Source organism: Myodes glareolus, chromosome 17 (genome assembly GCF_982192425.1).
Source record: "Myodes glareolus chromosome 17, mMyoGla1.1, whole genome shotgun sequence".
Taxonomy (NCBI): domain Eukaryota; kingdom Metazoa; phylum Chordata; class Mammalia; order Rodentia; family Cricetidae; genus Myodes; species Myodes glareolus.
The window spans coordinates 37,587,926-37,660,014 of NC_142042.1; the positions used below are offsets into that span (position 1 = coordinate 37,587,926).

Consider the following 72,089-nt stretch of genomic DNA (forward strand, 5'->3'; position numbering starts at 1 on the left):
GTCCTGTCTCTGTATGTATTCTTTCCAGAATAACCTCCCTTCTCTTCAGCTCCAGGGAATTGCATTCTCCAATTCAAGTAACTAGTTCTCCTTGAAAATGCTTTGACATCTTTATGAAAACTTTTCTATCCTTCATACATTATAAATGTACCACAGCCATCTATAACACTGGGCTTCCTACCATGTCTTCGTGACATTATGCACTGAATTTTGAACATTCGGGTGTATGATATGTATGTGTATATATTATATAGTGTATATATATATGCGTAGATGCATATAGGTATGTTTATATATGAGAACACATATGTTTACATATGTATTCATTTGTCTTATGTGTATACATAGTTTTATATGTGTGTATGAGCAAATGTGCATTTGTAGTTATGATGCATATTTATACACACACACAGGCATATATCTAGGAAATCTTATCTTGAATGCATAGGAATTAACTCTAAGTTTCATAATGCCCCCAAAGTTCGTTTTACCATATAATGTTACAGGTTCTGGAAAGTGGGATGTGAATAGCTTGGTGCTGGCAAGGAGGAGGTCAGTTATGCAATCTACTCTATCTGGAATCACATTCAAAATTAACTCACACAGGCTATGAGTTGGGAGCTTGGTCTTGGCTGGTGGTGTCATTTAGGGAACTTCTGAAAACTTTAGGAAGTGGAAGCCAGTTGGAGGAAATAGGTCACTGGGAAACTGGGGACAAGTCTTAGACAGTATCTTGTCCCTTGTTCCTTCCTGTTCCTTCTCCCTGCTTCCTGTATGGCCTGAGGGGAAAGCTCTCATTCACAAACACTTCTGCTGCTACGATGTTCTGTCCAAATGCATGAGGTCACACACTCTTGGACAAAGCCCTGAGACAACATCAATATAGCTTTTGCTCCTTTAATTTTTTTTTCTCTCAGATGTGTCAAGTACAGAGAAGCAAAAATAACTAATCTGATAGCTCTGGTTTGTTTTTCCAAATCCCCAAACGATCCTTGTGCTCCTATGTATAAATGAAGCCTATGAACTACTGGGCTAGTTCAACTTCTCATAGAGGAGATAGAGAAACAGAGGTAGAGAAAGGCTCAATTAAAACCAAGGAATGAGGTGGGAGCGGAAACCACCTCTTAACTGCCCCCCTGCAATACTCCCTGCTGCACAGTGAATTCAGGAAAAGTGGGGGAGACCTGCCTGCATTTAGAAGCAGTCCAGGTGATCCCAGGGAGTCAGTCAGTGAGAGATGACTCGGATGTGAATTCCCTGCTGGCTCCCATTTTCATCCCCTTGGGCAGTGTGTAGGAGAGGAATAACTGCAGGAAGAGAGCATTGTCAAAGAAAATATCCTGGCTGATCTATTTTAGTTAAAACAGCATTTTCCCCCCAGGTACTGTGAGATTGCTTGTCTGTCAGGGTGTTGGCCTTGAGCGGGAGCTGGGCACCAGGGAAGGTGTTTTCAGTGGAGGGAGAAAATAGAAATAAAAAGGAGGGCTGAGCCACGGGGTGCTGGGAGCAGAGGGAGAGAGCGCTGTAGGCTCAGCGGTGTGTTCTTCATTGCAAATATCTCTGGGCTAAAGCCGAGCCTCAGCTCCCAGCAGCTCAGGTTGAAATTAGCATTTCTCGCATCCCGGGATTCGTCTACTGTTATTCAAAGTATTGCAGTAAATTCACTCGAGTCGTTCTTAATTTTGTGATGGGTTTATGTTCGGTTTAAAACCTAGGCTGCTTTCAAGAGGCAGGAGAGAATCTCGACCAAATTACAGATGTCTGGCCTTTTCTCTAAGGGGTGAGGGTAGTAAGAGCCACAAACACCTAAAGGCAGTTATGGCAGGGTGAAGCAGAGGTTCTAATGAGGAGGATAGAAAACCAGAGAGGATAGAAATTTGAAAAAAATAATGTTTGTTAGTGAGCTGTGGAAAAGAAAAACTCTGTTAGTGAGCTATATACAGGGGAACGCTGCCCCCCTCCCCAAAACTGATTCAAAATTCTTAACCTGAGAGAGATAGCTCCTTCCTCAAGTCAGTTAACTTCTCAGTATGGGACTGTTATGCCCAGATCTGCAAAGTCCACCCAAAACTAACAAGAAGATCTAATCCCATAAGTAAAAGCAATGAGCCTTTATTTTATGCAAGTTTGCAAACTCCGTCTCTCCGTGTGTCCAACGTACTGGAATAAACGGAGAGCCCCAGCTCAGTTAGAGTAGGGTTTTTATAGTAGCAAAGGTGAAAGTAAGGGATTTCTAAGGTTCAGGACCCCTGCTTGGCTGACATTTGTCTAGAAGTGTCCTGGTGAGTGTGCTGGAAGGTGATCCTATCTAGAACAGTTGGAACGTTAGACATTTCCTTTGAACAGTCTGTTCTTGGACGGTGCTTGGGTATTCTCAGTTTGTGGCTCTTCCTGCAACCAGGTCTTGCCTCAGGGTAAACTACTGAGACTCAGGCCTCCATTAAACTATCCATGGCTGAGTCCTACACTGGCAGGTGATAATGGTTGGAAGTAAAGAACTTCCTTTGGAGGGTCTGTTTCTATTTAGCTTATTACGTTTGCCTCCTACAAGACCAACTATCTTGGGTATCAACATTTAGCTGAATTTCATGTCTCTCAATTAATGTAGTAAATATTCACAAATTTTCCCCTACTCCAACTCTAAAATATCCCCGGGCCCCTTCGTTTAGAGGAGTGGACTTCAGAATGTTCTGATCCTTCTCTTGTATGAAAATCACCTTGAGTCAAGTCAACCTCATATGCTTGACCTTTTCCCAAATAGTGTTTACCTATAACAGCACACAGGCAGAGTTTATGGCTTCATTGTTCATCACGGATGGCATGCATGTATGTACTTTGATAAACGAGCTTCCCAGTGTGCTCTAGTTGTTAGGTCAGAGCCTATGTGCTGTCTTCTCCTCTATTCACTTCTTCTGGACAAAGTGACATGAGAATTCACTATCTACTATTCAGTGAAAATTTGGAGGAAAGACATTATGTCCTGTGGAAAGAAGTTCATATTAAGAGCTGAAATAGAGACAGTGCATGCGTGTAAATCAAGAGCCAATGAAATGCCGGATGCCATTCTTTGAATGTTCTTTCATCAACGATTATTTCTCATGTCTGCCTAGATTTGCTTTTTCCTATGTTCTTGCTTGTTCTCTATCACGAGAAGCCCTCTAGTTTGTCTGAAGGTAACAAAAGAAATGATTCTTTAAAGAACTCTCTCTAGATGTTCCCAGTTCTGTGGGGAAAGTGAAGGAACCTGTCATTCCTGTAGCATGAGGACTTGATTGTTGGGGTTTCTGTCCTGCCCAGTTCCTGCAGCTGGTAAATCACAAAGAAATCACACAGAGTTCTCCATAAGTTATAAACTGATTGGCCTATTAGCTCAGGTTTCTTATTAACTCTTATGACTTAATATTATCCCATTATTCTAGTATGTGTTAGTCACATGGCTCAGTATCTTTTTCAGCAGGGCAGGTCACATCTTCCTTCTTAGATGACTGGACTGGACTGTGGGAAGAGCATTCTTTTTCCCAGAATTCTCCTGTTCTCATTGACCCGCCTCTACTTCCTGTCTGGTTCTTCTGCCTTATCTTCCTGCCTGGCTACTGGCCAATCAGCATTTATTTAAAACATAATTGACAGAATACAGAATTGTCCCACACATTGCTCTATTGGAGAATAGAAAGGACAATGAAAAGGGAGAGAATAATACTTCTCTAATTACTATGATCCAGTACCTGGTAAGAAGCAACTTAACAAAGGTTTGTTTTGGGCCCATAGTTCAGGGGATATAGTCCAGGATGGTACAGCTCCTGCCCATGACAGCAGGAAAGAGCTTGGTTTCAGGGGAGCAGGAAGTGAACAACAGGAAATGCCTGTATTCAACTGATTTGTTCCTTTTTTTCTCCCTTTTTTAAGCAAGTCTGGGACTTCAGCCCAGGGAATGGTGCTGCCTATGTCCAGGTTGGATCTTTCTTCCTCTTTAATCCTTCCTAGGAATACTCTTACAGACACAGTCAAAGTCATTTCTCATTAATGTCCTAGATGCTTATTAAACAGGTCAAGTTGACAATCAAATGTGGCTATCATAAATAACTTATAGGAGGAATGTTAAAGAATACAGAAACTATCTATCTACTGATTAGAAAGATCAAAAGAGAATTAATAGATGTCTGTTGTATGTGAGAGTAGTGTCCAGAAATTGTTAGGGAGAAATAAAAGTGACAGAAAATGTGGATTGTGGAATGAAAGGTCACATTCGTACAGGGAGTAGTCTCCATCTATGTTCCTGGTCATGTTAGATATGAAGTACAGACATATGACTACTACATATTGAGACAGCCATTTGAGGGCAAGCAAGATCCCCAACAATCATGTAAAAAGGCAATATGTGCATGTGCTGCGGAAAAAGTGAAAGATAGATGGATAGATAGAAAAATAGATAGATAGATAGATAGATAGATAGATAGATAGATAGATAGATAGGTAGATAGACAGACAGACAGATAGATCTCCAGAGCTTGCTGACAAGACAGTATAGCTCTGCATTGATAGCATCCAGATTCAGTGGAAAAAATTCTTGCAAGAAGAAAGGTGAAGAATGAGAGGAACACACCTAACACGAAACTACAGTGTGTGCAACGTATTCCAAACATACACATACACAGGCATATACTGCCCCCCATAGGCATACACATGCACACACACACAGGCATATACCCACACACACATACACAGGCACATTCCCCCCACACACATACACAGGCATATAACCCGCATACACACATACACAGGCATATACCACCCCCACACACACACATATACACACATACACAGGCATATATTCACCTCCTCCCACATACATATCCACAGGCATATACCCACACACAGGGAGAGAGAGTTTTAAAACTCTTCAAAACCAGCTACTGAAATGTCAACTCACTTGAGAATGTTAATGATGCAAACTCCACACTGCCCGCAACTTCTGGCACAGAGAACAATCTCTCTATACAGTTCAATGCACTTGTGTGACACTTAGGTTTTAGAAGCCTTGTTCCAGAGACTATGAAAACCAAGCTCGATCCTACTTGAAAGCATGTTTCGTTGTTTTGCTGTGTTTAAGCCAGGGCTCATAGTCTTAGGAGCTTGGAAAGAGCCACCTTCCTCCTTGTCAGTAGGCGCCGACCTTTTCCTGCACATGGGTTGACTCTTAAGAAAGCAACTGTGTATGCCTCTAACTTGCACATCCAGAGGTAGGTTTGCTCTTCTCATTTCAACCAGTAGCTAGTCAGCCGAATCAGTGATAGGGTCCAAGGCATGATACTCCAGAACACAGACACAAAAGACCAGACTATGTAACAGGGCAGCTTTTAGGGGAAGATATCCTTGACAAAATTATTGGGGGACATTATACTTCCCAAATGCTTTTAGCCCATCTTTCAGTTTTCCCAGAATTTGAAATTCTGAACAGTTGAATGACCTAAAATGGTTAAGGCGTTAATATCTAAGTATTCCTTTGGTTTTACAGAATCCAGCACAACTGAATACCACTATAAATACCCTCTTCTGTCATTAATTCAACACATGCAACTTGCTGTGATAATAACTTGATGTCTAGTTGAAGAAAATATAAGAATTTTACCAGGCATGTTGATGCAAGCCTGTGATTCCCAGCACTTAGAATGCTAATGCAGGAAGATCACAAGTTCAAGGCTGACCTGGGTTACCTAGATATACTTTGTCTCAAAACAATGAAACAAACAGAAACACAGGCATTGACTGCTGGAGGGTGAAGTCCATGGTGATGCTCTGGCCAGAGAAAAGCAGACCCAAGAGCCCCTCTCTTAGCATTCTTGCCTGCTGCCTGGCAACAATAAGTCTCTTTATAAAAGTCCTTTCTAGACTCATGTTCCAAAAGACAAGGGTTTGAGGTGACAACCCTCTCTCCTCTCAACAGGTCTAGGTCATGACTACACCTTATTCCTTCCTGCCAACTCGCATCTCCTGAATATTGGCCTTTGAATGATGGACATTCCAGATCTTTCATTCCAGTAACAAATATGCAGTCTCCAAATATTTTTTTAGTATTTTTTATTTTCTCTTAATTTCAATATGTTTTCATTGAAATAAAATCACATCACTCGCCCACCTTTCCTCCCTCCAGCCTCACCCCAGCTTCCCTCCTTCAAACTCATTTCTCCCCGCTATCAAATTGATAACCCCTTTTTCTCTTATTATTATAGTTATGTACATAAGTACGTATGTATACATATGTACAAATATATATATATATATATATATAAATGTAGCCTACTGAGTGTGCTTTTGTTGGTGTGACTTTAGAGCTTACCACTGTACATAAGACAATCCATAAGGGGCTCATTTATGATAGAACCTAACTCTTCTCATGGCAGTCTCGCGTTGCCAGTAGCTCCTTGTCTAGGGCCGGAACCCTATGAAATTTTTCCTCTGGAAGGGTTATTTTGACATGGTTGTTTTCCGAAGCTATAGGTGATAAAAGAGAAGCTCTGAAAAGTCACCCATCCTCAAGAAAAAAAAAATTAAATCTATAAAGAAAATCATAGCTTGCAAAGGCATTTTTCTCTCTACACCAAGATGAAAGGAAAGACGAAACCGCCAGAGAGTCTTGGAGAAGAAGGAGACAGCTCAGTGGGTAAGAGCACTTGCTGTGTAAATCTGAGGACCTAAGTTCAAATCCTCAGAGCCCACGTATCCCCAGAGCCTACTTAAAAAGGCATATATGTGTTCCACCTGTAAATCTGTCACTGTAGAAGTCTGGGCCAGGAGGATCTCTCGGCTTGCTGGCCACCAGTCTAGCTCCAGATTGGGTGAAAAAGCCTGTCTGAAGGCAATAAAGTAGACCTTCTCTGGCTTCCTCTTGCCTCAGTTATGCACAAGTGTACAACACACATACACATACAAATAAGTGAATGATACGTAAACAAATACTAGAGATTACTAATAAATAAAGAATACATAGGCTTCCATCAGCCTAACACACTTTACTTTTGCTTAATGATAACTAAGCATATCTCCCATTGTCTCTTTTTTAACGTTTTTTTTTTTTATTTATTTATTTGAGTGTTTTGCAGGAAAGTCAGTACATGCCATGGTGCCATGACTTGTATGGAAGACCAGGACAATTGTGTGAGTTGGTTCTCTCTTTCCACCTTGTGGATCCTTTACAGATCCAAAGTACTTAGGCCATTAGGCACAGCAGCAAGTGCCTTTGTCCTCCAAGCCACACCTCTGGCTATTCTCATTAGTGCTTTGCTTTCGAGAACAATGGTATTTAAGACTGAAGGAGAAGATGATTTCCTTTAATCTTTTTCTTATTAGAATGTATTAACTCCACATGACATTGTATTTCACTTTGGTATGGTGTGATACATTTTGATCATATTCACCACCCACTACTTTTTTTTGGTTCCTTTCCACCCTCAAGGATCCCTTTCTCATTCCCAGCTAGTAAAAACAACTGCAGTCCGAACTGACTCCCATGGCATGGTCTTGCAATCACAACTACTCAGCAGGCTGAGGTTGGAGGACTGCAAGTTCAAAGCCCATCCAAAGTACAGAATGAACTCTGTGTCTAGGGAAGACATCAAGAGAGGGCAGAATATATAGCTTGGTGGGAAACACTTGCCTTGCACACACAAGGCCCTAGGCTCAGGTTCTAGGTTTCATTCCCAGTATCTTTCTTTAAAAAAAACAAAAAAAAAACAAAAAAAAAAACTTTTAAAAATATCTACTCTGGAGATGTACTGCTTTCCCCCACTTGCTTCTCATGTGTGTAGGAGTTGTATGTATTATTAAACCTCCATTTGTATTTCTCTTGTTAATTTGTGTTTTGTCACAGGGAGTCCCCGCTTATGACTCACAAGGGATGAAGAGAGAATTCTTCCTCCCCCAGGCCTGACAGCTCCAACTCCTCTGAACTCCAGTTAAGTTTACTGGGGTCTCTGTGAATTGCAGCGCTGCCACCAGGAGCTAGAAAAAGGAAGGTCTGGAAGGCCCTATCCCCCAGTCTAACGTCGAGCAATCGCCTGTCTCAAGTTGAAGGAATTCTTTGCTAAGCTCTGTGCTCAGTCAGACATTAAAGCGATGACCCCTGTTGTATCCATAAATGATTCAGACTGTTGGGGACAAAGGAGCTGCCCCTTCATGTGTCGGTATGACCAGTGCATGGGGAAACTGAGCATGGCACCCAAGGAGTGTTGTGGTGGCTTTGGTTTCATTCTATGTGTCGAGGGGAGGCTAATGCTTACCTCACTGGATCAGGGAGGGCATAGGAGACCCCCAGCTAGGGCACTATACACAGTGACTGCTGCCTGATTAAATGCTGAGTAAATGGGAGGTGTAAATGCAGAATCGAATTTCCAGCCAACATCTGAGGTTAGTGTCAGTCTCTGGCCTTGACTCCCCACACTTAAATTAAACGTGAACTCCATTGTCCTTTGGCTTCACAGTTTTATTAACCACCTTGGGCCAGCTCTAGCATGACAGTGAGATTCCAGGGTGAAAGCTTCTAGAAGCTACACACCCTTGAGGGCAAAAAGAGTCGGTTATAATCATCATGCTTGTCAGCACAGCAGGATCCCTGCCTCTTACATCTGCCTGAGCGTGCAACTCGGGACAGCATTAGACAAGTATCATTTTGTCAATTAACCTTTCCCCATTCATGGTTTATTAAGGCCCAAGCAAATACATTTACTAAGCAGAGTGGGGCTTTTATTTTGTTGACACAGTAGTTGCAGCTTCAAACACAATGCACCTGCACTTTCCCCTTACAACAGACTCAGTGGCATTTCTCTGGCAAATTGGATGACCTTGTGTCATGCTACATAAGAAAATCATATTAATTTATAGGAAGACTCGGGTTTTTTTTAACATTAGGAGCAAAGAGCAAATGTGCTTTGCTCAGATTTTCATATCCAATGGGCATGAGCAAGCAGAGGGTGTTAGATGTTGCCGACGATCAGTGACTGCTGACCCCTCTCTACCTCAATCCACTTGGCCTTCCTCACCAGGCACCTGAAGCATATGTGTCACAAGGCACTATGACTGAGTTGTCCGCTGACATAAAATGCCAGATAGGTGGGCACGGGTGTTCTCAACAGCTGTGTAAAAACCCTCAGTGGAACCAGGCACCCTTGCCCCCTCCGTGCTATGGTGAATGGAGACTTCACCACACTGAGGCTTGCTGGTCACTCACCTAGCCCTGGGCTCAGTAAAAGATGCTGTCTTAGTGGCACTAGGCAGAGAGTACTATAGCAGGCTACTCTCTACTCCTTCTCTGGCCTCTAGAGTAGATCTTACACACACACACACACATACACACACACACATCACACATACAAATTTTTTAAAATGTAAATTATAATTTCTTACCTGTTTCTTCTGTCTTACAAAATGCCCACAACACAGTCTTCTAGTGCATATAGAACAATAATTTTTCTTGCCGACACTTTATAATGCATCAAATTATGATAAATACTTTGTATCTATTCCTGCATTTTATTCCTCAGAATAGCTCTGGACAGAAAGTATTCCTATTTCCATATTAAAATGAGGAAACTGTTATAACTTTTTTGGTCAGTGATCAAGGCAACTAGAGTCTCTTTGCCCCGCCCATCACATTACGCCAGGATGCCCAGTTCACACCTTCAGCTCACTGCTCTGCCCGTATCTTATCCTTCGAATGCATTTCAGCTGGGATAGCAATCAACAGGTGAATCTACTTCCAAAGTCAGTAAAGAGAGATGTGATGGGTAATGCTGGAAATGATGCTAAAATTTTCAGTCTATCTATGCAATTGGGAATATTGACATTATTATATATGCATATCTAAGGGGGGAAATGTTTGGATGAAGTCAAGCAGATAAGTATTGGTCCAGCCTTGCTGATATGACAGAAGCCTCAGTTCAAAATGCCTCTCCATGGTGACATGAACAGGAAACGGAGCTCTTCTCGGCTTCACCTTTCCTTTCTCCCTACTGAAAATCTCCTATCCATCACTGTAATCCATCTCTTCCCACTTCTCTTCCTATCCTTTGGCCTGGATTGATGCTCTCACATCACTTGTGGATTCCTGAGTGCCTACTGAAACCCACTGCTTCTGCCATGTCCTGGGCACTGCCTTCTATCCTAACCCTACGGCTTCCTTCCCTTTTTCTGCTATCACACTTACTCTCTGGGCATCTGTATCCCCCTCGCTGGTAGGTAGTTTCTTTTCTTACTCTTTCTGTTCCTAAAATGGTTGAATTAGAGCTTCAATGTTGAAAGGATAAGATTTGACAGACTAGAAAGAAAGTACATGCTGATTTTCAAGTTCCCTGTTTCTTAGTTTTAAAAGATAAGCTAATCACTGAAAATTTTGTGAAATTAAGATCAATTATGCTGTTATCACAGAAAGAACATCCAAAGGACGGTCTGGGGAATTTTGTGCTCTTTCTGGGGCGTCTGAAGGAGCAGCTGACAAATGAATTGCTCTGCTCTCACTACACTGACCTCATCAGTGACTCCAGTAAGACAAACAAGGAGGCAAATGAAAAGGCATTTAATTTTGAGGTCTACAAGGAAAAGAAACACATTCAAAAGTATTAATATTTGCCGACTGGACTAAATCGGACAGGGAATAGGAGCTACGCTTGTTTTGCAGTTTGAAGAAGGATAAACTGTGTGCAATAAAAATGAAAACCATAGGAAAGGGGCGCCTATAATCCTAGCTTTAGATGTTACTGCAAATGAGTCTAATCGCCACGTTATCATTATCAGGATTATTATTGTTATTACTGATAATAAACATGTACCGGCTGCCAACAGGATGCCAGGCTCCACACAAGAGGGAATTAAGATCAGTCCCTGCAGTGCAGGCTTACAGCAGATTATAATTGCCATAGAAAATAATATTAATAGCAACTCGATATTTTATTAGAAAAATAACATTGTTCCTCTCTGCTCTCTGGGTCGTCTACCACCAAGTGGAGACTTGACTCTGAGAATGATGGTCCTGGACTCAAAAGCTCATAGTTCCCCCACCCTCAAAATAATGTCTCCTCTGCAGTGTTACAGCACCAGACAGTCCTTTGTATCTCTTCTCATATAATCAAGTAGGGTCACGTCGCATCTCTTCAGGTTTCTTCCTCTCAGGTGAGACAGTTTCCCTGACTTAGGTCGAGTTGGCTGACTTTACATTGGTTATCTTAAAGAGTGATTTTTATTTTCTAACTTCAGGTTATAGTCCACTAGTGGAATTTAAAAGACTAGTTAAGGGTTTTCACCAGAATTTTATCTTAAAAAAAAAAAAAAAAACGTAATTGAAAAGTGCACCAAAGAATCTACATATGTTATATTTGGTAAGAGTAATGCTTTCTGAAACTTATTTCCCTGTTAGTGTGTGTATGTGTGACGTTGAGAGTGCCTAGAAAGTGTATGTGTGTATGTGGTAATTCGAATGTAATTGGCCCCTGTAATCTCATAGGGAGTGGACTATTAGGAGGTGTGGTTTTGTTGGGATAGGTATATGTCACTGTTGGGGTGGCCTTTGAGGTTTCCTATGCTCAGGATACTGCCCAGTGTCTCAATTGACTTCCTGTTGCCTGCAAGATGTAGGACTCTCAGCTACTTTGCCAGCACTGTATCTGCCTGCGCGCAGCCATGCTCCCCGCCCTGATGATAATGGACTGATGATAATGGACTGAACCTCAAACTGTAAGCGAGCCACCTCAATTAAAGGTTTTACTTTACAGGAGTTGCCTGGTCATGATGTCTCTTCACAGCAATAAAAACCCTAATTAAGGCAGTGTGTGTGTGTGTGTGTGTGTGTATGTGTGTGTAAGTCTGCATGTGAAGGTTAGAGGTCAAGGTCGAATACCTTCCTCAGTCTCTGCCTTATTTTATCTCTATCTTTCTGTCTATCTGTCTGTCTGTCTGTCTATCTATCTGTCTGCCTGTCAGGACCCTCACTAAACTCACCAGTGAATTCACAAGAACTCACCAAAAATTGGCTAAACTGGCTGGCCATGGAGCTCTTGTCTCTCTGCCTCAGTATCCTGGGGTTACAGTTTAGTGCAACTGTGCTCAGCTTTTCACATAGGCGCTGGAGAGCTGAGCAGAAATCCTTATGTCTTTGTGGCACTCATTTTACTGAACGAGCCATCTTCCTGGCAGCCCCCAGTGTGTATGACTTTAATGGACTATAAAAGTAAATGTATTCACTACTACCAGCCACAATGAAAAAGAAAAGTTTAAAAACCACAACAGGTATAAAGACAGACTGTCTGCTTAATTTGAAGTTCAGTCTCCACCTGAACCACAGCTGATGGCAGACCAAGAAATGTAATTTTCAACAGAATCCAATTACACTTTATCACATGTAAAATCAAGTAACATTTACCAGCCTTGCAAGAACCTTACATCTAAAAATTCGGTCTGAATTCTGACATGCCTTTACTTTGCCATCGTAAATATATCCAGACTTGTAAAATGCCAAATCCTGGCAATTGGTTTATAAAACACGTGTGCTATATGGTGTCACTGTACAGCCATTTTCTCTGGTTTTCGTAGGCCTTTTCTCCCACACAGCTTTGCAGGGATCTCCTGAAATGCCCCAAGCTGGTGAACGTACCTGCTGAGGAGCTCACAATGGAGTTATCTCTCATCTCTCACCAGTCTGCAAACCAGTCCTCACCGACAAAACAAGACTCGATTTGGGATCTAGAACCCAAGAGATGGGCTAGCGTGTTACCAAGTCGAGCCTGACTCAGCAAGTTAGCACATCCCACTTTGTTGAAGACTACATTTCTTTTACTCTGATTCGAGCTGGGCTGTGGGTACTGTCCCTGTAGCAACATTATTACAAAGGGGTGGGGCTGTATATCTAATTAAGCAAGTTGAGTCCTGCTAGCTTTTTAGAGTCCCTTCTTATCTTATCTTGGGAAGGCAAGGGCTGCAGGAAACTGCCTTAAAAAATGATTACCCCAGCTATTCCTTCGAATGACAGCTCACACTTGCTGAGGAAGAAGTATTTTTAGCTGCCATCCTCCAATGCCTGTGCCTGTAAACATGTCTAGCTCTGATAAAAATTTCCCATGATGATCACGGGACTCAAAGACCATCTGCAGATGGTCAGGCAGACAGGGATTTCAACGCCATTTCCCAACCTATAAAAGCTCTAGGACACCGTGTCTAGGAGCTGGAATTTTGCAAAGCATTAGCTTAGGTTCAAGCCTATGGAAATTAAAGTTGAGTGATTCCACTCTCTGAGTACCTACTTGATTCTTTGCTAGCTGGTATTTCCACCACAATTTAATTTGATTTGATTTATTGACAGGTCTGTGGTTCAAACTCAGTGCCTCATGTATGCTAGCTAGGCCAATAAGGTACACTGAGTGAAGTTATTAGGAATATATTATTGGATCTTTTAAAAACTATATGTTCAGGGCTGAGTTGGTATCCTTTCATAACTTTCTTTTCTTTTTTCTTTTTTTCAAAAACTTATTCGAACAACACCATTTGACCTGGAGGTGGAGAGGAGAATGCACTCCTGAGCTGTCAAGGTAATCTCTCAATGAAAACCCTGGGGGATGGAAGAAGACAGGAAAGCAAGATATGTAGAAAGTGCTATTAGTAGGAAGTCATTCAGACGAAGATAAACACGGCCTTGGGAGGGATTTTCAGGTCTTCAATTCTCATGATGCTTCTAATTGCTATCCTGCAGAGATGTGTTCTAGGGCTTAAGGAAAAGTTCTCTTGATTCTTTTCTTACCCTAAAGGTTACAGATATCTCAAGGTCATTCCAATGTTGGCTATAGATGGAAAACACAAAGAGTTATATTCTTGGCTAGAAGGAAAGCAATCGCCGATATGTTTTATTTGCCATCTCTCCTCCCACCCAGCATCAACAAGGACATGAATGAACAGCACACTAACTGCAGAACAGGACCACGTATTGAAAGACGAGGCCAGGTTCTTCTCACTGCGCAGAGATGCTCTTATTAATTTAATTGAACCAATCAGAGCATTGAATGCTAACTCTGCTAATGTAAAGGCTTTGGCCTCTGAATTGAAAGGGAGACAAAATGATCTGAATGAACATAGTTTTCCCAGAAATGAGCCCAGGCAGAGATGTTGCATGTGGCCCTGATGTGAGGAGCACCTGGCCCTGTCTCTACCGCATGTCCCCTAGATGAATTGTCTCACATTTAAATGATTTGGCTATGTGATGGGGGAAGTTGAGGGAGAGTTTAGGATTGCTAAAGTCCTGGTGAGCATTAAAATTCTGATTATATAAGTCATGGATAGCTTTAAAGAATAATTGAACCCACATTGAATCCAGGTCTAAATGGATGAACAATACAAAAATGGAAAAGTTACCACTGTATGAAATTAACCACTGTGTAACTTAACAGGTCTGTAAAACTAGCCAGTTATTTTTCCATACAAAATGGCCGCGTCATCCTGTGTATCCTAACCCTTGACCTCATTCCTAATTGCAGTACATGGCAAAAAAGCCCCTTTCAGTCCCCAATCAGTTCCTGGCTTCTCCCTTCTCTGCCTTGTTCATTGATTCACCTCTTTCCCTATTTTGGCAATTCATCACAGTGCTCCCTGCCTTCTCTTGCCTGGGACATTGGCCTTCTCCACTCACGCCACATCGTCTCAAGGGAGATATTTAACACCTAAGTGTTTTTTGTTCAGAATGTGTTCCAAATTGTCAGCCTTACCCCTAAGAGCCTCCAGATCCTTCCAGCTTGTCTGGCATTGCATCTCTCCGGATCCCAGTGTCTCTGGGGTTGCATCTCTCCGGAGCCTCCTTGGCCCCACCGTTTCAGTGAGGTCTTTTACCTCTCAGTTCAGAGTCTCCCCACACTGACTAACATGACTCTCATGCTAACTCTCATGTGTCCTTTGCTCACTCAGTTGTCCTGGCAATCACGTGTTCTGCTGCATTTAATAACTTCTTCTCACTGCCTTCTTCACCCTTTTTAAACTTTGTAAACTTTGATAATTTAGTCATTTGACAATTTCACACTTGTGTCTAATCTGCTTCTCCAACTGCCATCATTATCAACACCACCCTTACTCCCTCCAATATACTTTTCCATGATTCATGACTTTTGGTTTTCTTTTGTGTGTCATTTGCCTTAACCAAGGCTGTCTGTGTGACAATTGGGCAGAAACTACCTATGGTTGCATAATAGCATCACCAATGGGTACACCCCTAAAGGCAATGATTTTTACACTCTTTGAATCTATGTTCCAGAGTGGTGAGTAGGGCCCATGATTCCCTCCACCCACGACAGACTGGTGACAGGTTTATTTTGTGTAAACCCGATCTAGGCATCCGCCCTTGCTGTGAGTTTATGAGATTTTGGAATGCCCATATCCTGCCTGGAAGGTGTTGTTTCACAACCCTTCTCTTTATTTTCATCCCACCCACTCTCCTATAAAACTCCCTGAACCCTAGAGAAGATAATACAAAGAAAATACTCTCTTCCTTCTTTGTCATTAACATCCATCCTCGCGATCCTCCTTCACACGCTTCTTTCCAGCCATGTTCTTCTCGACAGTGTTTTCTGTGTCTGCTGAGCACTTGGTCCACTTTGAGCTTTCCATGAGAGATAATGCTCTTGATGAAGAGCAATGAGGCTCACCGAAGTGGCAGTTGCTTTTTCATCACAAATACCTACAAGAACCCCCTGAAGTCACAAAGCAGGGGCAGCATAGCATGAGGTTAACAAGGGCAGTATGGTTAGCCAGTTGTTTAATAGTCAAGGATTGGAGCCCTGCCTCCAGGTCTCACATGCTGGGTGACCCTGGGCAAGGCCTTAATTTTGGAATGGGATTTGCTGCTCATCTGTGAAAGAGGATTATCACACATCCTTGTGTGCCTTGTTGAGGAGAGCCAAGAAGATAAGGCAGGAAAATGTGCAACAGGCAACATATAACCAACCAATGACAACCGCTGTTATTATTATTACTACTGATGATTAATACAAATATTTATTCTGATCCCATGTGTGGCTGATGCTATAGTGGAGAATTCCTAGAGACGTTTTGCCTTCAGGTTTAGAATATGAGCATTACGGTTAGCAACTTGGTTGTCTGCTTGTTTCGTGAAAAGGATTTCTGCTAATGGGGAATTATTCCATAGTAATCCCATCTGCAATAGCTATGGAGCCCAGCCGAGGATGGGAAAGCCCAGCGTAATCCTCCTCCTGAAAGCCAAGCCTGGGCAGACAGCAGCACAGTAGAAAGCAGCCTTCTGAGTTGTGTGTGTGTGTGTGTGTGTGCGTGTTTTCTGGTTTTGTTGTTGTTGTTTTTTTAAATTATTATTCTGCTTTGATTTTCCAATAAAGAACCGAGAGCCACTACAGGCAAAGAAGATTCTGTGGCTCAAGGAAGTGGGAGTGTATCCCTGCAGCTTGTGACTTTGCCTGGGACAAAGGACATCACTCTTCAATGGATGCTTCATGATGATTCTTAGTTCCTGCTACTCCTCTCAGACAGCTACTGTAACAAAAGCCTGTAGGGAGAGCTCAGGCTTCACCTATTTTCGGTATCCACACACCGGCTCTCTGTTTTAATTTAAAAAGGGGAAAGGAAAACATGCAGAGCTTCAATCACTCTCGTATTGAATGTTGCATTTTAAAAGAGCTCCTATTTTGTTTTGCCTCTTAAAATTAAAACAGTGTTTTGCATGACGGGCAACAGAAAAATCAAAGGAAGGCAGAGGAATGGTGGCACCGAGGAGGAACAGGTTTTAAGGCACAAGCTCATTCCTTCTCCTTTTGAGGTAAAGAATGTGGTCCGGGCTCCCCTCTTTTTGTTCCTGGCACAGCACAGCACAGCAGCTATAGCCCAGGAGTTGATGGAAACCATCCCTCCTGTAAGCATATTTGGAAACCACACACACATACATACACACACACACACACACACACACACACACACACACACATACACACACACCCGAGGCAGAGAGAGAGAGAGAGAGAGAGAGAGAGAGAGAGAGAGAGAGAGATGCTTAAACTAAATAAATCCTATCATGAGACACTTATCTGGTAAAAATGAATATACAAATGCTATCTAAGATACTTACTGGGTTTTCCCTTCCATTCCCTTTTAAGAAACAAATCAGAAGCCACCTGTGGATTCCAGACCTCGCCCCCACCCCTCCTGGCTTCTTTCCCAACTCAAAATGAGTACCAGAATTGTTGGCCTAGGGTCAAGCCTTTCTGACCTCCTGGATAAGTTGCCAACCCATGAAATGCCACACAAAAGCACCTGCAAATCATGCCACTTGTTCCATCACTTCAAAATCTTTCTCTGGCTCTGCAGGCTGGGCCTCACGCTGCCGGCACAGCAAGCTGGTTGTGTTCAGCCATTACGCAATGATGTTCTATGATGCCAGGAAGCCATGGCTGCATGCCACCATTCAGTTTAGCGGCTCCATTTAGCTTTATTTATTGGATTTTTAAAACACCTTTTGTATGGTAGGTGTTGATCTCTTCTGAAGTTGTGCTGACTACTATACCTATTCACACCAGTCACAGCTGATCCCTGCATCTTGTGCCCTCACACTGACACAAGCTAGTAGTGTTGCCTGCCCTTCAGTCTGGATGCTGGCCCCTCACAGGAACATAATGGGGGAATGTCTGCCTGCTAATTCTTTCATTTCTTCAGCACCTTGGAAGCTCACATTGCTCTCTTCCATTGTTTTGCTTCCTGAAGGACCCAGGAAGGGCTCAAAGCTGTATTTCCCTCTAAAATGTGTCTCTTTTTCATCAAGACTTTGTTTCCTGCCATCACCTGACTGGGGCACAGGCTGGGAAGACACTGAAATGGTTATTTCAGTGAGAATCTGCTTGTCTCCCAGTCTCCGAACAGCTCCTGAAACCGCCACCAAAATTCAAAGCACCGAGTTTGAATACCAACTTCAATGTGAAGTAATTATGTGATTTTAAAAAAAATAGCTCAGTTTCTTTATATTTCAGGCATTTAGACAATGCAGATTCCTCATTTAGACAGGGAAGAAACCATGGTGCTTCTCTCAGTTTTGTTATGAAAGTTAAACGGGAACCTGCAGAAATGGATGTGCAACACAGTGGATTGTGAGACCCTCCCATTTCACTCCCAATGTTGCCCATTGCTGTCTCACCTTCACCAGACCGATTATTGACCAGGAAAGACAAGACAATCATTCTGTCATATTTCTTCACTCTGCTGTAGGTCACTTTAAAGAGTATGATCTTATCATCCTGGCGTCCTGACTTATGTTACCATGACTGGCCTCACTCGAGTGCCCAGGATTCTTCTAGTATTTTCCCCTCTTGGTACGAACATCGACACAATGATATAATGAGTTATAGTAGGTTCTGGAACTCTTAATCATTTAATCAAGTGATTTTCAAATCTAAGGTGGATTTACCTTGCCTATATTGCTGCAAATAGGTTCAGGATGTTTGGAAAGCACTCTCAGAAAATTAATGAAGAAATATACAGACCTCAGATATTAGCATTCCATACTGCTAGCAAAGGAAGTTGTATTGAACGTAGCAGGATTCCACGGGGAAAATAGCAAGGTGAGTGATGAGAGAAATGGTAGCTCTAGTCCCTTTAAAGAGGAAAGCATCTCTTGGTTTGAGAAGACCAACCCAGTGGAGGGTGGTTCATGCACAGGTTGTACAAAGCTTACATCTTCCCTTCTGTTTGTAAAATGAGAGATGCGGGAACTATTGAAAGAAAGAGCTTCTAGAGGAAATTAAGTAACAGGACATCAAAGTTATTTGCTGCTATTTTACTGGGCACCAAAACCATGTAATAGTATTTCATAAGACAATATTTGTCAGTGTTTATTACAGAAGGAACAAAAAACATGTAGGTATAAATGGGGTTCTCCTTGCTTAATGCTCAAATGTTAAACAGTTCTGAGTTGAAATTAAACAGAAGCCATTGTTACAGTTTTTCTAAGAACCCATTATGGCTTTGCATTTTTTTTCAAAGCATCAAGAAATCTAACGAATGTGCCAACGTTACAAACTCAGTTCTCTTTAGAACCTGCACTTAGAGAGCAGATTAACAACCAGGATGCAGCAGAAGGCTTTCCCGGTGAAAGACTCTGCCACAGGGCAAAGGACTCATGAACAGTGGCTGAGAGAATATGTTAGTACAGAACTAACCTAAACTCCCATCCTTCAGCCCATTTAGAATATCTTTTCTCCAAGAGAGCATCCATCGGGAACTCTAAAAAAATTAATGAAAGGAGAGGAGGGGAAAGGAAAAAGGAGGAGAGGAGAGAAAAGAAAGGAAAGAGTGGGAAGAACGAGGAGGGGAGGAAAAGCAAAGCAAAGCAAAGAAAAGAAAAGAAAGGGAAAGAAACAGAGGGAGAGAAGAAGGGAGGGAAAAATGGAGACAGGAAGAAAGGATAGAGGAAAGGGAGAGAGAAAGAAAGGATGGAGTTTTTAAAATCTCAGTTTGGTGTGATGGCACCCACCTTTAATCTCAGAATTTGTGAGTTTAAGGCCGGCCTGGTCTACATAGTGAGTATCAGGACAGCCAGAGCTACACAGTGAGAAACTATTTCCAAAGAGAAAAGAAAATACAAAATCTCAAAGTTCATAGTTCACGTATTTGGTGTTTATCACCAATTCAGCAAATGGAAAAACTGAAAAGACAAAGAAAGTGTAAGGGAACATGGTTCTAATATTGGAGCAGAATCCACCTAGAATATGCTCCTACTGGCCATGATTCAATGCCTCAGTTTTCACCTCTCCCCACCTCACTTCCATCTACAAAATGAGTAAGGTTCCAGACTCTGACAAAAGTTAAGTTCACCTTCAGGTGTCCTGTTCACAGACCCACGAGGGTTAGCACTGGGAGGCCAGTGGGAAGCCCTGACGTTCCCACATCCTGTTTCCTGTCCCAGGAAAGTGAAGACTAGGCTGAGTTTGGACCTTTTGGAATAGGAAACTCTCACACAAACAAACAGAAGCCCAATCTACTTTGGTCAGATCTAACTGGAAGAGATTACTGCTTTGCCTTAAATCAGTCCATTACCTATAGAACAACTGCACATGTGTTCTTGCTTTGCCATTTGAGATGCGAAGAGATTAGCCTCAACTTCTCCCACTGTGCTGACAAGGCTCATCACCTGTCTTAGTTTCTTTTCCTGTTGCTTAGTTTCTCATGCATGAAAAGGAAAAAAAATAACTCAAGGAGGAGAGGGGTTGTTTTGCTTTGCACTTCAGGGAGACAGTCCATAGTGTTGAGGAGATCACAGGAGTTTGGAACTACTGGTCACCTTGTACCCACAGTCAAAAGCAAAAAGTGATGAATGCTTGAGTTTAGCCCAAAGTGTGTCCAGGACCTCAGCCAAGGGAATAGTGCCAACCACAGAGGAGACAGAGCTTGCCACCCCAATAAACCTAATCAAGACAGGCATGTCTCCTGTCTCTCAGGTGACTCTATATCTCAAATTGAGTTGAGATTAAGCAATAGACTTCACACAACAATAGTGGTCCTAGTTACTTAAACCATTGTTCAGACAATGTTTGGATTTTTCTTTTGAATTAATTATGAACATTCATGTCTGTGGGAATTTTCTTGCCTAAAACTGAGCAATGTTCATCATGTGTGTTTGTGTGTGTGTGTGTTGACCTTTTTATTTTTTTTTTTAAAGAAAGAGATTCTTTTTTATTAAATTTATTTTTTTAGACAATCTTTTCTCGGGCCGGGTGGTGGAGTCCAGCTGGGAAGCCATTAATAAACAATGTCCAATAACGGAATAAGGTGAAATGTTTATGGGAAGAGAGCATGAAGATTGGAAACAAGTCAATTGAAGCTAGTTTGCTTGGCATTGATACCAAAGGCAGTGGCACCTCATGGTACTTTCTCTTAGTTCACCCATACCATGGTTTGTTATCAATAGGTTTTGTGCTGACTGGTTTTATGTCAACTTGACACAAGCTAGTCATTGGAGAGGAGGGAACCTCAGTTGAGAAAGTGGCTTCATAAAATCAGACTATAGACAAGCTGGTAGGGCATTTTCTTAATTAGTGATTGATGGGGAAACGCCCAGCCCATTGTGGGTGGTGTCATCCCTGGGCAGGTGATCCAACGTTCTATAGGAGCAAACCAGTGAGCAGCACCCCTCCATGGCTCCGCATCAGCTCCTGCCTCCAGGTTCCTGCCCTGCTTGAGTTCCTTTCCTGACTTTCTTTGAGGATGAACGAACAGTTCATCTGGAAGCTTAAGCCAAATGAGCTCAATTCCTCCAAGTTGCTTTGGTCTTGGTATTTCATCACAGAAACAGACACCCTAGCTAGGACAGATTTGCTCTGTAAACATCATCCATTTTAATGGCGCTCAAATTCTGCTCTGAAGGGGGAAAGGCTGTTACATAGAAAGAATAGACTCTTTTTGGTGTAAATTTAATTTGATTTTATTTTTTGATAGCTGTAAAGAACTTTCAGGCAGATTTTTTTAAGAAGATATAATAGGCAAATGGTTGAGCCTAGGTTACCATGTTATATAGCAAAAACATTCCTATATTCTTTTCATCAGTGAACTGGTATAGATAACATAAAGAGATGTCCATGGTATTAGCAGACTCCTAAGTTTCCTGGGACTATACTGTTTCAACAAGTCCTCACTGCTACGAATTATCAAATTGGATATGTGTCTTAGGCCAGCATAAATGAACCAGGTAAATGCATGATATCCAACATCAGTAATACAGGAAAGTCAGTCATTTGGCTATCATGGGACATATATGAGTCTAAACAGCAAGAGAGTAAATGCCTTAAATTAATAATTACTTTTTCCCCTCAAAACATGGTGAGACGGGATTGAATAAGGGTTGAGCAGTGATTGCAAGCACAGTATATACTTTGCTTTGGGATGTTGCAAGCAGACATTTATCACGATCTGGTACCATTATCTAGCTGAAGGAGGAGGAGGAGAGGAAGGGAGGAAAGGAAAGAAGGAAGGAGGAAAGGAGGAAAAGGCATAAACAAGAATATCAACAAACAAACAAAGACCCCCACACAGGGTTATCAGAGACAATACCATCACTCTGTTCTTATTTTGCTGAGATACTGCATGTAAAATGGGTAAAAAAAAATTTACTTATGTCTATAGAAAGAAGAGTAACAATTAGTAATAAACAAGAAGCAAAAATGAAGGCTGGCAAATCCCACTTCTCATCACCTTCACAAATAGCATCTGTCACCTCTTATGATTTGCCGTGTCAGTGGCAAAGGAAAAAGACCAGAAATACTGAGTACTGGAGCCAGAATGAAACCATTTTACCTCAACCAGGAGAAAAGGGAAGGATGTCAAGGACAGGGACCTGTTTCCTTTGAAGAAGAAAGGACTCCACATTTGAATATGAGAAACGAGGCTCTAAGTTTAGGAAGACTAAAAGGAAGGCCCTCTATAGAGGAAAAAGAAGTATATTACACAGAAGCATGGAGATCAGAAAAAGTAGGACTCACTTAAATACTGTAAAGTATTGTACATTAGGGTAACTAACTGTACATCACAATAATGTACCATATATTTCAAAAACCTAGGTGAAGCTATTTTGCAGATTTTATCATAAAGAAATGTGCATGTTAAAGAGCATAAATATGTTTATCCTGATGTAAATATTACACAATATATAAATATATGGTAATATAACTTGATACTGCATTCATATAATCAGATTTTATGTTTGTATTCATAGGCTAAAATAAATTTAAAATAAGAAATGAAATTTAAAACATCTTTAAAATAGGGAGTAAAAAAAAATGTAATAAATAACAAACTTCAAATAATTCGGTCCAGTACAGCTGGAACACAGCAATTTCCTAAGGTGGTTGCTTGGAGACAAGAGGAAGAAGCTAGGTTCTGTAGCAATACTTTAAACAGACAATGAAGGTCAGAAGGCACAGAGAGGAGATGACAAAGGGGAGTAGAGGTTTGAACAGAGACACATTTTGTCACAGAGTCTCCGCAGGGTGTGAGGTGAAAGGCCAAATGATGATTCCTCGCATAAACGTTGGAGTACTTATCAGCGATGCCGTTTAATACACACACCCCTTGCTAACCTAGTAAGGATTTCCATTCTGTAGCTTCTGAGAGTCTTCCCGGAAAGTCAAGAGAGGATACTGACTAGAATATGGTTCATTGTCTCATTCCATCTAGGTATATCCTATAGCTGTTGTAGTGATCTTTCCTGCTTGTGGTGAGCATTATAATGATAAGTTGTCTTTTCGTGGTTAAACTTATTAAAAACAGACTCAGAACAGAGAGGTTCTCCTTGTCTCCTGGGGCAGGCAGGCCCCCTACATCTGTAGCAAGGAGAACAGGAAACAGCACGAAGCTAAGGTATTAAAAGTGCTGTGTCCTTGAAACAGCTGGAAGGTAAATGATCTCCAATCAAGGTTACCATTGTTTATTCTATAATGTAAAATTGCCTGCAGTGGGAATGGGAAGTCAGAAGTGTAATCATGAGAAGTCCATGGTGAGGGCAGAGGGGACCCTCTGCCTGGGACTTTCTTGCTCCGAAAAGTCCCATTGACATCCTCAGTTCCCTAGAGCATGGATTTCTACTGTGTGTTGTGAGCACGCAATGCAACGTTACCTGTCTTCTGCTATTTACTCCATGACTCGGAAGTCTCACCTGAGAAAGGACTGTGCATCTGAATGGTGGCTGCCTCAACAGAGCTTCCCCTAGTTGAGATCTGCTGAACGTACGACCCAGATTTGAAGACCTTGTCTTTTGCTTGCTCTCTCAATCGGACTGTCTTCACTATCTCTGCTAGATACAGGGAGAGCCCAACTCGATGCTGTTGTCCTCTCTGTTGCTTCTCTATATATGCCACTTGCAATTCTCTCATTTCTCCTTGCTATCTACTTAATAAATCCATTTCGTGCAAAACTAAAAATATTGCCATCACAATCATTTTTAGAAACATACAGAGCAATGCTTTCTGATCTAAAATCTGACACTATCTTCTTTCTTATTGTGTTGTGTTATTATAATATTCCTTCTTAGTTTGGACAAGGCAATCCCTTTGGAAACAGCCTGGAAAGTAAATAATAAGCCGTTAAAATGTAAGCAAGAAGCATTGAGTTATTAGGCAAGGCATTACAAAGATAAATGGTTGCTGAAGGAAAAATGTAATTAACAGGTTACACCGTATATGTTTGCAAAATGCCTATGATGCATGAAAATGTTTTTGTCTACTTAATTTTCCAATGATTGTGTGTGTATATTTAAATTAATTAGATGCAAACAGTCTTGTGCTCGAAATAATTTTGTCATAGCTGCGATATACAGCCAAATCAATGGACTGTAGTTAAAAAAAAAAAAAAGACTAACCTCAAACTTGACCTGTGGTTCAAGCCATCTTCTTCCTACTGAGGACGTAAGGAAAGTTGGGCCATAGAATAAGGATACTTTCTTTAAGAGGTAAGAACCCCAAAGTTTCTTGAACTCAGCCAGAAGCCTTCCTTTCAAAGGGAGATTTGCAGTGTATTAAAGCTTTGCCAAGAAATCAGTGCCCAGAGAACAAAGATCTTCATCTATTTTGTTCGCTGACATACCCAAGTGCTTAGAAAAGGCTAAATGTTCAATAAGCATTTGCTTAACTGGTGAATCATTGAGTCTGTTAATCAATACGTTGCCCCATCACCTTAACAGCACGATGTGAGAGCAAGAATTGGACATCAGAAGTTCTGGGATTTCACCTTCCTTGGTAGTGTGATACACAGTGAAACACTTAGTATCCCCTTATTCTCTTCATCAGTGACATGGGGAGAGTAGTTATGAAAACTGTGTTACTTTCTTGGAAGCTGTTAACGTTGAAAAACTGGACTGGAGAGATGTCTCCACTGATGAAGTGTTTGCTGAGTGTGCAAGAATGATAAGATGAGTTTGATTCCTAGAACTCACCATGGAAATTCATGTATTGTGGTCTAGGACTATAATCACAGTACTTGGGAAATGGAGACTAGAGGATCCTTGAGACTTGCTGACCAACCAGCCTGTTCTAAGCTTTGAGGCCCAGGTCCTGATGAGAGATCCTGTCTCAAAAGGAAGATTTAAAAAAAAAAAAAAGGTGTGAGCGGCTCCTGAAGATCACCCAAGGCACCAACATATACATAACATCCCTACACACATGTATATACACACACATTATACACAACACACCCACACATACATATAACACACATATTATATACAACATGCATGCACACGAGAATACACACATTATACACAACATGCCTACACACACATTATTCACAACATGTCTATACACATGTATACACATACATTATACACAACATGCCAACACACACATACACACACACACATTAAAGGATTGATGTGTTTAACTCCTTAAAGGTGGAGTGACTGCTTGTGTGTTACTAATTAATTATCAATCTCAACTCTCATGTTTTACTTATTTTACAGAACTGTGACACACAATCAGTCCATAATAACTGTTATAAATACCTGGAGTTCATGATGGCTAGTGCATTTTACACTGGGACGTGAAGGGGGGCAGAAATCAAGTTGGCATGAATGATGAGAAATTAATTCCAGGAAGCATCTGACATAAGTTGTTGGGGCTTCTAAGATCTGAGTTTTCTTTCTAGACTGGAGGTGCTCTCTATCAGCTTTCTGAAACATGGCTGCTGTGCAGCAGGGGTGCTCTGTGTTTGTTGGTTCTTACGATACAAGTCTATACAGATAAAATGGCTCTTAATTTGGAATTTTCCCAGTTTATCAATACCATATGTGTATCGTATAACTCCCCTGTAAGAATCTCTTGTATTAATTTCTTGAATGAACCCAGGAACTGTCATTGTTCTAGCGTCTGTATGAAACTCTGAGAGCTAATGGTGTCCATGATGACTTCTGCTACCTTTGTGTCCTTCTCCCCACTCTCCAGACACAGAAGAACAAGGAGAAAGCAACTGCCTGTGGAGACACAAGTGAATGGTGCTTTGGAAGGATCTTTGGGGAAGAGAGCTGGGAAATAATTGGAAGACAGAATCATGAGGACTGTGTGATGGTTGCAAAGCGAGGCTAGGTAAGTAGGAATATTCAAAGATGGCACTCTGGGTTTATGGCTTCTGTGAGTGGGAAAATAGTTTGGTTGTTTGCTGGATGAGGGAGAATGACCGGGCGATCAGCTGAAATGCAGGAAAAAAATGCTTTAATCACGCTCGGCACTCAGCAGAACTTGAGTTTAACAGAGAGCTTGCCATTGACACCAAATATGAAGGTAGCGCCTTACCTGTATTTTGCCACAGACACCCACTGTGGGTTAATGAAATAGTCTCTGCTTCACTATATACTAGAACTTTGGCTAATGCATTTATCCATTATAACTCTCATGGGATGAATAGAAATAATAACTTCCAACTTTATCATTATTATTTTTTAAATATAGAGTCATGATAGGAGCTGAAGGTAGGACTTAGCTAGTGGAGTACTGGTCTTGCATGTAGGACGCCCTGGACTTGACTTCCAGCCTGGCCTGCAAAACACAGAAAGTGTTTAGGATGGATAATAGCAAGTACGCACTAAGCTTTCAATTAACAATGTCCACTTACATTCATCCCCTCAGGGAATTTGTATCTGATACAGGACAGCTGGGAAAAATAAACAGATGGGAATAATTATTAATAGTAGGAGCTCAGTTTTAAAATAATTGCTGGTGGAGACTCTGTTGACACAGAACACATAACTGCATTTGATTTGTGGGAACACAAAAACCTCACCAATCGAGTATAGAGCTCTCCAAGTGAGAGCCTGGTATGAACCCTGTCAGGACTCAACTCTCTGGAGCCCAGTTTCTATACACCTTTCTTCGCTTCTTCCCCAATCTAGACAGATCAGTGGCCGAGGATGTATTAAGAAGGAATCAATGCAAGAAAAACCAAGAACTGACCTCTGACCTCCTCCTCCAGCCTACTTACTTAAACTTTAATATTATGTGTAAGGGCAGATCATACAGTTAACCTAATTTTATGCACAGCACATGTGCATATGCAAAAACATGTAAATCATATCACTCTAAATGCAAATATATGCATGGTCTTTTTTGTTATCTATGCCACTTAGATATGACCCTCAGGATAACCTTAATAGAAGCCACTACCCTAGGTACCACATTTTAACTGAATCACTGATCTGAGATTTTTTTTTTCAAGAAATTTGGGAATGAGAAAGAAACCTGTTTTACAGTTTATATCTGTGTGGGTTTCACCACCTGGTATAATTCTCTATATTGTGTTCCTTTTGCTAGCTTTGCTCTATTTGTTAGGTTTTTTTATGTGTACATATTTTCTTTCCCACCACCCTCCACTCCAGATTTCAAGTTTCTTCAAAGAAGGTGTGGTGATTTATATGAGATGATTTGCCCCACCCCGCTGCCCCGTCTTAGACCTTTGACACCCCATTTGGTGGCTGTTTGAGAAGGATTTGGAGTTTACACTTTGTTAGACGAGTTGTGTCACTGGGGGTGGACTTGAGGTTCCAAACCCTCCCCTGTCCCCTCTACACTCTATTTCCTGCTTATGGTTTGAGACGTGAACTCCCAGTTACTCCATGCTGCTGTGTCTTCGATCTGCAGTCATGGACTCTAACTCTCTGGAATCATAATCCCAATTAGATACTTTTCTTTATAAGTTACTTTACTCATGGTGTTTTATCATAATAGGAAAGTAATTAATGTGTTATATGAACTATAATATATTATATGTAATATATATATATATATATATATATAATTACTGTTTTTTTGCAATGCTACCAACCACGTCTTCATAAACCTAGCTATTTCTAGAATTCTAGTTCAGGTGGTATGGTTCCAAAGGTCTCCATAAACCAGATTCAGACATTCTGGCCTGAGAAGCTTAGAAACTGCCAGGATATTAATGGTGGTAAAACAGAGAATTTATTTCAATGTGGCCTAACCTGAGATTCATAAGGAACTAAAGTCCTATGGGTGCCCTTCAGTATACTAACAGTAGCATGATTATATAAGGGACAAACATGGGACATTGACTGAGGAGCATATGTAGTTGAACAATGGAACAGAACTGGGACACTTATTAGCTCAGAGTGAATTGTATGGGTCCCTCAGGCACAGGAGAAGTCACTATTAAGTCACAGAGGTAGTTCGGTTTTCCACTATGGTACGTTTGCCTGGAAGGTTCCCTGTTCCTGGGATCTGTGATAAGCTGAGGGAAAATCACTCACAGAGAAAGCAGGCCGTCAGAAAATCAATCAGTAAAGATACCGGCTTGTAGAGAGAAGGAGCCGCTACATGAATCAGCATCATTGAAACTGTTCCTCGCCCGCCTTTCCATTCTCTCTGCCATAGTCCTCTCTTCTGTTGGGCTATGTTTGCCTATCCTCTTTGGCTCATCACAGTCAGGGATGCTCCGCCTTGCAGACCTGATCTCCTGAACTGTGCATCCTGTGTCCTTCTGCCAGATCTTCCTGTCTCTTATCACAAATTATTCATCCATCATTTTTCATCGTCTAATTTGGATTCTACTAACATATCTTGTTTCAATATGACGAAATCACTCAGAACTTAGAGTTTTTAGATTTGGACATTGTCGTCTCCCTTTAGAGACATTGCTTCATTCCACATGAGGTAAAATGACCGGCCTTCTCCTCAGACACAACCCAGCTACAAAGATCATTAGAACTCTTCCTCACAATTGGTCTCATTCTGTGTCAGGGTGAGCTCCAGTCCTGCAGACAATTTAAAAAACTGACAAACTAAGTGCCCTGTGTGGTGAACCCTCAAGATACTTCTTGATTATTGCCACTCTTACTTCTTTCCTTTTCCTTTCCTTTTCTTTCTTTCTATTGTTTCCAAAGTCTTCATTTCTTTTCATCTAAGCACTCCTCACTCTTAAGTTCAAGTTTACTGACTTCAATCCCATGCACCTGCTCACATCCCAGATCTGTCTGCACTCAATTTTTCAAAGGTTTTCATTGGGCTTAAGGGTATACTTCTTGCTCAAATAGCTTCTAAGTTCCATGGGGAAATGAGCGGCTCATTGTTACCTTGTCAGCATAAATCTATAGAGAACCACTTGGGGCCCTGTGGATGCTTTTTAGGGAAATAGCTCTTTTAAGGAATAACTCCATAACAGGTGCCAGGGAGGACGCCTGAAGTCTTTGTTCTTACAAAAATAAAGCCAAGACAATTTTAAAGCAAGTTTTTTTTTTTCCTCTTAAGAGAACAGGAAAGCTAAATGCCTGTTTATTTCCACTTTTTATTTGCTTGTCTGTTAGGGTAGGTTTGGTTTTGTTTGTCTTTTTCCTATACAGTGAGGCAGAAAACCTTTTCCTGTAAAGAGCTGGATATCAACCATGGAGACTTTGCTGTTCACTCAATCTCTGTCCCCACTGCTCAATTCTGCCAGTGTTGTGCAAGAACAACCGCATGCAGTATCGAGAAGACTGGGTGTGGCTGTGCCAAAACACAAGAACAGAAGGGAGAGAAAAGGCAGGTAGTGAGGAAAGAGGCAAAGAACCTTTGTTCTCTCATTCAGCAGAAAGCTCCCAGTGTGGTAATATTTTGATCACCAAAAGTGATCCATTGTTTTCAGTGTGTATATCCAAGGCAACATGGAGGGATGAAAGTCAGAGTGTTGATCTCACTTCTTACAACATCAGTAGGTACCCATCTACCCATCTAGCCCTTCATTCATAGACTGAGTCTGTCTTTTGGCCCACTTCATTGTAATAATAGGTAGCTGCAGAGAAAAAAAAACAAACAGATAATACATCCTAATCTAGAAGGGAGGATTCTAATGCATATTTCTCTTGTTAATATCATTTATAAATTTTAAATCATCTATAGGATATCAGCTTAATGAAGTAATTACCTGAGACAACATAATGATTAATAGTGATTATCCATTTCCCAGGGCCCAGAATCACCTAGGAGACAGACCTTGCATATGGGAGATTACCAAGGTTAGGCTAACTGAGCGGGAAGGCCCACCCACAAGGAGAGAAGAACCACTCCATGGGCTGAACTCCTGGACTGACTAACACACAGACAGAGCACCAAAAGTAGCATTTATCTCCCTGAGTCTCCTATGTGGCCAGGACTCCCCACCATGATGGACGACATGCTGGGACCGTGAGCAAGAGTAAAGTTTACTCTGTGACTTTTATCAGGTGTTTTGTCTCAGCAATGAGGCAAGGACTAATATAGTTAGCAAAACACAAAATGTGACCCAACACTGCAGTTTAAGGAAATTAGTGACATATTGTGGCATGAAGGCCCTCAGTTTGCAAGTTACGGTCATGTAGCTTTGTCTTTTTTTAGGACTCCTAACAGTGGGAGCAGGGTCTCCAGCTCTGTTGCCTGCTCTTGGGACCCTTTCCTCCTACACAGGAATGTGATGTTCAATATCCTTGAATTTATGTAGTTTTTACAGTTTTTCTCTCAGTTGTTTTTTAGATCTTGTATTTCTTTTAGAAAATAATTGACTGGACTGCTAAAGTTGGAATGGAAGATTCCGTAGATGACTGTGAGATCAATTTGTTTGGTCGTCACTTCTGGTTAATTCTAGTTTGAAGTCTATCTCATCAAAGACAAAAATTACTGGACCTATTCTTTTCTTTGGTGCCACTTTTCATTCTGTCACCCGAAGGCTCTGTTTGTCTTTGCTTGTTAGGTGCCTTTCTTGCAGGAAACAAATAGATTGATCTTCATTTTTAATCTAGTCTACCAACTTGTGCATTTTTATTGGAAATTTGAGACTATTATCATTTAGAGTTATTGAAGGTATGTAACCACTCTCTTGTTATCTCTAATGTTTGGTATTTTTCTGATCCTCATTTTCTTACTTTTCTTTTGTGTTTTTTTTTTCATTTCCTGCAACTTCATGGATCTGTATATCATTACTTTTGTTGTTGGTAAGTTTTAAAATAATAGCACATAGTTCATTTAGAAATCAGTATCCAAGGTAAAAGAATTCTTGATTGTCCTCAGCCTCCCTCCCATCCCCTGAGAGTCACTTCTTTTCTTCACAAAGAAGTTAATCCTCCCTTGCCTAGATAGATTCTCTGTAAAGTCAAATGGATTTTCTCCTCTGAAAACTCTCTGTTAAAACCCAGATCCAGTAGAAGCAAGTCTGTCACAAATTCAGTGTACTGCTTCATTAAAGAGTAATTCATCCCAGGGAACTCCCCAGCAAAGGCATCCAAGAGGAACCTCTGTTCCATCCGAACAGCACTGGTAATTATTCCTTCTACTCTCTGCTCTAATGTTTTGTGTACCAGGTGTTTGGACATCAGGCAGCTAAAGTCACAGTGCGAACCGTAGTCTCTGCTAATAAGCTCTTTGGAAAATCTGTGACTGGGCATCAGTCCTTGTTTCTTGAGCCAGAACACTGATTGATATGAAAGAACCAGAAAAGAAGATTCCTTCCACAGCGGCAAGGGCTACAACATGTGCTCCACAGCCTAATCTTCAATGGCTTGCTAGCTGTTCTCATTCCTTCATGTCCCCCAACCTAGCCCAGTCTGTCTTCTTCTCACACAGAGCTCCATTTAAATGGCATTGAGGAGAAAGTCCTGCTCTTTAGATTCTTCATTGTGTTTGTGATGAGACTATACCTTTCTGAAAGTATGTGTTCTATGGTAGATTGGAAGCCATCAAAATAGTAAGTGTTTATATTTTAACTTCTTGTATAAATTGCCTCACCCAATTTTAATTATTCCACCATCACTGACTGCAAAGAAAACCAGAACATGAGATATGTTTAAAAAAATTGTCTCATAGTACAGATAATTTTCTATTAATCTTTTCTTCAAAATTGCCAAAGCGACTCTTGTACAATAGTGAATAGAAGATTATTTGGGGTCAATAAAAGTAAAAATCAGTGTTACCTCAGTTCTGAAATACAAAAAGAACTATGTGTAAGAGAGTCAATAACAATAGAAGGTTCATCTAATCTTGGTGATTTGCAAAGTGGCATCAGTAACTTTCAGGGTGTGAACTGAAATGAACAAGGTAACATATCATGACAGGAGCACATAGCAGGAAAAGCTGTTCTCAGAATGATAATAGGAAAACAGAGATAAAGTGAGAAAGACACGAGGGTTCACCATTCTTTTTCAACACACACCCTAAGACCTAAAATCTCTTTCTAGGTTTTCTTTTATAGTCTCATCATATGACAGAGGCAAGCTGAGGCCCAAACATCTGAGCCTGGGGGAACATCCTACACATAAAGGGTATCAAAATTCTACTCTTCTCCCTGTGTCTACCTGGAGATGAGGACCCAGAAAGAAATATAGTTAAATAAGATCACAAGGCAAAGATGCTATGAGAGGAGGAGATGTCTCAAGTGTTGGGGTATAGCTATGTACTCCAAATTGAAGCATTTCTTCCTGAAGGGACGAGAGAGACACGACTCAGAAAGTAAACACAACTCCAAAGTCTCAGAAAGTTCCTGAAATTCATAAGGCTCACAAGGTCCCTTCCCAAAATTATAAAAGCAGTCACAATTTCTGAAGAAAGGAAACTCCCCAGTCAAGGTTCCTGGACAGTCATGGAATGAGCTGCAAGATATAGTTCCCATGAGTCATCACTTCTGCTGGGGTGGCCTCGCCATGGTGCTGCTGCTCTTGAGTTCTGGCCCCTGAACTGTGAGATATTTCATTTGTTCTACCTGTCCGGCTATATTTTGCTTTGGCTGTGAGAGTGGACTAATCTCTGCTCTCCCTTGCTTTCCTTCTTCCACCCTTTCTCCTATCCTTCCTTCATTTTCTTAAAAAAAATACTATTCTTGTTTAGACATTTATTTATTCTCTTTCATCTCTCCTTTTCCACTTCCTTCCTTTCCTCTAAAAGAAACAACTTCATTTGTTTTTATATTTAGGGGAAATATCTGCATGTGTTTCTTTGAAATAATTAATTGTATGCTTGTGCTCTTGTTAACATAAATGCTACTATATGTTAAAAAATTTCATTTTGTCATGCTTTTATCAGTCCACATAAGATTTTTTTAAATATTTATTGGGATTAAAAAGAATCTCTGTCTACATATCAGTCTTGAGAGATATGCCTGACTGTAGCATGCAACCATAACACTCATGAAACCCTTCCTCCTGCAAATGATAACTGAGCTGTCTTCAGCCTCTCTACACTATGAAAAACAATGATTTAATAACTAGCCCCATTCATTTTCAACTACAGTTTTGTTTAGAGTGGAATCTCAGTAATAATAGATAGTTTCATTTTTGTTAGGTTTTAGCAGAATGCTTCACAAGTGTTAGATTCTTCTATAATCCTAGTCAAGCCAGTGTATACCCATAATCTCCCCTCTCACCAGCTTTTATTAGATACTGTTTTATGCAGCTGACAGGTCTTTGGGGATATGTTGTTGTTACTTTAATTTGCATTTATCTAATTACTAATGATTTTGAGCATCTCTTTATAAGTTTATTTGTCCTTTGAGTTTCCTCTTCTATGAATTTCCTTTACATATATCTTTGGGCCATTTTTCTCCTGGGGTTCATATCCATGTTTTGTTTATTTGTATGAGACTCATGTATATTCTAGAAATGGGTCTCAATGGTACTCAATATTGAATAAAAATCTTTAATGTGTTGTGATCAATTACAGTCATTGTCGTCCTCCTAATTCTATGGTGCTGTGTTTTTCCACAATTAGAAGACTATTCTTGTTATTCTTGATTAGTTTTATGGTTTTAACATTTAGATACATAAGCCATCTGGAGTCCTCTTTATAGCATTATCTGTTTTATTTTGATGTAATAAAATGTTTTCTCTAATAATACCTATGAAATAAATAGTCTGCTTTCCATAATATCTTGGACCCTTTCATTATTTATCAACTGTTCAAGTACATATATGGTCAAACATATATGTGGATGCATGTATCTTTTTAAAAAAATCTCTAGACTCCTATTGGTATATTTTTATATCAGGTTATATAACTTTATGCTGTGGGACAATTCTGTATTCTGTCAATTATTTTTTAAATAAATGCTGATTGGCCAGTAGCCAGGCAGGAAGTATAGGCTGGACAACCAGACAGGAAGTAGAGGTGGGGCAATGTGAATAGGAGAATTCTGGGAAGAAGGAAGATCTCTCTGCAATACTGTCCAGACACTGAAGAATAAAGATGTGACCTGCCCTGCTGAAAAAGGTACAGAGCCATGTGGTTAACATATACTAGAATAATGGGCTAATATATGTTGTAAGAGATAATACGAAGTCTGAGCTAATAGGGCAATCAGTTTATAACTAATATAGACTCTCTGTGTGATTTTCTTTAAGATTTACCAGCTGTGGGAACTGGGCAGGATAGAAACCCCAACAAGCAGGCCCTCATGTTACAACTCTAGATATAGCATATGACAATATCTAATAAATATCCTCTAAGATTCCTTTAAGGTAAAATTTACCTCTCATCAACACTCAAATTTTGAAATGATTTAAATAAATTTCTTTCTGATTAAGATTAATTAAGGAATTATTAACATTTTCTTTCTAAAATAACTAATATTTCATTTATATTACAATTCAGATTATTGTTAATGTATTAAAATATTACTTTTATGTGTTGATTTTATATTTGGCTTTCACCGTATTTTATTTTCTCATATATAGGGAATTTTTATATTCCAGGCATGGTGGCTATACCTGTACTCTCAGCATGGGGGAATTTACCGTGGATTCAAGGGCAGCCTGGGCAATATCCTGAACTCTAGGTCATCCTGCAATCTAGGTCAACAGAATAAGATTAAGAAGAAAAAGAAAAGGAAGGGAACAAGAAAAGAAGGAAGAAATGAAGAACAAAAGGAAGTGGGGAAGGAAGGAGAAAATAGATGCCTGAATCTTCTGTTGGCTGTAATGGCTTCCCCAGACTAAGAACTTATGTCATATGTAAATTGTTCATTTGTGCTGCCCGTGTATCTGTATTCTTTTTCTGGGCTAGAATTGCTGTTCAACATGGAATTACAGACAGTTTCAATGAACATTTTTGTGTTTGTTGTCCCATAGGAATGGTTCAGAAACTTATTAAGTATGATCTATACTTTGTAGTCAGAGTATTGATCTAGATTAATTTGCTGAGATGTTATTATGGAATAAATAGAGTCTGGGCAATGTCAAATGTGTTTTTACCATTCATGCACCACAGCAGTCTTCCTCATTTCACGTCTTAATTTCATTGATATTCTAATGGATTTCCTGTTATTGGGGCAACCTTTTATTTCAGAAGATTAATTTAATATGACTTAGTGAAGTTCAATGTAACTAGTAAGCTCAATTTATTGATGTGTATGTATTATATTTAGAACCTTCTACAATTTTGATGAGAAGTTTTACTTTTATCTTTTATTAGAGTGGTTATGTAAATGAATCAATAAGTTAAATTACATCTTAAAGTGTTTCAGGATTTTAATCATAAAAACATTCAAACTTGATTTATTTCTGAAAATACTATTGACCACTTTCAAAATTTTAATGAAATAAGTTCTCCATTCATTAAAGCAATTTATTAAATAGCATTTTAATTCCATAGTTACCCATTACCAGATTCTCACATCTAGGTCCTAAATCATAACTTAGGTTTATTTGATAAAATATTCTTTTTAAAAAATTTATTTACCTTTATTTATGTGTGTTGGTGTTTTATGTGCAGGTAAATCTGTGTGAGAGTGTCACATCTTGAAGTTACAGACAGTTGTTAGCTACTGTTTGGGTGCTGGTATTTGAACTCCAGTCCTTTGAGAGAATAGTCAGTGCCCTTAACCACTAAACGATCTCCCCAGCACTGATGAAATTTTCTGATGCTGTTGTGGTTTGACTAAGAATGCTCCCAGGGGCTCATGTGTTTGAATACTTGATTGCCAGTTGGTGGAAATGTTTGTGGAAATTATGAGGTATGGCCTTTTGGAGAAAGTGTATCTCTGGATGTGAGCTTTGAGGTTTCAAAAACCTCAATGCATTCTGAGGGTGCTCTCTGTCTTCAGTTGAGTATGAAGATGTGAGCTCTCGGCTGTTCGGCTGTTCACATCACTGTACCTTTGCTTCTCCTTAAAGGATTAACCCTCTGGAACCACAAGACCAATTAAACATTCTCTCATTTTTTTAATTGTTTTTATTGAGCTATGCATTTTTTTCTACTTGCCTCTCTTAACCCCCTTCTACCCTCTCCTGTGACCACACACACACATTCTCTCTCTTTCTCTCTCTCTCTCTCTCTCTCTCTCTCTCTCTCTCTCTCTCTCTCTGTCTCAATTTACTCAGAAGATCTTGTCTTTCTCTCTTTATTATCCAGATCCATGTATGTCTCTCTTAGGGTCTTCTTTGTTGTCTAGGTTCTCTCGGATTGTGGACTGTGGGCTGATTTTTCTTTGCTTTATGCCTAAAAGTCACTTATGAGTGAGTACATATTATATTTGTCTTTCTGGGTCTGGGTTACCTCATTCCATATGGTTTTTCTAGATCCTGCAAATTTCAAGATGTCATTATTTTTACTGCTGAGTAGTAAGTACTTCATAGTGCAAATGTACCACATTTTCTTATTCATTCTTCGGTTGAGGGGCATCTAGGTTGTCTCCCATTTCTGGCTATTATAAATAATGCTGCAATGAACATAGTTGAGCACATGTCCTTGTGGTATGACTGAGCGTCCTTTGGGTATGTACCCAAAAGTAGTGTTGTTGGGTCTTGAGGTAGATTTAAACATTTTCTTTTTAAAGATGTCTTGGTCGTTGTGGCATCACACCGATAGAAAAGAAACTACTACAAGTGCCATTTGTAAGTTCTTCTCTTGTTCGATAATCTGTACTGAATTTGTTGTACTGCCTTTCTAATTTGAAAATTTGGAGAGGTTTCTTTATGCAAATACTTATTTAATTTTTAAGAACCACTCCTGTATTTGTGTTACTCTTCTCCAAATTCTGCTTCACATTTACTGTCTTCAGTTTCTACTTCATTAATTTCTTTCTCTTCATTTTTACAGTTTTTTTTAGTTTTGTGAATTAAATATTTATATCAAATTTTTTATTCATTATTACTTACTAATGAATGAATTGAAACTGGTAGGTGTCTATAATTGCAGTTCTGACTGGATCCCGTGTTTAGCTGTGTGTTTCCTTCTCACTGTGCCATGAGCATCAAAGCTGCAGCTTTGAATCCTACTCAATCCTCCAGTTATCTAGAAAAATACAGTGGCTTTGAATTCTCACATGAGTGGAGCAGATTCTTATACATGTTTATAATGAACTTCTTGCAGCGTGATGAGACAATAAACTAATCATACACTTTTCTCTTTTTCTCTACTTTGAATTTTATTTAAGATCTTATTTATCTAATACACTTTGAAATCTAAAAGATATCAGTTGCGTATATCAAAAAGAATGTTATCTGTGTTTCCAGAAGCAAAATATTAATCAGATCTGGGAGATCATCTGTTTTGAAACCATTTTAATTCTTCATGCAATTATTTGCCTTTTGCTGTTAATATTTCAGACAGAGAGAGCTATTTCTAAGACATCACAGTGCTGGTGAGTTTTGAGTCATTGCTGTTAATTTTCAATATGAGATTGTTGTTTCCTCTAGTTAAGGCTGCTTTCCACTAAGATCTACTTAGTGGTTTAGTGGTAGTATTTCCCTTTGTTTTTATTTACATTAAAGGTTATTGCCTTTCCTATTACTTTTACATTTTCTGAGTTGTTTGGGGGTACAAAGACAGCACTTTTTTTTTTCCAAGACAAAGTTTCTCTGTGAAACAGCTCTAGCTGTCCTGGAACTGGGTCTTGTAGACCAACTGGCCTTGAACTCACAGAGATCTGCCTGCCTCTGCCTCCCGAGTGCTGGGATTAATGGTATGTGTCACCACTACCTAGTTAAACACTCTTGTTGCTGATAAAGAATTCTGATATTGAAATATTTTCATTTGAAGTTCATCTTTTTTATCAGTAAGGGCATTCAAATGTGTCCCATTTGTTGTATAATTATGATAGTTAGTATTAATTATAATGTAGTGTTACATTTTGAACCTTTTCTGATTCATTTCTGTTTTCTTGTATCATTTTACATTTCCTTTTAGTTTTTCCTTTTATTAGGTTTATTGGAAACATTATTCTGTAAGATGAGACTATAATATCTCTATCACAAATGCATTATGAGGTTTTAATTACCTACTATGAAGGAAGCATGCTGAGCAGTATCGGCTGCACTGAATATGTTCAGGATGTACTTGTCATTTGTCTTAATTTACCATCCGTCATCATCACCATCATAGTTACTGTTTGGAGAAAATTCATAGACCTGCTCAACTTTGATTCTTCTCAAAGTGTCTGACAAGACGACCGTGGAAGTTGTTAAATCTCCCAATAACGTGTCTAGCCGTTCTGGTTTACCTTGTCAGTCATGTGGGAAGGTCTTTAATTCTATGTGCTTCCTTCTGAAGTCTCAAAACATCACTATGATTTTGGCCTTGATTGATATCTTCCTATTGTTTCCTTTTGCAAGATGGTAAAACAACTACTTGCTGTAATGGCTTCCTCTTCACCAAATGCACAATTTCCCTCTTTAAAGGCTTTAAGTTGACCCCAGATTGCTGCCCTCAGCTGTCTTATTTTTCTTAAGCTTCTGGTGCACTTCTGCATCTTGTTAGTTGTGTGCATAAGATGGTTCCATCCTAACTCCTATCCCTAGTTCCATCTTTCTTATTTTATTTCCATAGAGTCCATTGTCTTTAGAATTTTATGAGGTGCACAAAGTTGATGGCATGCATCCATTTCTGCTTCATTTAAAACTGTTTAAATTTTCCCCATCTATCCCTAAGTACTGTGTTTTTCATATTCTTTATACAAGAAGTCTCACAGCCCCTTACAAGTGCGTGTCTTTGAGTGAAACGTTGACGCTGCTTTTGTTGTATTTGCCTAGGAAAAGAAGCACGGATGCTTTTCCGATCCCCATTTATCTCCATGGTTAGAAATCATTTTCAGACCTCGGGCTACAAGGCAGATGGAGGCAGTGTCCATTAGGAACTGATTTCCAGAGGAACGGTGAGGCAGAGCACATACCCACCTCTGAACAGATGGACAGCAGAGTCTCCGTGCTTCACCGGCCCTACTTCCTGCTTTTCCCTTTCTCCATGCTATGCATCCTGAGGCACTATTCAAGCCTCTTTTTGAGGCTTCATGGAGTGGGGGGGAACAGTCACTGATGTTCAGGAAGAACCCACTCCTTGCTGTTCTCCACTTTAGGGTAGCCCATAATCATAAAACTTCTAATGCCGACCCCAGACTAGCCACGGTCAAGAGCACCAGCCTTAGATGAAAAAGAATTTAAGGAATATTTTCCATCTCTTCCCTTGGTCAAGCTACTAGGTAAGTGTCATTTAGCATCATCAGATTTTCAGCCTTTTTCAGAATACTTTGCAACCTTCTTGTAGAGGGGAGCTGTGTGCCATCAACCCACCATGACTCCTTTCCATTGCTTTTCAACTGTATCACGGTTCAAGCATCTGATAGGGAAAATCATGGAGCCATGATCTTCTGAACAGATGAAGTTTTCCTGGCTTCTATTTTTTTTTTGGGAGGGGGTCATTTGAATAGGCTTTCCAGCTGGAGGTGAGAGGACAGCTAGGGTGAAAGCCTCTTGCACTGTCTTTTGTTGTTACGGAGCTCAGCAGCACAGATGCTCAAATATCTACTGCCTCTGTGGCAAACATCCAGAACTTCCTGATGCCCATCTAGGATTTCTAACTATCATAATTCACACCCCTGAAATCTACAGTTACATTACCAGAAATCATCCTGTTCCAAATATGCAAAGTGCAACTATCTCAAGAGTACTTGGGAAACTTGAGAATAAATCTCACAAAAGGATACAGCAAAACAAGTCTCATGGCATTGGAGAGTTTGACCTCATAACCGTGACAAACAAGCCTGGGATTCAGGTCCTACTCAGTCTGTTCATGGGAAGGTGTGGGAAGAATCTGCAGACTCCTCTTGAACAGAATTAAACAAGGGCCAAGAATGCCAGATGGGAGTCCGTATCGGCTCTGCTCCATCACTCAGTAACAATACCAATGAGGAGAGTGAGGTCACCACACACTTCTTGGGATGACAATGAGTCCACGGATGGTTTCCCTAGAAGCTGCAGCTGAATGTGCATACATGGCCTCTGTAAGGAGCCGACTTTGGATTAACACCACCAGCAGAGTCTCACCGCACAGCACAAGCCTGGGTAACAAATACATTGAGAAATTCTCAGTACGTTCCATCTTATAACCACTCACTTCAGAGATTCAGAGATTTTGTTTGCTCTGTGCACATTTTCCTTTCAATAATTTAAGTGTGTAACTCAAAATGGGGTTCTGGAAAAGAGGGCAGAGTCTGTAAGGTGACAGACAGAGAAGCACGATTCAACTCATCAACACCCACGTGGCAGAAGGCCACGGCATGCAACCCAGCGGTGCAGAGGGAGAGACACTAGGATTCTTAAGTTCACTGACTAGGGAGTGCCACCAAAGTGAAGACCTCCAGATTCAGGAGAAATCTGTCTCAAAAAACTAAGTAGGAGGCCATCAATATGCCTCAGCTCTCTACATAATCTCATAATCTGAGATAGAGTCCCTAGGACTCGCAGGGCAGAAGGAGAACGCCAACTCCTCTAAGTTGCCCTCTGAAGTACCCTTCACATGCAAATAGATAAATAAATGTAATAAAATTTAATTTGAAACCACAGTAGAATGTGACACCAAACACTAACACGTGGACATCACACCCACATATACACATAGACAAATGTACCCGCAGACATACATAAACGCACACATACTCAAAAATGAATAAACGGTTAAAAAGAAACATAAATCAATAAACAAATGGAAGCTACATTCTTGGGATAGTCAAAAACAATTCTTTTGAACTAAGAATAAATGCTTTTGACTGTATTAGAGAAAAACGGGGGAGAGCATACTCCAGAGTTATAAGGCCTACCCCTCCTCCCCAGAAGCCCAGGAAGTAATGTCCTTTCCTGGTCTAGCCATTTCAGGCAAGGATTCAAAATGCTGCATTGTAGATGCACAGCAATTCTTCAGCCTCATCCTCCATAGAAGTCTTTAGAATCACGAAGAGAACAAGCTAAGTGATATGTGCAGATCTTATAAATAGACCCACAGTTCTCAAGTATATCCAAGGCTGAACATTTCCAGTGCCCCCCACCCCGTTAGTCACTCTCCTTCCCCCCTCAGATGCAGTACAGCCTTGCAACGCTCTCCACACCATCTATTACCTTACTTTTTGTTGACGTGAAATTACCTTTGCAGAGTTGGACACACGCACCCTCTCGTTTCCTGTCAGGTGGAATGTGCTTGCTGGCAGCAGGATTAAATGTGCTGTCTGTTTCATACTCTTCCTACTGCACTGTATTCAATATGGAGAATGCGTGGGGACCTTGACTGACTCTGTCGTTGGAGTGCCCCCTCCCCAGCCACACCAAAGCCAAGCAAATCCAAGCTAAAAAGGAAATCATGCCTTTGCATTCTGGTACAAACATCCTACTCCCCAAGAGAGAAAGGAGGGCAGACAGAAGCCTCATCTTCTCATCACATTTCCCTCTAGGTTTTAGTTTTTGACAGTGTCAAAATGAATCCATAGAATAAAGGAGGGAACACACTTGGTTTTCTCACTCTTGGTGAGCAGGCTGCTAGATTACCAAACATCTTTGGCATTGTTAACAATGCTTTCTCTCTGGACCCTTACAGACATTCAATCAAGTCAGTTCTGTTACTGTCATTATTTTACAGTTTGGGGGGAATTAAATAATGCATCCAAGGTTGTATGGATCATCCTGGTACACAAAACCAAAGCCATCCTTCCCCACTATGATGCCACCCCCTGTAGGTGTCCTATTGCACAGAAGCTGCACAAATCCAGAGACATTAAGAACTGGTTCATTGTGTATTTCTCCTTGCATGGGCTTTAATCTGCCTGTACTTAAGAATTACTCATACTCCTTGTCTCACCCACCTGTAGCCCTAAGACCTCATCCTCTGACATCCCTGAGATCTCTGCGAGGCATCACCTAAACCCCTATACACCCAGACCAGCGGATGATGCTCTCCCTTCCTGAGTGCCACACCCTTTGGACTTTGGAAGTACGTATGTTCCTTGGCCAACGTCTTGCTCTAAACTGGGGGCCTCCTGGCTCAGGCTATCAAGTATTTTACTGAACTTTGTGGCTCTGTATTTTATTCAGTCTCCCTAAACTGAACTCCGGCATAAATCTGCTCTATCTATTGTCTCTGTGCTTCTGACACCCCAGCCTCCTGCCCTCAACTGTCACTAGCTAATCATGTTTCTTTTCTATTTTGTCTTTCCTATCCTTCCTCCTAATCCTTTTCAAATTGCTGTTTTCTCAGGCCCTTAACCCCAGCTCAACTCCTCCCTGTTCTTTAAGCCTCTTTCTCATTTCTCTCTGTCAACACCAAGAGCTCTCTCTCCCTTTCTAACTGGACTTCAGCCTCCCACTGACATCTAACCAGTGAGAGTATTCCATTGTTTCTCCTCTTGCCCCAGCAGGAGCTACATATCTCCCTTTCAGGAATTCCTGTCACTTCATAAATATCCCTAGGCATGTTGAAAGGCAGCCACCATCTGGTTGTGCTGAGGCCCATCAACAAACGTCCTCAGAACTATTCCAATCATGTATATTTAATAACGCTGCAAACGCTGCCTCCACCTTCCCAGACCTTCTAATCCAAACTTGCTTTGCTTTTTGTTGCTGTTTTTTGTGTTGTTTTTTGTTTTTTGTTTTTTTTTAAGTAAATTTTATTAAATTATAAAAGTTTCCATTTCCGCCCCCCCTCCCAACACCCTCCCACTCCCCCCACTCCCCCCCTCCTTCCCCTCCGTCCCCCAGGGCAGTCAGGGTTTCCTGCCCTGTGGGAAGCTCCAGCTCCCTCCCCCTCCCTCCAGGTCCAGGAAGGCGAGCGTCCAAACAGACTGGATCCCCAAAATCCAGCATATGCAGAGGAAACAGGTCCCAGTGTCATAGTCAATGGCTTTTCAGAAAGACCCCGGGCCAGCCACAGTCAGAGAATCCGGCCAAATTCCGAGAATCTGGCTAGATCACGTCCTCGTTCAGTCCCAGTCCGACTGGTCCTGGTAAACTCTCATCAGATCCGTTCCCTTGTATCAGTGGGTGATAGCATCCCTCGCAGTACTGATTTCGTCTTTCATGTTCCTCCTCCTTCCGCTCCCCCTCCGGACCTCGGGGGGCTCAATCCGGTGCTCCAATGTGGGCCTCCGATTGCATAGCCGTCCTTCGCCAGACGAAGGATCACTCCAAAGGCCCTCTGGATCTTTTTTGGTTTTTTTTTTTTTTTTTTGGATGTCGATACCACTCCAGTTGTTCATTGGTTCTTGAACAAACACACAGTGCAAGTTGCTCGTCATCTGAAACTTTACTGCAGATAATCTCAGTTTTGGTGCCAGGGAGATCTCTCACTGGGTCAAGTGCTGCTGAGCAATCAGAAAGAATTCCTGGTGAATTTGGCTACCCAGCACCCACATAAAATCTGGACAGGGTGTGTGGTCCTGCAACTCCAGGGCTGAAGGCAAGAGACAAGTTCATATCTGGGGCTCACTGGCCAGCCAGTCTAGCTAAATTAAACTTCAGGCTCAGTGAAAGATACTGTCTCAGAAAATAAGGTGGAGAGATTGGAAAGATGATTTATATAATGGTTAAGAACATATACTCTTCTTACACAGAACCCAGGTACAGTTCCCATACCAGGCTGCCTGTAAGTTCAGTCCCAGGTAATTCAACACTTTCTTCAGGCATCCATAGGCACCCACAGTCAAGGGCACGTACACACACACACACACACACACAAAATGTACACATATGCATAATTAAAAACAAAATAAAACTGAGTTGGGCATGATGGTTCATGCCTTTAATCCCAGCATTCAGGAAGTAGAGGCCATTGGATCTGTGAGGTCCAAGCCAGCCTCATCTACATAGCAAGTATCTGGCTAGCCAGGACTGTGTACTAAAACCCTGTCTAATAAAAATAAAAATCTTTAGGAAAAAAAAATAAGGTGGAGAGAATGAGAAGAATGGCACACACTGGCCACATACCCATGTGCAAACAGAGATAACACACACAGACACACACATACACCAACACAGATATGTATTTGCTTTGTTGTAGCATGCATCATAAACATTATATGGCATAGACAAAGCTCAAAGCTGAATAGCGACTAGAAGGAATTCAGCTTATAACCTGGTTTTAGGAAGTTTTCTTTATTTGTCCAGATCAAACTATGCTCTGATAGTTACAGATGCTAAGGATGGGGACACTTTCCCAACAGCAGGAAATAATTCAGAGAAGGTCTGGGCAGATGGCGAATCTGCATCAGGGGAGAGTCGGCAGCAAGCAACAGGTGTGCTGGCAGCGAAGCCAGAGCCAGCATCAGGAGCTAAGTTGGCAGCAAGCAGAGTCAATATCAAGGAAATCTGGCAAGAAGTTAAGGGAGCCAAGTATGAGCATTAAAGTTCAGATCTATAAAATGATGCAAGTGGCAAAATAGCATCATGGTACTGAGGTCTATAGGATAATAGACAAGGGTGACGGGATTTCTTCAAATCACTGGAGCTGGAATTCAAGAGTTTTGTTCCTAGGGAAGACGACAGACAGAGTAGAAGGGCAATATGACTAACCAGACATTGAAATGGTGAATCATTCCCTTCTGTTCAGGTTCTGCCTGCCTAGGATTGACCCACATTGAAAATGGAATTCAATTGTCAAAGGGGACCCAAGCAGCTCAACTTCCTAATGCAAGACAGAAGAGCCCATCATCCGGTTGCCTAGGTGATCAAAGATGATGAAGGGGAAAAGGATCAACAGAGTTTGTAGGCCCTGGAATGGGTGAGCTGACAAGAAGGTATGTTTTGCAGCAGGGTCTGTCTGGAACTGAGTCCAGTGTCCTAAATGCCTGCTCCCTGCTTCCCTGCCCACATATGTGCCATGTCCCAGAGATGTCTGGTCTACAGACCCTTAAGGTCAAGGTGAACAATTCTCATTAGATCATACAGAGTGGCAAACTGAAGCTAGAAATCTTTCCTAAGGATTTACTTTTATTTTTAACTAAGTGTATGCCTCTGTGTGTGTGTGTGTGTGTGTGTGTGTGTGTGTGTGTGTGTGTGAGAGAGAGAGAGAGAGAGAGAGAGAGAGAGAGAGAGAGAAGATGGGAGCCAGAAACCCAACTCGGGTCCTCTGCAAAAGCAATATGTACTGCTCTTAACCACTGAATCATCTCTCTAGAACCAAAAAACTAGAAATCTTAATGAGAGCATGCTTAAGGACTCTAACTTTCCCTGAAAAGAATTTGTGTTTTGCCTTCGACAGAACAAGAAAGTCAATGCTGGCAAACACTTTGGCATGGAGGCCAGGAGAACATTGGGACTTCCAGAAAATGTTTTGGCTCAAGTGGGCACTTGATAGATATTAGAAGACTGGCTGATCCTTCTATTCTTTCAGGTTTCCAAAGAATTAGAAACTTTATTCAAACCATGTCCTTTGTCATTCTCCTTTACCCAGTAGGAAAAGCATATGAGCAATTTTGACCTCATCATATTCTTTGGTGACATTCAAAGGTAAAGTTACAAGGGAATTAATTCCCTGAAAGCTAGGAAAACTGCCTAGAGTTTTTTATGACTATAATGTCTACAACTCAAAATGCACAATATCTACTATCTGGGAAGTTGTCCAGATTTTCAATGTTGGCATGTTTCTGAGTCATCCTGAAAAAAAAAATTGCTTTCGTTTAAATAGCAAGAATGGTATGTATAGGTGTTCACTGTCTGTTTCCATGTTAATTGTTCAGAATTCAAATGCACTTTTAATGACTATTATTTATATGAGTCGCAACGAGGTCACTCTTGCCAACAAATCCTACTTTATTTGGGCATGGAAGGAAGCTGTACTTTCTGCTGCTGTGAGTCTTTTGGAGACTTTTCATTCCTAGACCACAAAGCAAATACCAACAGACCTCAGCTTTTTGCGCATAAACAGGGTGACCAATAAATGCCGGGAGTGTCTCTGCCTTGACTGTCTAAACCACGATCGGGGTGGGGGTAGAAAGAAGCAATCCATTTCATTTAGAGCTATGAGTGTCGTCCTGGCATCAGGATGACAAACGATTGCTCTCCATGTGTGAAGCATGCTGGAGTTAGTGGGCTATGTACCAGGGCTATAAAAACCTGGAAATGTCACTGGCATTCCAAGCATCTGTTCTCTCTAGCCCCACATTTCTGGGCAACTGCAAAAAATTCTTCAGGATGATGCATTCAAGCCCCAGTCCTCCGACATAATCTGTCAGGAGAAGTTTTAAATTTACATCAAAGAAATTAGGTGAATCATCCGACTCTCCACCGTTACTGCTCCATGGGGGTCTGTGGGATGAAATGAAATTGTGGTTACATTTCCAAATGGGTTATAAACCCGATCCAATGCTCCTCAGAGACTCACAACTTATACTTCCGTATTTCCTGTTACAGTGTCACACCTCCAAAGCTATGCCAGGCATACTAGACAAAGCAGACGGCCTTGGGGAAAAGGAGAAAGCAGGGGAGAGACGATGTGTGATTGAGAGCTTAGTGGTCCATATTAAACACACACACATACGCGCACACACATGCACACACACACAGGCACATACATTCACACTTCTCTAGCCATGCGTTCCTGATCACTGCTTCCTGGATCACTCTGTCCCATATTTACTGATAAAATGGCATGCTGGCAACTAGCTAAATAGCAGTTCTCCACCCTGACATGGAAGTTACACCCTGTGATACCATCTTTTTTCTTTTATAACTATCAAGCTCTAAATGGGGCTTCCCTTTCAAATCTTTCTAAGGGTGTAGTTTGATTGTGTGTGTGTGTGTGTGTGTGTGTGTGTGTTCAATATATGTGGGGTATGCATGCGTGTGTGTGCAGGTACATCCACCAGCAGACACTGGGATTACCAATGTGTTTCACCATACTGTGCTTTTATGGGGTCCTGGGATCCCAGCCTAGATGCTCAAGCTTAGAAACCAAGCTCTTTTCTCTCTAAACTATCTTCCCAACTTCTAATGATTTTTGTTCAAAATTTTTGATTATATACTTACAAGAAACACAGAAGGGTTTCTGGAGAGAAGATGCAGTCCACCTGGATAAGACCTACTCCTTGCATAAACCCAGAAATGATAGTAAGAATCCCTAAATGGCAAACTTTGGCAGCCTTTACCATGATCAGAAAATTACCAAGAAACATATAGTGCCTGTGTCTAGGTATTTTTAGAAAACAGGCAATAACCAAGAAATAAACACATTGACTAAGTGCACACGTCTCTGAGATGATTGCTAATTTAAAAACACACTTCCAGCAACTCATTTTCTCCTACTGTTTCTAGGCACAGAACCAGTAAGAAATTAATTGCCTAAGAGAAGGGGGAAAATGTAAGTAAAATAAAATCAAATAAACTTCTCTTTAAGAATAATAGCATATATGGATTTTTTTAAAAGAATGTTTGAAGATTTTCCCATGACCAAAGTCACGAGGCTGCACTTCAGTAACCTGAGACCAAGTCAATAGATCCAGCACAGCACTGGACCCTGGCTGGCAGCCACTGTGATATATGCACACTTCTACTTATGATGAAGCTTTTGATTAATGCTCAGTTGATCTTTCTTCTCGCTAATAGATCAAAATATTTCTCATCAAGGAACAAATGATCAGACAGACCACTGTTACAAGTGGCTTTTGAAGAGTCCATTTATAATGTAGCACCTTCAGCAAGAATTGTTGATTAAAAAAAAAAGAAAGGGAGAAACTAAAATTGATATGTTTAGACTCTTACTATTCTTCCCCATGCCTTCTTTCAGACAGGATGTTTGTGTAGGCTCATAAATTGGCAAGAGGAACGGGAGAGAAAGGTAAGGACCCTGCCATGCTAAGGAACATTTACCAGAGACTCACAAAGTGGAGATCCCCATAAAGGGCAAAAAATTACATACTATCTTACTTTACTATCACAGCAATGTTTTATACCAAGCCTTGCTATGCTGATTTTCCTAATGAATAAACTGAGTTGTACTGAGGCATTCCTAGTTCATGCAGCTAGCAAGGGCATAAAACCAACTTCCAATCCTAAACCATCTAACCATAAAATCTATGCTATTAGTGTTCCCACAGTGTTTGTGACAGTTATGGTCCATCGTCAGCTTCACAAAATGTGGAATCACCTGGAAGATGGCCTGTGGTTTTGCCTGTGGAAGATGTTACCTTGACTATAATAACTGATGTGAGAAGATACATCCTGTGGGTTGATTTGGGATTCCCTTCTGTACACCATTGGTTAATAAAGAAGCTGCTTTCAGCCAATGGCTCAACAGAATATAGGCAGGCTGGAAAAGATATAGAGAGAGAGTAGGCAGAATCAGTGAGATGCCATGTAGCCACCAGAGGAGAAAGATGCTAGCTGCCAGTCAAAACCTTGCTGGTAGGTGGTAAAATATAAAGTAATATAAATGGGTTAATTTAAGATAGAAGAGCTAGCTAGGAATACACTTAAGTGATTGGTCAAACAGTATTGCAAACATTATAGTTTCTGTGTGATTATTTCAGGTCTGAGTGGCCGGGAATGAACAAGCAGCCTCAGCCAACAGTGAGTGACTTCTTGCCCAGGACCCTGAACCATATGGATGAAGAAAGTGAATTGATCATTATTCTCTGTTTCCCAGTTGTGGGTACAACATTGCAACCCACTGCTTCAAGCTTCTACTGCCTTCAGTCCCCACCATGATGAACTCTACCTTGAACTGTGAGCTAAACAAATCCTTCTTCCCACCAGTTGCTTTTGTCAGAGTGTTATAACACAGCAATAGGAAAAGAAACTGACAGTATCAAACATCTACATATGCAGCACAGAGAAATCCTGTGATTCTATCATTAGAGATGCTAATTCTCCACCGAATTCTACAAATATATATAATTTATAATAATAAATAACAATAGAAAATTTAATATGCTGAATTAAATGACTGTAGGTGCTAAGTAATGCCTCAGATATTTCCAAAGGAAAGTTACCACCTAAGATGTGTCCCTCCACAAGACACTAGAGTCCCTAAAGGACAGAGAAGTTATTAGCCAGAGGACAAGAAGCTAAAAACTTATAGCACAGAATCTGGCATTAAATAGACCACTTAGAAAACTGTCACTTAGATCCAATTCATTCCATAGTTGGGGGCTTCATCAGCTAAAACCTCTTGGTACAGAGGCCCTAGTTGGGAGCCAAGGCAGGCGAACAGGGCTTAGCCCAGGAGAGGACAGCCCAGCCTTGAGAAGGCAGACTTTAACAGGCAGATGGGTACACAGAAATGATGCAGCATTAGGAGCCATTAGAGCCTATGGCTAGCTCTCAATTGTGAAAAGATTCCAGACATGCCACTTGACTTCTCTGTGCTTTGTTTTGCAACCTCTTAAATAGAGATCCTAAATTAACTCTCTGCACAGCCTCCAGCAGACCATTTTGTGCTTTTAAGTTTGTATTCAACAAAGTGGAGCGAGGAGAGCTTCAAAGTTGGAACAATATTGAAGGTCAGAACCGCATCACAACCAAGAGCAAGGACAAACACAAATTCCCCGTGTTCCAGCTGAAGGGGGTCAAAGCAAGAAAGAGCCAAAACCCAAACACAACAGAACAAGACACTGGCAGTAAGACAGATGAACGAAATCTAAGAAAAGGAAGCCAAGTAACTAAGGAAAACTAAGCTGAAGATGGTGAGCGGAGACGGTGGGTGTGCCTGGTTAGAATGAGAGATATCAGGATGTTAAAGTCCTGTGGGACTCCTGTTGTTTCCAAACAATCTTGACAAGAATGCCCTAGCACTTCAGTTTGGTTTCAGTCCTCTAAGCAACTCCTATATTCTTAAAGAAGCAGCACAGACACACAAAAAAATCAATAAGCCACAGAGACATTTTAATAACATCCTTCTAAGAAAGGAACTTGGGTCCTAAGGTTATTTCCCCCTGAGGGAGACTGTTTTAATGGTAATAATGGCTTGAGTCAAGAAGATTTCTTTTTAATTTTCACTATTTTTTTTCAATCAGTTTTGCTAATAGCTACCATCCTCACTTGCCCATCTTTAAGTAAAGTAACCTGTCCATGTGTGGGTTTTAAAGGGGAGATTTCATTTATTTTATGATTTGCTATGGAAATGGGCAGATGCTTTGGGGGTTGTATATATCTATATCATTTACAGTGAATATAATACCTGTGTGTATATGCATATCAGCTCATGTGCTTTGATATTGAAAACAGGAGTAAAATAGGAAATGCTGCGTTGTGAATATGGTTCATCTTAATAAACTTTCAGACAAACTAACCCTAAATCTTTAACACAATTTTAACTACAAATGGATTAAGCTATTGTTCAACCTTACAGCAAGTACTGTAGAGCTGAAAAGATACAGAGGTGGACTTATGTGTGCAGACATGAAAAGACTTGTGTGGACTCTGTGATCGAGACACCAATGGTATGGTGGCACGGCATGCATCTATGTCCTGTGTTAGTCACAGTTAAGAACAAACCTGATGTTAGCAGTTATATCTAGGGACTAAACTTTCATTTTCTGTATGATGTATTTATTCTCTCCTCTCTCCTCTCTCCCTCTCTCTCTCTTTCTCTCTCTCTCTCTCTCTCTCTCTCTCTCTCTTCAAATTACTTACTGATATTTATTAGTCAGGAAAAAAGTAAATCAAGAGAAAAGTAAGCATAAATAAACTTCCCGTAGGCCTATGTGCTTCTCGCTCAGTGTTGTCACAGAGGCTAAGCAGTAGGCTCAACTTGGCAGTGTGCCATTTAGTGTCTTATTCAGGGGACTAATTGTGTTTCAAATTTTTATGTAAAGTATCTGACACATGTGTCACTTGTGATAATCGACAATGATAATGATGGCTGATGTTGGGGATGATCTTGCCTTTTAAATCCCTGTGTTGAGCGTATTCCTTCAAAGATGAGTCAAGCTAGGAAGCCTGATTGATAACATCCTACATGTATTGAAGCTTTCCACAATCCCTAGTCATGCAGGGCCTGTGACCTCAAACCAGGGCAGTCTTCATTTTATTGATGGATGCAAATCCAAGAGTACAATAGCTATGAAAAAGTGATATGGCCGCTGGGAATGAGATGGTAATCAAGCAACCACTTCACACAGCATTTCCAGGTCAATTAATACACGGGGCTCTATTCCAGGTACGGCCCTGGGCATTGCACATTAGAAATCATTGCTGACTTGGGAACTTTTCACCGGTTCTACAAGCAGGAAAAAGCAAGCCTACGAGTCACAGACATGAGTCCTGAGAACCTAACCTGCCTCTAACAGATAGCCTATGTGAACCTGGCTATCTTTGCATTTCTTTGCATTTCTCACCTTCTCCATGTTTCTATTGCCCTTTTAGGCTTCCTTTTGTCTACGTTTTCTTCGACTGAGTGGATCTACTTCACACCACAAATAACCAGTATGAACTGCCTTCGTAGCTGATGGCTGTATCTCTAGCTTCTACAAGGCTCTGCTAAAGAGCCAATGCTTAATATGTGGGCAAACTCCTTAGTGTACGTTTTCTGTTTTTGGCATAAGTTTAAGGAAAAAGAGAGAACACAGAATAAAGATCAGGTTCTGTTACTGGGGCTAGAGACCTTTCTTGCCTAAAAATCAAAACCAAACCAGCAAAACCAAAAACAAACAAACAAAAAACACCATGCCCAAGCCCTTCCCTAAAGCTCATTATGTTTTCAAACAGCTTTGCCAACCCTGCAGAGCAGAGAGCCTGCTGGGAAGGCTACACACACAAAGCAGAGCCCACTCAGCCAGGCCCACTCTGAGCTCAAATAATTGGCCCCCTCCCCCCTTTCTCATTCCTTTCCTCCCGCTCTTACTGTCTCGGAAGCCTGCCCTATAAATCAGATTTAATTATCTATAAAATTTGGTGTAGAAAAGGATTTACTCATTAAAAATGTTCATCAGCTTGCTACCCACGTTCCAGACTAATAGAAGCGGAAAAGGAACACCATGGAAACACCAGACGGGCTGGAGAGATAAGCAGGCTTTGAAATACCTGAACCTCAATTAAATAGCAAGTTCCTGCTTCTGTATTTGCCTTTTAAAATATCATGTCGGAATAAGTAAATGTCACCAAATAATCAACCTGGTTTCCCCCCTCCTTTCTGTTTTGGTTACTTGCTTCAACAGGTTTTAAGAGATGGTTTTCTTTTTCGCTAAATTTACTTTCTTTGCCTATGTGTTAACCCAAGATATTTTATATTTCCTCAGTTCTCTCTCTCTCTTCTTTCTCTTTCTCTCTCTCTCTCACTCTCTCTCTCTCTCTCTCTCTCTCTTTCGTGTGTGTGTGTGTGTGTGTGTGTGTGTGTGTGTGTGTGTATGTCTGCAAAATGTCATAATCCTCTTTATAGCCAAACACAGCGACTCGCATTTAGTCACACAGCAAGGAGCGGTTAATTAATGAGTGCCAAGGGAGGCACGGGGGAAACATTGGAGAAGAATGCAGCCAGTGAAAGAGCAGAGGGGAATGTCTGAAGTGAGGCCAAGATAAATCTCCAGTCCTAGGAGAAAGCTCTGGGAGAGACGAAGGAACCGCTAGCAGCTAGCTGAGATGTTTTCGCGGGTGGGGGGGGAGGACTGTTTGTTCTCACTGTTTGTGCAAGTGATAGAAGCCAGAAGTGCAGGAACTTGGAGAGAATGTTGGAGCTTCTAATGAGGCGAAGCTCCTTAAATCTAAAATCTCCTATCAGTCTCTATGAAAGGCTTCCATGGGGAGAGTCAAAAATCTAAAACTTTTTTCTCGTTTTCAGACACATGAGGGGATTCTTGTCATGACTCTCCGAAATCCTCACTGTGATCCTCTCTGTGACAGAGAGAAAGTGCTCACAGTGGTGGGAGGGAAAAGACACACCTGGTAACAGCCAGGAAACCTGCCTGAGGAGCCAGCTCTCCTCCGTCTGTTCCTCTCTGCCTTCCAGACAGGACATCTTTCTTGACAGTGTCCACCTCCTGGGCTTCATCCCATCTTACAGGCCAGGCTTGGGAGCTGGGGCTTTCCTTTTTAAGAAGTGTCTGAAGAGAAAGGTAGACAGCGGATAACCAAAGAAAACTGGTAGACAGAGTTCTGTTGTATTTCCATCATATTAGTGAAAAGGCCCATTTTTCTCAATTTTAAGACAAGAAACTGTCTCATTGACTTTGTACATTCCGTTTTTCCTACTTGTCCCTAAGGGATCCGTTCTTTTGTTGTTTGTCCCTAGATTTCTTCCTGAGCCTTCCATTCAATCCCTTTAATCTCATGAGCTCCCCAAAGCTCACCCATTTAAAAACCCGGGATATTTAATTAGGTTTTGATAAACAAGAACTCTAATTCGTCACTCATCCGTAGGAGGATCCACCTTCTCAGTTCATGGAAGGTCTCTGAAGACTCTTGCCCTTCATCAACATGGCTATGAAAGACTATGGAGCCATGCCATCCCGACCACGTAAGAGAGTTGATCCTGACCCAGCATTTGCCTCAGGAGACAGAAGTGGGAACAAGAAGCAAATAATGAATCTGACTTTGTGATGCCCTTGTCCCCCTGAGCCATCAACTTCTTAATGTAGTGCAACCGTGTCCTCATATGGCTCAACTAGACCGGGCGACTCGTTGACAAAGATCTTGCCTCATTTCACATTATCAATGACTAAGGCTGCGTCTGCCACGTGGAGGGGTTACAATAATCAAACATGAACTAATGAACAGACAGTCTTTTGGTGTATGAGCTACAGTGCCATCTGACTCCGACACAAAAGCTAGCATTGTTCAACCATTGTCTTTTGGCCTTTGGGTTCACCCCATTGATCAGAGTGCGAGAAGCAGGAGTGACGGTCCTGGTAGCTTCCAAGAACAACATTTTATCCATCCTTTGCTGCTCCTGTTCTGCCATTATTGTTAAACCCGTCCTAGATGGCTAGAATAGCGCACAGTCAGTAAAGGAGACTTTGGGGTTCACTGAAATGAATACACACTGAACCGGAAACTCCATACCACTCACCTTGTCCCATAGCAGGAACTCAGAGCACAAATCAGAGAGAAGGGAGGCATGGGAAGTAAAGATCCAGAGAATGGGAAAACCTTGCTCTTTCGTCAAACACTATTTAACATTTACCTTACTTAGACCAGGAATCGAGTTGTTTTCCTATACAACAACGATGAGCAAAGCTCATTACTAGTTTTCAAAGAGTTAAAAGTCCGGTGGGGGCAGTTAAGCATGAACATGGCCGTCCTACTGACTTCCATGCTCTGATAATCATACCTTGTAAGTGGTTGTTAGGCCTCAGGCTGTGCTACTGTTGACTGTAACCGCTAATGGGTGAATAACCCCGAGCCTGAGTTATGAGCTTGGTCATTAGCTTTGCACCATTGAACACCATGATCATTCTTCCACGCCAGTAGGTTTGCTACCACCATCTGAGAGAACACCAAATGGGCTCCTTAGGCAATGGGAACAGCCAGGGAAATCCAACATGTGGCCAGTCAGAAACAGTAGATGGTCAGCGCTGACACTCTTTATTATGCAAAATGGGTGGCTAAGATCACAGATAGATAAGCCTGGTGCCTCCACCAAAAGACTGAGAGACCCACAAATCTTCCCTTTTCTCGAAACAGTCTCCTCAAAGCAGACACAGAATTCTTTATGTTCCTATGGGACAGGCACTCAGCGGATTATGTCATCCCGTGCCTGGAAGAAAAGAAAATACATGAGCAGATCTTGCCCACTGCCATGAATCACCTGATTAGTTAATCCATTGCCTTCTCCCTGCTGACCACTTGTCACATCCCAACCCCCTCCTCCGCTGTCACACCTCGACCTATGCTTACATCTGTCTTGGTTCACATAGCCAGAAGTCCAAGCCCAGAGAACAGAATGCTTGATCCTTTATGGAGAAAAGACTCATGTTTATCTCAGGAGGTCTCCAGCAAGGAGTCCTGCTTTTGCGACGGTGACCCACAAAGGAAGTTTCCCCATATCACAACTTTGTGAGCTGTGCCGTGAAAGTAGTAGCTACCCCCCTACACCCCATTCAACTCTCAACTCTGATACAGAGCTTTCTAAAGTGTCTGCTGCGGGTACAAGATCCCCATTAAGACGCTCGTCAATCTAGCCCATGCCGCTCTTCTCGCAGAGGCAGCTCCACGAGATGACATCCACACATCAGTAATGAGCAGACATCTGCCTACACACTGGGCTTGACACATAAAGCACTGGAGGACTTCGGAGCTGTCAATCACTGGGGTTGTCCTGGCCCTGTGTTTATTCAGAAGTCATTTTCAAGGCTGCAGGAAGTGTTGTTACTAACTGATGAGCAAGTCTGAACACCAAAAATGAAGAATGATTGAGGCCCTTTTAAGTAAGCCGAGAAAGTCTTCATCCACTAGAGGCAGCCAGGACTCGGGATGTTGATAAGGCCTTGACATGGTGGGTGAGTGATGAGCGGTGTGCAATATCTACTGAAAAACGGAAACCTACAGCGTTGAGAAAGAGTCCTTTGGACACGAGTCCTGCAGCTCCACACAGCAGCTAGTGGTCCTGAGAGCTTGACTCGATCCACAGCCGAAGCTCCTGTAGGATCGCTCTTACTTTTCCGATGGGACAAACATAAAAGCAGAGACTTACTAACTGGTTGCAAACTCCTCTTTGGTTTACTAATTGGCAGGCAATTTTGAAATTTTCTGGTCCGAATGCTTCATTCAGTGTGTTTTCCATCCTGTCATATTTTTGGTATGAATAGGTAGAATAAAGGATGGAAATGAATATTAAACATTAGAAACATTGAAACCATGAGACTTAATTGGGGACTCATGCCATGAAGTCAACAGACCTACAGAATCCCCCCTAGTGTTCTTTCCTGAACTGAGTGTAGTTCAGATCTACAAAGATCTACTACAGATCTTTGCTGTTTGGAAAGAACAACATTCTCTTTTGATCATGGACCTATGTATTGGCTGGCTCACAAGTTAAGGCAACTCCAAATTATTGCTCTTCTATAACTCCAGATCAAAGCTGACGCGCAGTTACACACAGCAGCTGAAGTGCATGTCCATTCAGTGACGCCCAGTGGGACATGTTCTATGTAAGACATAATATTGGTACCTGGTGAATGAAATCAAATTCTCTCTCCATCCAGAGCCACTGAATGTAAAATGCAGATTTCGACAAGTGCCAGATAGGATAAGAGTCTATCGTTATGAAAGAGAATGATAGGCTTCTCTTCTGCAGTGAATGGCTTTCTGTAGGTATCGTGTTCAGGATGAAACATGAAGATAAAACAGGGAAAGACCAAGTAATGGGCAAAGGTGTCCTGGAAAGGGGGGATTGTATGCAACCTAGGCAGACAATAGCATATGCTAAATCTGTGACAGATTGAGAGGCGGTAACCATGGGCTAATATGACCTGTTCTTAGGCAATGGAAATGATTGTAATTCATAAATGCATTCTTTGTCTTAAAAGATTCTGCCTCTAACTTGATTATCCTTTAGGGTTTATTGCAAGTCTCTCACTTAATTCTGAGCTCTCGATCCTGTACTTATTCACTGGCATCTTTGGACTCCCTTCTCTGGCTTTATCCTCAGTACTTCAGACTTTTTCTATCATTTTCAGCAGCACCGAGAGCAAGACAGATAATCTGTTGGAATATTGACTTGTGGCTTGTCCCTGTGATTGTACTGTAGCTTGACATATTGAGAAGCCTTTCGAATTTCCCCTACACAGGAAGGAACAGACAGCCTCAAACATCTGAAGTCTCTTTTCTACCTGCTTGCAATGAAAAACTTTCTTCTGTATGAGAAGCCCCCGGGAGGTCTGCTGGTATGCAAAATGTTGTCCCATCAAGAGAAAGGACTTGAGATGGAGCCTGTGAGCTGTCTTGCTGACAGATGATTTGCATGTCCTTGTCATTTTTCTACTCAGGAGTCTAAAAATGTCTGCAATCGTCAGTCAAACCTGGATTTCAAGGGCTGAGATGGATCTTGGTTGGCAGAGTGCTGGCCTAGCAAACACAGGCTCTAAATTTGACCACCTAGTACTACACAAAGGGTTTTGAGATACATGCCACTAACCCTTTGGAATCAAGAGATGGAATCTGAGAGAATCCAGAATTCAAAATCATCCTCAGCTATATGGGAAGGCCAGCGTTGACTACATGAGACCGTTTCTCACAAACAAAATCCTGTACAGATTAAAATCTATAAGGGCCCGTCTGTCTTCTTCTTATCCAGCCCCCCACTTCCCATTCCATGCCCAATACTAAGCCCTGCTCTACCAACTTTCCCTGTCTTGTAATTTTTCTCAACTCTCTTTCACCCATGTTTTTCTCAAGTCCTGTTCTCCATTTCAACCTCATTTTGATAATTCGTTTTCCTGATATCCTATGAAACTTCCTGCCTCCACTGTACGTGTGGCTATTAATTATATCCACTTGAGTACAAAACATTCCCAGAACAAAGTGTGGACTTTGTCTCCTTGGCTATGTGGCAGAATGCTTGATGACTGAGGTGAAGTCTTCGACTTCCTGAATTGCATCGCAATTTCCACTGCGAAGCTAAATGTGTGGCAAGCACACGAAATATTAAATTTACAAGATAATGAATATATAAATAAATAATCTTTTGGAACCAGTTTATATATGGGAAGGCATGTAAAGGACATTTCAGCCTGCCTTACTCCTTGTGATCCCTCCACGCTCAGTTTATACACGCTGCTTTTCTCTTCCTGACTCTAAGTTCAGCTTTACCCTCCTGTGTGATACTAAAGTGCCCAGTACTGTTCAGAACACATCATTTTATACAAGAGCCTGTCCTTGTTCTCTTCCTCCATGCTAAAGGCTCCCTAAAGAGAGGTATCTTGTTTGATTCAGTTATCACTGAGTCCAATGCCCAGCTGTCCCATTGCAGTCATTGCAGAAAACATCTATTGAATAAATCATTGAAAAATTTGCTGGTTTTAATACACAAATTATGCAATTATTGAAAGAGAAGATCTGTGCATCCATATTTACGAAATAGACCCATATTTCTTGATGCATCTGTTTGCCCATTTATGCGAAGGCTAAATAGTACAGTTTGAACGTTCTTCAGGGATGGTAAGAGTTTCACGTGAGGACAAGTGGTAAACTGTATGCCTGAAGGCAGAAAGCAGTCATTATTAGCACAGCATGTCAACATGTGCATCTGTAACTTTGCTATAGATAGCAGCGGATCCCAGAACCTCACCAGACACTCATCTCAGACTCATGGTCAAAACTGTAAGTTTGTCAGGATCCAGAATCACCTGGAAAACAAACAAACAAACATAAAGTCTCTGGGCATATCTATGAGAGATTACCCATGGGCATGCCCACGAAGGGTTATCTAGATTGGATTAATTTAGGTGGGAGGTCCACCCTACTTCCAGACCAAAAAAAAAGTGGAGCAGGAGTTGAGCACTCACTCCCTTCAGCTACTTGACCATAGATAACGGCCCTGGGATTCTCTAGGAGGGGTAACTGAGATAGCAAGACCTGTGTAGATTCTGGAAGCCTGAAATCAAGATAGCCAAAGGTTTTATGAACTGTAATGTTCTGTAGTAACCAGGCTGATCAAAATTTTACGTTCTCAAAGTGTGTGTACCAAATACAGCGTAAAGTGCTTGAAGTGATTTACATTTCTGAAACCCCACCTGCCTTTAACTCTCAAGTTAACTTCCTTCTTCATGCCTGGACCGTAGGTGGCAGTCATTATTGCAAACCACTCAGCACTTTCTAGGCGTCTTTCAAGATTGGATAGCATCTGCAGATTCGTAATTCCCACCTTGAGGTTTTGACGATAGTTTGAGATTTTAGCAGACTATCAGTTCACCCATGTTCTCCTGCATTGAGTCAGTATTTAAGAAACAACTACTTACTATGTAGTACGTGATTTGAAGTTAAAAATATGTGAAAAGAATCCCTTACATTTTTCTTAGGTTTCCCACTCTAAAACAGAAGAACAAATACAGGTCTTCAGTTTCTCTTAGTTTGCCAGCATGGCCATAGTTTCAGAGTTCCCCATTGTCTGTGACTATGAAGCCAAGTTCCTATGGCAAATTAAGATGCTCTTATGTCTAAATTCCTCTAACTTGCTTTCCTTACCATGCAATTGGACTATTTTCCCTGTTATTTTACTACTAGGTATATTTTTTGCTTTTTCTTTATCTGCCTAAAAAGATGACTAAATCACAAAGGATGGGGACCTATGTGTCACCAGAAGCCGTGTGCTTCCAGTGATTTTGAGTCTGTAGGATTTATTTTAACTTCCTTCCAGGGCTCATTCTGAAACTTCAGGCTATAACTAATACATCAACAAGGGTTTACTTGACTGATGGAGGGTTTTGGGGGTATGTGAACTATAAAAATTAAAAATGAAAAGAATTATATTTCCAACTGACCTGATTAAATGCCCAATGCTGGAATTTTTACACATTTCCATATCAAATGAAAGCTATGCATCTCAGGGCTGCCAGTGAAGGGCCATCTAAAAGAAAAGGGACGCTGAGAAGTTCTCATAATGACATTGAAAAATGACAAAACTTGGGGATTTGGAAAACATGTAACCCATAGATGAAACACCAAAAGGACCACCAGCTCCTTTTCCATGGCTCAGCACCACCAAAGATAGATCAGGGGAGCTGCACCTTGTGGGAGGAGCAGGATGTGGTCACCATGATAGCACTGCTCTATGTGTGCCCACGAGCTGTGACACTCTGGATGCTCCACACTCTGGAGTTGTCATATCGAGCATGTTGAGGAGAGGGTGGTTTGTGTTTTGTTTGTTGACTATGATATACACCATATTCTCAGCAATGCCTTGGCTAACAATGATGGACAGAAGCAAGCCTTCATTGTAAATACTGGACTACCCAGATGATTATTGTTACTGGTCATTCTTTTTCTCTTCCTTTTTTTCTGTAAAAGAAAAAAAAACGTTATTCCCACACATGAATATTTAAAGTTGTCTTTTAAACACTGCTTCTGGGAGTCTTAAAATGTTGCAAATATGACTGTCCTCCTATGAGCCTCAGAGAGTATCGGGTAGCTTACAGCAGGGACTGAGGACTCTCCACTCTTGACACACCCTCTTCAACTTGACAGACCCTATATAATATCACTGATGTATAAAATTTAGAGGGTGATATGAATGACATTTTTCTTTGGGAGAGAGATCTAGATTTTGCAATAAGCCAGCGGCTAAACATACAAGAAGTCATGGTATAATCACATGATTTTTATCTATTTCTGGTTGAGAAAAATATTGGATTTCAATGACATATATCTTGGGATACATCGTTGTATCCAACGTTTGTTTGTTTGGCCGTAGTTTACACAAGTTATTGTCATGAAGATTGCTTCTTTAGTGGGTCAGGCTCTAAATGATACTGCAGAATAAATATTAAGGAAATGCAAAGCTACTTGTCAAAATAGCTTAATATTGCTCTGCACTGTTCTCCATGAAGGTCTGGTGAAACTGGGCATCACTGTCAAATGCTGTTTTCTCACATTGGAAGCAGAGCTCATACTGAAGTAAAACGTATACCCATTCTGACAGGAATCTAAAATATAGAGTGTTTATGTAAGATGAATATGTGCTCATTTCCAAAGGCAGCTTGAAATGCAAGAAAACTAAAAGACTACACTCTTAAGCATTTGAATTCTATTTTCAATTTATTGTTTTAATTGATGACATAAGATGGCATGTACGAATCCTGTATGATTAGATGCTCTAATGTATATGTGCATTGCAGACGAAGTAAAACCTGCTCACTAGCTCAGACATCAGCTCACACGGCTTTAGTTTCGTGGAAAGAACATATCCTCTCCTCTCTGAATTTGTTTTCAGGAATACGGTGTGTTATAAACTACCATTACCATATTGTGCATTATCTACATTCTCTCTTGCGCTTTCACATCCTCTCAGCGCCCACTGTGAGCCATTGCTGTGGGGAAATTTAGATGTGGAATTCCCATTAACAATGTGACAGGAACAGCAACTGTGTAACTAATTCCCCACATTGTATGGTGGCTTCTGCTTACACGACATTGAACACATTCCCTCATGAGTCTGACAGGAAGGGAATGGCATGCCACCTCGTTGAAAAGCAGAGAGAATCCAGCAAGTCCTGCGATTGCTCTGGGTACCAGAAACAGTCCAGCCTTGGACGTTCTGTGTGCTCTCTGTGCTGGAGCCATTATCTCTTTGCACACATGGGATACTTACATCTAATTAGCATTCGGAAACGGATGAACTCTCCATATGGTCAGCACAAGGCAGGAGAATACATCTTGATGCAGTCTATTAGGTCATTTATTTAATAAATTAAAATACTTGAGGAAGGAAAAAGCAGCCTGGCTCTTCCTCCAGTCTGTTCTCTTTTGGCGAGCGACTGGATTGCAGCACAAATTCAAAGAGAGTGGAGGCAACACTGCATTAAAAGCTCCGTAATCAAAACAGAGAGCGTACAAACACTTGAGCATTGCCTAATGGGCAGTTTATCATCCAAACAGATGCATTCATTAAGGGAAAAATTACCTTCAAATATCAGTAAAATAAATTGGGTCTCCTCTGATTTCTTATTTCTGCAGCAAGTGTTCGGAACTACAGAAACAAGAATATAAAAGATGTTCGTTGTGGAGGCAGGGCAGTTTGGGCATTTAAGTTTATTGGGCCAAGCGGTTTGAGCTGCTTGAAGATGGTAAATCAAGCAAATATGGAACATTCCAGCTGATAATGTCTTTCTGGGCCAATTACTTCTCTTCTATATTTCAAACACAGAGACTGTTTTGTTACTCCATGGCTATTGCTATTATTAATGCTACGGAGAGTGCTAATAAGAAATCATTTTCTGTTTTGCTGTAGCAGTGTGGACTGGGATCACTCACTGCAGTATCTCCTCCGCGGCAGGGAGGCATCCCTCTCCAGCACAGACCTGGAAGGCTGGCCTCCTGCACTGTGAATTCACAATCAGATGGCAGAGGGAACAGCTCTGTGCAGCTGGTGGCCTGGGATGAGAGGGCTCCCATTTTGCCACATGGTTCTGAAACTAACGCAGAGAAGCAGGGCTCCTGGGTGCCCCAAGGCTGCAATCCAGACACTGAATGTTATAAAGAACTTTCATAAATAAACAAACTAAGCAGTAGCTCACTGTGATGTGGCCCTCAGGCACGTGGAACGCGGTGCCCTGTGAGGGAGCCGGCAGAGAGATTCTCTAGACTTCCCAGTGCTGTGTCAGTACATAACACTTAGGGTGGCTGTTTCCAAAGCACCTAGGTTGTGATGAGCACTCGCCACTGCTCTTGCATTTTTCCCTGACCCTCACAGCAATCCTGTCTATAGATATCCTTGTCTCTGAGAGGGAAAGGAAACGGAGGTTCCATGTGAGCTTGGAAAGCCTTTTGTGTGAAGATACTTCCCTGGGGTCCTGAACCTTGACCACCATAAACATTATCTAAATATTGATACCAAGCTAAAAGGTAGCTGGGTCCTTTTATTTTGCATAGGATGAAATGAAGGAAACACCAGCTAAAGTAAGCACCACCAATCTAAGTCTGATCAAGCAAGTTACCATTTGACTACTTCCCCTGTGGTCTCAGTGTGTGGAGCCAGGCCACCTCTATGCAGAGAGAGGCCATGAAGAGTTACAAGCAAAGACTCTGATGTTGGTCTGACCTGAGGGCATGGCCGGCTGTGTCATCTTTGCTAGGAAACTAGCAAACTTTTCTGATTCTTGTCTTTTTATTTGTGAAACACTAGCAATAGTAACAACTTGCACAGTAGTCAAACTTCATTGAGCACTTAACGTGTACAAAGCACTTTTCTAAGTCTTTAACAAAACCTCAACTCACTTAATCTTCAGAGTGAGGGCGCTATTAATTTGTAATGATAAAACTAGGTTATAGAGAGGTTGTAGGATTTGCCCAGGGAGAAATAGCAAGAAATGCTGCAAGTGATGTTGCAACTCATGTATTCGGACCCCAAAGTCTATGGTTGTACTGTTACTGTCTTCTTCTTAGCTGCGTCCCTTGGCAGTTTTAAGATCAGGAAGTACAAATGTTATAACACACACATACGTACACCACACACACACACACACACATACCACACACGCATATACATACATACATACATGCACCCCATATATATGTTTGTCATATGTACTCTATGACACTATATAAATATATTTGGAGACCATCTGGTTTATGGAGGACACATGTTGCATGGTTTTAAATGTCAGTATATCATACATAATGAGAGTAACTACATTGTTCAGTAAATGCTGACTTTCTGAGGTTAAGTATACCCCACCAACATGGCATACTCTTAAAGACAGGGAAAGCACCATGGAAGAAATCTTCAATCATACTGTATATGCAAATGAGATAGAACGGTGTGGTCTTAGAAGAAAAGGCAGAGCCTTAGCCATCATGTGAGCCTCGAAAACAATACTTTGCATGTAGAAACTGTTCCATCAAATTGATTCAAATTGTTGTTTTAATTGGGAAATGTAAACTTAATCATTGTGTTTCTATTGCAGGCATCTCTTCATTTAATTAGGCACTAAACCCTAGCCAGGATGGTGAGGGTGCTGTAGTATGATTCTCTGGACTCCTGTGCCTGAAGAATCAGTAGTCTGTTGGTTATAGAGATATAGATGATGCAGATATCACACCCCTAAGTAATAGCTCTGGAGTATATGCTACAGTGAGGAAAGTTAGACAGGAATGGGTGGCTTACTTCATCTATTGCTAGCACTTCAAGAAGGAAGGTTTTAGGAACTATCACAAAGGATGACTACGAAGTATCCATTTAAGCAAGGCGGGCTCTGTGTGGAACATCCACTTAGAGTAAGTGCTGCTCAAAATGTCAAAAATATTTAGACAGTAGGAGGCTGCATTTAGGGCACTTTCAACTATATATGTGCATTGCTAAAGTAGGTGTATGCTAATTGTGGGAGCCACTATAAAATTCAAGAACTGAGGCTAGGAAAGTAAACCGTGTTTAGGTTTAGAAAAAAGTATGTGCTATGTTTATACTTCAACTGTATGCCTTAGGAAAACACTGATTATTCTAATAAGGATATTCATATGGTAATGTTTATGTTTTGTTTCAACATTTGTTCAGTGTGTATGTGTGTGTGTGTATTGGTGTGTGCATATGTATGTATATGTGTATTGGGGTGTATGTTTGTGTATTGGTGTGTGTATATGTGCATATGTGTATACTGGGATATGTATGTGTGTGTATATGTACATGTGTGAGTATAGAGACTGCGGAAGGAAACATGATGTTTCAATGCTGAAAATATTGAAGATTCCTTAACCCCAAAGTTTGCATATGGAGGTCAGAGGATAACTTGGAGTCAGCTCTATCCTTCCAGGAATTTGGGTGGCTCTAGCCACCAAGCCACCTGATGACCAAGGATTTACGTTTTATCAAAATAATTGGCAAGAGGATCAACTAAAGAAGCTATCAAGAAAACTAAAAACAGAGAGACCTGCACCCAAGCTGGACAGGGACGTAAGAGGAGTGCCAGGCCATCATCGCATGGGAACAGGAGAAGTTGAGCTGCTCATGAAAAGACTTAGTAGAAACGACCATATGAAGATGCAAACACTGAAGCCCACAGCAACAAGTGACTTGAACTGTGATCACACAGCCTGCATCTGTTTAATCCTGCTGTGAAAGAAAAAAAAATGAGTCTCTTAAAAATTAATTTACCTATTTTTTTTAAATTCCAAGTGCATTGGTGTTTTGCCTGCGTGTATGTCTATATGAGGGTGTTGGAGCCCCTGGAACTGGAGTTACAGACAGTTGTGAGTTCCGTGTGGGTGGTGGGAACTGAACTCAGGACCTCTGAAAGAGCAGTCAGTGCTTTTAACCACTGAGTCATCTCTCTGGCCCAAACGAGACCAACCTTAAATGTTTTCAGCATGGAAATGTGAGTGCCCATGAACACATGTAGAATCGTAGCTGAACCATCTCCAAGGCAATCCTTGCCTTCACAGCAAAGATCATTTCATGTCTTCAGGCTTCTTCTGGCCCACAGGATGTCTATACCATAAGATATATGGTATAGAATATATGTCCACTGGGCAAGAAGCCTGATGAAAGGTGTGGGCTGTATTACAAATATGGTTTTTTCTTAATGATAAAAATTTAAAATAGAAATATTAACACGTAAATACAAGATTTGTTAATATTGCAAAAGAACAAGAAAGAAGTAGTTGTCTTGTAGAGAACACAGAAGAACTTTGTCTGTGTTCAAGGCCTAGTCAGACTTCCTGGGGTTCCTACTTTGTGCCACCACTATTTCTTATAAATTTCATGCCTCTACCTCCTACAGCCTCCTCCATACATACATTGGTGACCATACATACATTGGTTCATCAACAAGTCTCAATTTTCATGAGCTGAAGTGGGCATTGTGCAACTGAATTTCCCAGCTGTGTATCAAAACCAGAGTGTGGGTAGCCAAACCCTTTATCTGCTCTCTAGCCGCTGGGCATCCTCCACTGTCCCCTGCTTTCATCCACAGTACACCGTTAATGCAGAATGCCATTATCTGGACTCCAAGCCTCCATTTTGGAGGAATAATTCAAACCGCAGCACACAAGCGTCAAATTTCCCAAGTAATTTTGCAAAGTCAGAAGATCATCGCCCACTCAGCTGCGTGTGTCTTATGGATTGGCTTTGAAGATTTTGCTACCGTGGTCACTAAGGCCAAAGCTAGTGTTGACTTTCCACCCTATAGCTACTACTAATTCATTCATTCATTCTTTCTTTCTTTCTTTCTTTCTTTCTTTCTTTCTTTCTTTCTCTCCCCCTCCCCCCTCCCCGCTTTCCATAAAGCGGGGGAGAGGGTCTGAAAAAGTTTAGAGCTAAGTGCTTAACTGTGGCGGTGCTTCTGCCCTTTTCACCTTATTACTCATTTCCCTAAAATCTTGCAGCATATAGTCCTGCAAGAACACCAGGGAGGAAGTGATTTCCTGTGTGCCCAGAAAAAAAATGGGCACTTAAACTCACCTGTACGCGGGACAAACAAACAAACACACGAAATCAGAGTGTGTAGAATGTTCTGTGCTCCTAGCCTTTGGTGGAGTGTGTATAGGTGAACAATAGCAGCTCATCCGCAACAGAAAAAGATTCTGTTTATTCCTGATGTCTCCACAGCCCTCTCAAGGGGAAAATAATTCAAAGCGCCGGGAATAATTATAGTCCAAGCCCTTGGTTTGAAGCATGCACTGCCAGCCCATATTTGTTTTGTTTTAGGGAGATTCGTTCTTTAAAACAAGTAGGTAGTTTCCACTGAACAAGGCTTTGTTTCAGTTCCTTATAACTAAAGTCCATTTGTAAACGTGAAGGTTTTCTGAAGTGGGCGAGTGAACTCACATTTTAGCAATAGCGACATTGCATAACATGGAGTGCTTTGATTTTTCCCATCTAAGTTGAAAAAGTTGTCACTAAACACCAGCAGATTCAAAACAGCTCTCGAAATGACTTTTGTTAAAGGCAGATTCCTGAACTATTCATCTGTGTTAAAATGCATTTTGCCTTGAATCATATGTCATGTTGCCAGCAAAGACTTGTTTCCATGCCAACTCGTTTGCAACACAGGGGGAAAAAAAATCAAAGCTGGTAACATCTGGAAGATGTCAGTACTGATATCAGCCACTTACAATGAAAAACACGGGACCACAAGTGTCTGCCAAAGACACCCTATATATGGGGGTAAAATTTTACGATATAATTGCCTAACAATGCACGGCACTTCATTAGAGGGGAGGGGTTGTTGTCGTGATCGAAACCCTACTCCAGAAAGGGCTTGCAGAAAGAAAGAATTAATATGCTTTTTACACCATGTTATTCCTAGAGAAACTAGCACAGTCCTATGGCACGAGCCTCTTAACAAGCCACTCAGTTTCCTGCACAGACATCAAAGTGAGACAGGAGTCTGTCCCTTCAGTCTCTGCGTGCCCCCTTTCACCTGCGGTCCTGCAAAGCCCCACTTTAAATGAAGGTGCTATAGCTGAGATCAGTGAGACCCAGTGTTTCAAACAACGAATGCCTTAACCACCATTCCAAAATACTCTTCTTTCCACATATTTCTGGCTTTTTTGGCATGTGTATATTTGTGAAAAGATGCCTGTGCTCATGTGTATGTGGTGTGGGGTGTGTGTGTGTGTGTGTGTGTGTGTGTGTGTGTGTAATTAGTTTGTTTCTTAAGTTATAAAGAATGATGCAGGTCAGGTGGCTTCTTAGAAATAGCATCCTATAGGCAATGAGCCTAAAGCTACAAACTTTCAAGTGCTGGGAATGCTGTCAGAACAGCTCAAGTCAAACGCAGTAACAAGGACCCACCGAGTACTCTTGAGTGAAGTGCATGAGTATCTCACGTCCCAAGAGAACATAAGTGTTTACTAAACTTTAACAACTTGTAAGCATCCAAAAGGTCATGGGAACAGCAACCATCTGTGGTCCTTACCCCTGCCTACTCGAGCAAGAGTTCGGTCTTCTCTTGGGGTCCTGGTATATCCCAGTTTAGTATAGTATAATATAGTATAGTATAGTATAGTATAGTATAGTATAGTATAGTATAGTATAGTATAGATCCCAGTCTGTAGAAGATGCCTCACCTTTGCACACATGAGAATTCTGCTTAGAGGAACTGTCAGCGGGTCTTCTTCTGCTACATCCTAACTCTATAACTCTGCCCACCTTCAACCAAAGTAGGGGCAGTCTCCTGCAAGAACACAGACTGCAACCAAGTGGTTCTGCCTCTTACTAGGAAGTCAAACCTTCACTGTGTCAAAGATGTACTGGTGTCTCTGATAAGGTAGGAAGGCCTTGGCCAATATCTCCTAGCGCTACTCAGAATATTTGATGGCAGGGCTCAAGGATTTTAAATTCAAAATTGCTTTCAGTGTGACTTACCCATGATTCTGTTGGGACCTGGGTCAGTTCCAATCAAGATAAACTCCCAGTGATAATCACGATATGATTTTTCACCCTCATCCTGACCCTCTGTCATAGTTTAAATTGCCTTGCTCAGTCAACCCCCCCTTTTGTGGCTTATCTTCATTTTAAGTGTTTTCTTTTTTTCAAGAAGTTCATTGACCTTTCTTGCAAAGAGATCATCTGACAGGCCCTCCCAGGCTACCCAGCAAGGTCTAAAGGACAGCTGAAATGCTAAGCAAGAATCCTACACTGTTGTTTGGCATCTCTTGTGTTTTCAAAGGATCAGATCTTTGGAGGCATTTTCCTTAAGAAAAGTCCAGTTTGTTCCTCCAAGCCCTCATCCCCGTAAGTTCATCTTCAGCGCAAGTGGACCGTATTCATGGTTCCCTCTACACCCAGTTAACATGAATGTGTTCTCTCGCTGTAAAGACAGATCAGCTCTCTTGGCGTATTGGCTGTCCTGATCTCTGCTTTACAGCTGAAGTCCAGCCAGAGCTCTGGTTTGTTCTAGTTCTTTCTCTATCTCAGATGCTAATCCCCGCCTCGGGTTTTGGGGCTGAGCTTGTTCATATTGACAAACGAGAGGCCTGGCTCTCTTACCTGGGAGACCCTACAACCTGATGCTGATTTCTTTTTTATTATTATGGGGCTGGGCACATGTATACGCATGTGTGTATGGTGTGTGTGGGCATGTGTGCCATGGAATGTATGTGGAGATCAGAGGACAGCTGTGTGGAGTCATTTCTCTCCTTACCCTTCTGTATGAGTTCTGGAACTGAATATCGGGTTTGCAGGCATGCGCAGCAAGCATTTTTGCTCGCTGATCTACATACATTGTCAGCCCCATGTTGTGATGCGGGAGAATTGTCTGTATTCTGTCAATCATATTTTAATAAAACGCTGATTGGCCAGGCAGGCAGTATAGGCGGAAAAACCAGACAGGAAGTAGAGGCGATACAATGAGAACAGGAGAATTCTGGGAAGCAGGAAGGTTTCTCTCCATTCCTGTGCAGACCACCGAAGAGGCAGCATGTAACTTGCCCAGCTGAGAAAGGTATGGAGCCATGTGCTAACATAGATAAGGATAATGGGGTAACATAAGCTATAAGAGCTAATAAGAAGCCTGACCTAATGGGCCAATCAGTTTATAATCTTATGGAGTCCCGTATGTGATTTTCTTTGGGGTTTGCCGGCCGGGGGGTACCGGGCAGGACGGAAACCCCGACAAGTCGGCCCCCTCATGTTACAATGTTGTTTGTTCTTAACCTCACTGATTTCACACTGGAAACCAAATCTTCAGCTTGCACTGTTAGTTAATGTCTGCCTCATTCCTCTCTGGTGTGGGAGAATTGTCTGTATTCTGTCAATCATGTATTTTAATAAAACGCTGATTGGCCAGGCAGGCAGTATAGGCGGGAAAACCAGACAGGAAGTAGAAGTGATGCAATGAGAACAGGAGAATTCTGGGAAGCAGAGAGGTTCCTCTGGCACTCCTGCGCAGAACACCGAAGAGGCAACATGTAAGCTGTCACACTGAGAAAGGTACTGAGCCCATGTGGCTAACATAGATCAGAATAATGGGTTAAGATAAGTCATAAGAACTAATAAGTAGCCTGACCAAATGGGCCAATCAGTTTATAACCTTATGGAGTTCTGTGTGTGATTCTCTTTGGGATTTGCCGGCTGTTGGGTACCGGGCGGGATCGGAAACCCCAACAAGCTGGCCCTCATACTACATATGGCGCCCAGACGTGGATAACTGAATCCACAGAAAGCTTGAGAAAGCTTGGGATCGAATAGAGTAAAGCATGTTTTGTTGGTAGCAGCAATTTCTCGGGTCTACTTTGCTTGCTAGAGGCAAGCAAGGCTCTCATATAAGAGAGGCTTCCTGACTCAGCTTTAGCTGCAAAACCCTGCAGCTCTTTTAAGAGGTCCTGCCACAAAACACTTAAACTGTGTTGAGGAAAAGCTGAACGCATGCTTTTCGGTTTTCAGCCATAGCAGGAAAAAAGCTGCGCTGTTTTAAAATGCTGGCTGTCCTGCCAGGGCAAACTCTGACTCTTTCAGGCAGGCAGTCCGACTGAGTGTGGTCTGTGAGCAGAATGCTGCAGCTTGCTGGCAAGGACTTTGAAACGCCATAGAGTTGTGGCAGTAAAAGGCTCCAGTGGTACCTCTACCATGAGTCTGGCCGTCAAAGCCACGGTTTTAGACTCATATAGCCAGAAAAAGAAAAATATACAGTAAAGAGAGATTCAAAGAGGAAGAAAACCTCTAAATGGTTTACAGTGTGTATATGCAGGCTAAAAGTTAAAGTTCTTAAAGTTAAAAGGAAAGAAAGAGAGTAGTTGGGTGTGGTGGTACACACCTTTAATCCCAATGCCTGGGAGGCAGAGGCATATTGACCTCTGTGACTTCAAGGGGTAGAGGTAGATTGACCTCTGTGACCTCAAGGGGTGGTAGTACACGCCTTTAATCCCAATGCCCGGGAGGCAGAGACAGATCTCTGTGAGTTCAAGGTGTGGTAGCATACACCTTTAATCCCAGCACTGGGGAGGCAGAGACAGGAGGATCTCTGTGAGTTCAAAGACAACCTGGTCTACAGTGTTATTCCAGGACAAAGATATACAAAGATCCTGTCTCAAAAAGTAAAAGTAAAAATAAAAGAAATAGAGGTTAAAATAAAGCCACATAAAGATGGAAAATGCACAGAGAATCTTCATACTGTATGCTATTATGCTCTCTTTAAATTGTTTAATTGCTGAGGAAGGAGCAACAACTGCTAAAAGACTTTTGTTTATAAATGCTGCTGAACTAACCCAAGATAGGAATTTTGAAAATACCTTGGCTTCAAAACTGAAGTCAAAAGGTTTGTTACTTTGGAGAAGAGATTTTGCTTTTGTTTCCACAGAAAATGAGAGGTTGTGGATTCATTCTGAGTTAAGAAAAATCCAGTATGATCAAGGAAGGCCACCTGAGAAATCTCCGACAGGAACAGATGGCCCAGATGTCTGAGTTCTTCATCCAGAACAGGTTCAAGACTGCTGCCTGAGATGATCAAGACTCATAGGATACTCCAGTCAGGACTTGATGATAATTCTAAATTTTCTTTAGGACCCCATAAGATTATCAGCGCCCCCACACAGCAGGAAGTAGCCTGAAATACTACGCCCACATTCCCAACAAATGAACTATGGGTATTTTCCTTTGTTTAAAAAAAAAAGAGGGAAATGGTGTGGGAGAATTGTCTGTATTCTGTCAATCATGTATTTTAATAAAACGCTGATTGGCCAGGCAGGCAGTATAGGCGGGAAAACCAGACAGGAAGTAGAAGTGATGCAATGAGAACAGGAGAATTCTGGGAAGCAGAGAGGTTCCTCTGGCACTCCTGCGCAGAACACCGAAGAGGCAACATGTAAGCTGTCACACTGAGAAAGGTACTGAGCCCATGTGGCTAACATAGATCAGAATAATGGGTTAAGATAAGTCATAAGAACTAATAAGTAGCCTGACCAAATGGGCCAATCAGTTTATAACCTTATGGAGTTCTGTGTGTGATTCTCTTTGGGATTTGCCGGCTGTTGGGTACCGGGCGGGATCGGAAACCCCAACAAGCTGGCCCTCATACTACACCTCTCCATCCCTTTCTCCTGTCAGCTGTTCTGTGGCCAAACCTTCAGGCCTGTTTCTACATACAGGCCTAATAGAGAGAATTCTACAGTCTGCTCTGGGAATGCTGACCCACCTGCTCTGAATTCAGACCTCCCCCTCCTGAGGGTCTCCAGGAACTCTCTGATGCATCCTCCCAACTCTCTTTGACTCCTTTGCCCAGCTGCTGCTACGTTTGCTTTACGCAAGGGCTGAGCATCATCTTCCTTCTTAGCCTCTGTACCTCATCTCACTGTTCACTGA

General features: G+C 41.4%; 1 pseudogene; it reads right to left on the minus strand.

The window, feature by feature from the left end:
* Positions 1-30,998: 30,998 nt before the first annotated feature.
* Positions 30,999-54,101, minus strand: LOC125414589 (ribonucleoside-diphosphate reductase subunit M2-like; annotated as a pseudogene).
* Between the last annotated feature and the right edge of the window lie 17,988 nt (positions 54,102-72,089).